The sequence below is a fragment of the Mastacembelus armatus genome, chromosome 16 (assembly GCF_900324485.2).
Source record: "Mastacembelus armatus chromosome 16, fMasArm1.2, whole genome shotgun sequence".
In the NCBI taxonomy this organism is placed as follows: Eukaryota; Metazoa; Chordata; class Actinopteri; order Synbranchiformes; family Mastacembelidae; genus Mastacembelus; species Mastacembelus armatus.
Window position 1 is genome coordinate 6,162,448 of NC_046648.1, and position 72,089 is coordinate 6,234,536.

The window sequence follows — 72,089 nt, forward strand, 5'->3', positions numbered from 1 at the left end:
CCTTCTCTCCCCTTGGGTCACCCCCCCCCCCATCACTGTCTCTCTATGATCGTCTTTACTGGCCGGTGAGGCCACTGTTGAATTCTTAAGCAGATCACACTGATAATTGTATTTCATATTTCATAACTGTCAGTTGTGCGAAGGCTGCCAGTGTGTCCAGGAGGTATTTGTGTCTCTTTATGTCCTCCACACACCTTCCTTCTCTCACCCCCCCCCCCCCACTTTGTCCAACCCCCCAATCACCAGGGATGTGCCTACTGTCTCGGGCCTCGAATTACTCAATCAGGAGGACACATTTACGGATGACACCTTTATTACAATTAATCAGGGGAACTTGATTAAGAAAGTTATTCCTCCCCTTCAATGAGACTTACACAAGTAGTGCTGCTGCATATTGTAATTTATGTCCCACTGAGCTCTCGCGCCGCTGATAGACAGAAACAGCGACAGATTGCCAGCCATACTGAGACACGTGTGGACGTTTGCATGTGCCTGTCTGTGAGGGTGGGTAAGCGGGTGCATGCAACCCCCTCACATCTACATATCCAGAAATACATGCACGGCCTCAAACAAACATTTCCCCCTACCATTCTGTCATGCACAACTCAGGTTTCGCAAAGAGTTTAATAAATGACTTTAATTGGCTGTAGAGCTGTGCTCGCTGAAGGAGGCTTGAATATTCCATTTCCCTTTCTTCTTGTCTTTTTCTTTCACTCTCCCTCTCTTTAGTACACATACACACACATTTCTGAATGAAGCCATCTCTTTACCTTTACTCACAGTTCCTGGGTCTGCTGTGGCTAATTAGTTGAGTGGGGTTTTAGGTTTGGTAATTAGGCAGAGGTAGGAGTGATGGGGGCTTGGGGAGCTGGGGAGTTGAGGGGGTCTGACTGACTTGCAGAGAAAGAAACTGGACTATCTGGATCCTGGCAGCACCAAGCAGCCAGTCAGTGTCCCTAAGGCGCCTGGAGGTAGACTACCATCCCACACTATGAGGGTGATGTCTTTGTTATGTGCCACATGTTCCAGTGAGGGGAGACAGTGGAAAAAGAGGGTTTAGAGAAAAAAAAAAGAGGCAGAGAGAGAGAGACCTCTGAGAATTTAACTACCCAGAATGTCAACGTGCAACAATGAAAACCAGCAGTGTGCTGTTGCCTTGGATTGGAAATTTAAAATGGATTGGAGCTACAAAAAGTTGTTTTTTTAACTAGTAATGTTAATGATGTTAACATTTGCTGAGCAACAGCCACTGCGGCCACAGGTGACAATTACAGAAAAACTGTATTTGCTTAAATACAGTGAAACAACAGCACAAACAGAAGAGTCAGCAAAATGACTGCTGATCATACCAGATCATATAAGGCTGTAGCTGCAGAAGTGTGTTCAGCTGAAAAAGAGCAGGTTTCAATTTGGATGAGTTCAGCTTTTCATTTGGAAAAATGCTGAAAAGAAAAATGGTTAATATATTTTTACTTTAAGGTACACTGCCACTGATATCAACATACCTCAGAAAACCATCAGTTGTGTTCTCTTCTGAAAGATGAAAGCAGCACCTTCACCCTGTTCTTTAATAGCCGGTTCTATACAAGCAGTTTGAATGTATGTATTACACTCTGTGTACTCCATGTAAGTCATCTACATTTCAATCAGGTTAAAAAGGGTACACACAGTTTACTCTCCATTACGTCCATGTTCATAACAATTTTAATGTAATTGGTATATTAATGAACCTTTCTGCGGAGCAACACGACACTAACTCTTGACTAAAATGAGACACTTGGCCATAATTCCTCAAATTCTGAAATATTTTTCGCAGGATCACCATCAAACCAAAGACTGTTAATGCTGGATGTACATTGTAATGTTTTGTTTATGTACCACAGTTTCAGGCTGCTTCCATACGTTGCCAGTTAGCAACGTCCAAATGCAACACAATCCAATTAAATAAAGAGTGTTGTCTCTCCAGGTTCCTGTGTTCTCTAATTGGGGCTGTGACTGCTCACTAATCAGCGGAGGTACAGGTAGGCCCAGGAGGATGCTGAGACGAGGCCTCTCCTGCTAATTGAAGAGATGCTAAACCTGGCCTCCTCCTTGCCGTGCCTCGTAGATGCACACAGCACTCAAGCATGCTTCACCGAAACATGTGCAACATGTGCATCCATGTGCATCATCACCTTTGCACCTTCTGTGTGGCTGGCATGTAAAAGCTTGCTTTTTCATCATAACAACTGAGCAAACAGAGGTGGCTGCAATAATTTAATGATCTGTTTGTCCTGCTGGTCAGATAAATTCAGTGCATTTCACATTGATTAGATCTCTGCTTAAATTACAGTCTTGTAACAAAGTTGCAAAATTATCTTATACTACCATGAAATTTTAAATCTCATGGATGGCAAATGCCATCTGCCATTAGAGATTCTACATCATATGCATCTACTGTGGCAAGCTATTAATAAAATTGACATAATCATAATATCCGTACCCATAGAATTAGTAAACAGAAGCATATTTAAAAAGGGCAAGGAAAAATAACTAAAACACGTGCTGATGGGAACAAAATGAACAAAACTATTTTTATCTGTATTAACTAGTAAAATATAATTAAATGCACATGTAGCCATTAATCACATATTCTTCTTAGAAGATTAAAACAGTATAAACTGTTATTACAACATGGTACAGGTCTGAAAATCAATGTGCAGCAAATCAGTGTGCTATCTTTTAAAAAGGCCAGTCTATGATAAACACTTTTGAGTGTTTGCTCTGACTTCCTCTGCTACAGGTTCAAAACAGACTTGGTCTGGTGTGTTTCTGGTTTCCTGCACCGTCTGGTGAAGGTAGCAGCTTTGCATGCTGAGGTCACACCTGTAACGTATTTCACACTGGGCTATATTTTGAGTGGCCACCTGGATGAGGAAATAACATGTTCACAGTGCATGAAGACTGCAGCCCTCCCTGCCAGGTAGGAACAGGTGTTTGTTTTAGATGACATTAATACAACATGGACTGCTTCAACACAGCTCATGTCTATTCCTTGGTGTTTTTAAGTAATGAGGTAACTAAGGAAAGTTTAATAATGTGAGATCTTGGTAAGGCTTCTGATATTTTGTTTGACAATGATCATCTGTGGGTTTTATGTAGAAATTATCTGCCTGTGACTCAACTTCTAAAAGGTCTGTTACTTGGTGCACCCCCCCTGTTTTTTGGTTTCAAAACTAAATTAAATACAGAAAAATGGAAATGAAAAAATATGTCAAAGGGCATTTTACAATACATTCACTATGAGCCATTTTTTTTACTCACAGTCGAGAAAAGTAATGGCATTTTCTAGTCCAACTCCTGGTTAGCTGGACTAATTTTTTTTATTATGTGCAGCTTCAGGGCATGTGAATGAAAAGATTGATTGTGTGAATGCTGTTTCTGTCAGCCACAAACAGGCAATGAAATACCAAGCACACCTGGAGCAGCACTCACTTTTGACAAGCACATACCAATATAAGCCCCTATTAGAAAAACAATGAAGTCTATCATAAAACATTTATGGTAGATAAAGTGCCTGAGAGCGCTAAAAGCAAGCACATTATGGCAGTAGGTCTAAAGTTTTTTCAGAGGTGGACTTGTACCAGAGGCACACAAGGTTAGGAATAGCTGCAAAAAAATATTTTCTGGGTTAAAACAAAGACTTCTGTTTGAGTTTTAATTTGAATGTATTTGCAATATTATCATCAATAAACAGTTAATTTTCAGGTATAATTTATATTATATTCACTCGTTCAAAATGGAGATGACGTAACATAAATTATAATCAATTGTGTTTAAATGCACAAAGTATGCTGACAGAAAATAAGGTTGCTAATTAAATTTATTTATGAACACCTCGTCCAGTTTAACTTTTAATGCCATAACAATTATCTTACAAAAATAAAGAACCTAACCTTTATTTTAAATGATTTCAAACCTGACTCAGTTTACTGTTTTATCAGTCATTTGAGTTGAAGTGTGATTCATTTTTGCTTTGCCAATCAGTTAAATCACAGCTTACTATAACTAACAGAGGGTGGTGCTACTTCCACCACAACCTTGCCCAGGTTTTTCCCAGCATACATGTAGTCCACTGCCCGGAAGACTGATTCCAAGCCTACAAACCTCCCCTCCTGTGCCAGATCACCATAATCCACCTCACACACTAGTTTCCCCTCGGCAAACATCTGCATCATGCTACTCAAAGCCTCCCTGTAGTCACTCAGGAAGTGAGGCAGGAAAAAACCCCGAATGCTAGCAGACTTCTGGAGCAGCTTGACTGGTAGGGTTCCCCCTCTGAAGGGTGGGATCCCTGATGCTGTCTGGTACCCTGAGATGAAGCCAATCACAATCAACCGACCTTTATTTGCCAAACTGTTCACTGCAAGTTCTAAGATGCTGCCTCCGACTGATTCATAAACCACATCTATGCCTTGTGGGTACTCTTTTCTCATCATTTTGGCCAGGTCTTCTGAGGTGTAGTTGATCGGCCTATCGCAGCCAAGGGATTTAAGGAAGCCAGCTTTCTCATTGGAGGAACAGGTCCCGATCACATGGCAACCGGCCTGTTTGGCAAATTGCACAGCAAACTGTCCGGTCCCTCCTGCAGCCGCCGTGACCAGGACCGTCTCACCTTTGGCCAGGTCACCCAGACGTTTCATCGCGATGTAGGCTGTGGCACCGCTGACCAGCAGGGTGAGGAACTCTGGCTTCACTGTGGGGACAGGCACACACTCCTTGGCTGGCACCACCGTGTACTCGGCAAACGCACCACTCCCGAAGTAAGCCACAGTGTCCCCGACGGTGTAACGGGAGCTGGAGCTGAGTCCAAGGCCAACAACCTCACCGATACCCTCAAAACCTGCATCAAAGGGAGGCTTCACTGAGGGGTCATAGCGGCCTGCAGAGTAATTAATGTCCGAGGCATTGATGCCCACAAAACTGAAATACAAACAGAGAAAACAACAATTGTGAGAATATAAAACTATAGCATTATTAACTGGTGAGCTAAACGCAAAGATAGGATTATTGATGGCTTTCCTATTTCCTGAATTCCTGTCTGAAGGTCACGACTTCAGCTTCCTTCTCTAGACACGCCTGCACGGGACACAAACACTGGTTTGTTTTGGCAATGATTCCCCTTTTTCTTGAAGAGAACAGTCCTGCGCTGACAGGGAAAGGCTTGTATCACAAAACACATTGCATGATGTCATGATTCATTGTCTTCAGAGACACCCACAACAAACTGCACTTTTAAAAATCTCAGATAGTTGCTTCTTGCCTCAACACGAAGATGGCTGTTTTCATCTTACTGTGGTAATATACAGGAAACAAATATGTGAGAAAGGAATGCATAAATAAATCATTTACTGTCTTTTAGAGCAGCACACATGCTGTGCCTCATTACTCTGCATGTCACACGTGTACTTTGAGCTGGTGGATAATGCCTCTGTGGTTTATAAATGGTCAGGATGATATAACAAAACACCTTGATCTGACTCCTTTCCATCTATGGAATCAGCTTCCTCACAGAGAAATACCTTGTTATCATCAAAGGTACAACTATTTCAATGTGCACGACTTAAAACACTGAGCTATGAGTACACAATGAAATATAAGCTCTCAAACACTTTTGAAACTGATAACATAGTATAGATGATCTTTATTATATACAGAGTCATCTACACACTTGTAACATCCCTCAATAATCACACTCAAAATAATCACTTTGAATAATCACTAAATGAAATGTTACGGTTTCACAGCCTTTACCGTTTTAAAGTAAATGTGCAAATCAAATGTATATAAACGATTCACCTTTGGGTTTATTCAGACAGTGTAGAGATTTGGGTCAAGTATTCCTGGTGGTTCAGTCAGAAAAACAACATACATTGCAACTCGTGTCATTTATTTCCACACCTGTCTTTCATGTGGAGGTTGTGTATTTCTACACATTTATCTGACTATATTTAAGTAGCATTCAAAAGTGTACACGTGTATTAAATGTGATGAAGAGCACTCAGTGAGGATTTACTCCATGCTGAAAACGATGTGCTTCATCAGTAACGACTAACTGGGAAAAAAAAAGTTTCATTCCTTCCTCGTGAATAATCCGCCTCTTTCATTGCAGCCATGATCTTTTCACTTATCAATGTCTCACTTTGAGATATCTCATTTAACACTTTCAGATTTGACGTTTCACTGAGACTCCACTAATGCTGTGCAAAACGATGAGCGTTTCTCAGTTTGCACCACAATTACACAAACAGAAATATTTACTTTCTCTGTCATGTTAATATGTTAAAACATATTCCCAGACCCTGTGACTGTGACGCCTCACTAACACAGGCTACACAACAGCAACTCATCCCTCACTGACTTACAAGGTGGTAAGACACTAAATGCAGTATGTTTTACACTCACTATGGTGGAAAACTGCATTAAATAGGACCAGAAACCCTGAGGTGTGTTTGTTTTAACAAATAAAATCAGCATGGAAAGAGACGCTCTTGTAGATAAAAACTGGGGAAATGACCAACAACCAAAAATCCTTTACAAATTAAAAGAAGAGTAGTAGCATTAAATTAAACACTTCTGTCTTCTATAGCAGTCAGGCTCTGCACAGGTGTATTTACTGACATCAGTTGGGTTTACTCTGCCCTAACTGTGAATACACTGCTGGGCTCTGCAGCTGTAAAAGAGAGAAATGATGCTGCAAATCCCGCGCCATGTAACACTGCATCTCCTTCTCCATCATCTCCATGTCTCCATGTCTCGATGCCAGCTACGCCACACACACACACACACACACACACACACACACACACACGACTTTGTGTTTGCAGGGTGGTGACGTAGAGAGAGACAGGACAGAGAGAGAGAGAGATGCCGAGATGGATTGATAGACAAATGCAGAGAGGGCGGAACTTGGATTTACAGTACAGCGCTTATTCCTCACGTATTTTTGCCATCTTGTAATGATGATGATGATCGCAGGTGCTGGACTTGGGTAAATCGAGGTAAGCGGAGCCCTTTTTACAACTTCTCAACAAAACAGTGCTCGATTGACATCAACTAATGGTTCGCAAATAGACACTTGGCACGCACTGGATCCTCTAATGCTGTTGTGGACGCGCTACGAGAAAACAGTAGTAGCCTGTCGATTTATGTTCAGTTTTCAAAAACAACAACTTACCGATTTCTCACGAGTAAGTCCGTGTCTCCGGGTGTCGGCACCGCAGCGGTTTGTACAGAAACGGCCTCTCGGAAATTAGGGCTAAGCTTAGTGACGACCAGCTTTTTCATACTGCTCGGTATGGAGGACCCTTTAAAATCCATGAAGTGCGCTGAGTAGGACATGTCTATGATGAAGCGCCGCGCAAACGTATGAACTCCTGAAAGTGCGTCGGTGCCTCTGCGCCCTCCGCCAATGGCCGAAACCGCTCTCCTGCCGACTCTCACCCACAGCAGGCTGGACATGGCTCCGAAATGTGACAAAGTTCACGGGCAACTTGACGTGATTCGGCGGCAGTGATAAGCTGGACTGCTATTAGCCTGCGCTACGGGCTTTCTCTCTGTACATGCACAGCACGCAGGCCAGGCCGTGCCGGGCAGTACCGGGCCAAACGGGCGTCTAAAACCAAATAGAAAGCACGACTCTCGGTTAGTTAAGCAAAAACAAGGAGAAGAACGGAATCGAGTAATTAGGATTAAAACGCTGCACTGGTGCAGCCTGGGAAGTAGCACAGCAGCGCCCCAGACTTGTCGTCGGAGTCCCTCCCCTTCCCGGACACAACACTCACTTCCTAGTAAGGTGAAACAAATCAAACCTCATCTCCCAACATATCCACAGCCCTTTCCCTGTCTGACAACACCGACCCCGACGGATCCTCTCAGACACCCACAAACCCCAAACACACTCATGTAACCAATACCTGCGTTTTGCACAAACGCGCCTGCGTTTAATTCGTATTTACACTTTGTGTGCGCTGTTGCAGAAACATGTTTTTACCCGCATGTTACACCTGTAACCAAAACATGGATCAGCAATTTGTGAAGGCGTGTTGTTTGCATTCCATCCTGATGACACGTTTCATTTAGCAGTGTTGTCATTTATTGTCATGACTGTCGTTTTTTAGAAGCATCTACGTGACATTATTGACCACTGAACCCCCCCCTCCCCAGCGGGAGTCGAACCCCTCACCAGTGCAATCTGAGTGCCCTCTTTCAGAAGCTAAGGATAAGGCACAAGTTGTGAAAACCTTGTTGTGGTTTGCGAGTCGTGTTCAGATAAGTTTGGTTTTAGTTCATCCCCCGTTAAGTTCGGGAAAGATCCTTTCTGTTGTCGGAGGTTTGGGATTTTTAAAGCGCAGGGAGAAGGAGAGAGAGAGAGAGAGAGAGAGAGAAAGAGAGAGAGAGGAGAAAACAAGACAATTAAAAAGATTGACAGGTAGGCTCCTCTGTCAGGGGTGACGCTTGTGGAGAGGGGAGGAGTAAAAATGTAGCAGGAAAAGCCACTCGATGCGTCTGTCTATCAGTTGAGACTGTCTGAAACAGCTTCTGGATCCTCCGCGTTTCCATTTTTTCTTTTTTGGGAGACCTCGGATCAGTCCCTGGAGTTTTTCCTCCTCTTTTTCGCTTTTTCAAGAGACAGATATTTCAGTCCGTGATGATCTGATCTGTTGTTCGTGAAGCTTGGATGCGCCTGCGTCTTGTTTGTTTCCCCTCTCTCTCAAGTGATATCCTCTCCACCGCATCAACCACCCTTTCCCAAAAAAAGCGACTCCGTCCAAGATGCGGTGAGATGAGCGGTGGAAATCATTTCCACGACTCTTAAAGCGTAAGTAAGAGAAAAAAACCTGCTCGTCTCATTTATTTTTTCAATGAAAGAAAAAGAGAGAAAGAGGGGAGGGAGGGAAAAGTCTCCGCCGGACTGGTGAGGCTGAATCCGGGCTGAGGTGGCGTGGTGGTGACGGGACTGACATTAACCCATCTAATGCCTGTCTTGTCTGTTTTCTCCTCTCCCCCTTTTCTCTTCCAGGTCTCTGGAAAAAGAAGAGACGGAAACACACGGATACATTACTTATCCGAGCTGTGCGGTGCGCGCACACGGGACTTATTTGTTTGGTTACCGCCCGACTTTATTTATTTTTTAGTTTTGGTGTGCGTAAAAGGCACCGCGAACTATCGTCCCCCTCCAAACAGTACTGGAGATTAGGGGATTTTTTTCAAGGGGGGAGCGAACTGAAAACTTGGTTTTCAAGGTGTTTGCCTCTGCTTCGGTTTTCGCCCTGCAACCAGAAAGATGAAGGAAGATGATTTTTGATGGACATGAATGTGTCAGGAGCTGGCCGAATCCCTTCGTAAATTTTTAGCTTGTTCTCGCTGAAGCCGATCCAGCTTTAAAGCCCCAAAAAGAGCAGCCAGTTTAAAAAGAAGACTGACATTTTCAGCTACGAGATCAAAATCTCCTGCCCCGAAAACGGGATGATTTTTAAAAACTGATAGACTTTGTTTGTTATTCCTGCATGAGAAACACCGTGGAACGTGACGGTCACTATGCCGAGGAGAAAGCAGCAAGAGCCGCGGCGATCAGCAGGTATAACCCGCCCCTCCATTACCACCATTTCCTACCCCAGTAGCCAAGTAGTTTTTATTTACAAGTGTCCAGTGAAAATATCTTCTTTCACGCCGTATTATCTAGTTGTGCTGCACACTGCGATTTGTTTTACAACTCAGATTGTTCTGTTGTTAACACATAAGCTCACCTCCTGACCCACGGTTGTTTAAAAATGTGTTCAATTGCACAAATGACGCACATATTTGCTCAATGCCACTTTTGAGATTTTTTTTTATCCTCTTTTGCCAGGAAAGTTCTCTTAAGAATGGTGAGATAAACTAAATGGCATGCTATGGGGGATAAAAGGGAGCTTTTAAGGTTCAAGAGTGAGTAATGATGAATAATTGACTGGGAAAAAGGGGGGAGAAAACTGGTGAGAGCCGTTTTTTCCCTTTCTTTCTATTTTATTAGAGGATTGCCATCCTTGATTTGATGGGTGATTGATCGCCTGTCAGGTGGCAGTCTTTGATCTGTTCATCCCTGATAAACATCAATAAATCCCTCCATGAAGACAGGCATGCCTCTGGTAGGTCTAGCCACTGAAACACACAACCCTCCTGTTGTCTCAACCAGAAACAGAAAAGCAAAGAAAAAAAAAAAAAAAAAGTTGTGAATCATGGTGGAAAATCACCTCGTTTTATTTTGGATGAACATACTAAAAGCAGATGAAGGGATGGTGTTTGTGTTGGAATAGTTGCAGCAAAAATCCCCTAGCCCCAACACTCCATTTAAATCAGGCATATGGGTCCCTTTGTGTATCTTTTATTCTTACAGATAAATGTTGGGTTTTGTGCTTTCCCAGCCAAATTCACCCCACATTCACCGTCAGAATCAGTCCAGCAATGAAATCAATATCCGCTGCTGGAGGGGAGTATAATCTTTACTATGTGACCAACTGATATAACCAGGTGTTGGCCGAGGACCGACAAGGTTGACTTCTAGTGATTTGGATTTGGACTCCCCCTTTTTCCTCTCGTCTCCCTGCAGCCTTTAAACAAATGTAAATGAGTGACAGGGGTTTCTACCTCTGTGCTAATGAGGCCGAGCCTTTGAAGTTAGGCATTAACAACTGGAGTGAACAAAAGACAGTTACAGAATTTTAAAGAGATTTTGAAATATGAGGTGCAAAGCGGGTCGAACAGGAGGGCCAGCCGACGAAGACTTTGAACTCAGCAGGTTTTATCATTTTAAGCAGGGAGCTGGTGATGATGGTGGTGGTGATGAGGATGAGGATGTGAAGGAGTGTAGGATGGAGAACATTCAACCGGTGCTCGCTGTCGACTTCTGCCTTTCTGCCCCCCCAGGGTTTCTAAGCAAGGCAGTGTTCACATGATTTCTGGCCCACACTGCGAAGCAAAGATTCAAATTTAAATATTCATTGTACTTTTCCGAGTGTGTGTGTGTGTGTGTGTTTGTGTGTGTGTTGTTTTGGCAAAATACCCCTGTGGAAGAGGTTGGCCACAGTGGGAGCAAAGTGACTCCCATTATGTTTCTGCATAGAGATGGAGGCATGAAAACATGACATCACTGTGACCCCATTCCTCCCTTCTCTCACCACACACACACACACACACACAGTTTCTATCTCTCACATGCACACATTGATCTGTTACACCGTCCACTGAAAGCTCAAGCACGCCATGGGTTGTAATGGTCAATCCCAGCTTGGCAGACGGGATGTTTTCCATTCTTCCATGAACATGGTTAGAGATAATTCTCTCCACGCTCCCAGCAGCAACATATACCTAACACACACACACACTCCTACGATCTCACACACACAGGGGTAGCTTGATGCTCCGCTGGGAGCTGGTACTGACCTGTGGCTTCGTCCCTGTGCTGCTGCTCAGAAAGGAAATTGCTCATGGTGGGCCCAAGCATGGAAATCAGCAGTCAGACAATTAAAACAACAACAGCAGACTTGTCTGGACACGTTGCTCACTTTGTATCTTTTTTTTTTTTTTTTTTTTTTGGTAGAATATTATTTGTTGTGTTTTATTTTAGTTTCTCAAGGCTAAATCCTGCGTAATATTATCCCATAATAGAAATAGCAAGTTTTAAACCTGGATTTCTTTGAGTTTGCAATAAGTTGAATAAATTTAAGGGAACAAACTAACTTTTTTAATTGTTTAGTTTCAACAAATTAAAAATAAAATCTTAAACTTTAAATTACTGATTTATTACTTTTTGCAGTAAAATATTGCAGTTCCACAGATATATATTTTTAAACAGTATCCTTTTTTTACTAAATATTGTATCATCTTCTCAGTATCACTAGTAATGTTGAAACTTGTGTGTGTGTGTGCGTGTGTGTGTGTGTGTGTGTGTGAGAGAGAGAGAGAGAGAGAGAGAGAGAGAGAGAGAGAGAGAGAGTGTGTGATCTGCATAAATTGCCCAAATATGAGATAAAATTTTCTACAGACATAACACTCATAACACACACATAACAGAAAATTCAAGCTTGGGAATCCAAATTAGATAACCAGGATGGAAAGAAACTTTTTAAAAAAACTGCATCAGCAAGTGTGTGTATATATTCATTTGTTTCTCTATGCGTGGATACATGCTTCGGTGTGAGTGTTATTACACCTCTAGCATTACCTTGTTGTCAAATGACGAGGTAATGCTTTAAGGATTTTAAAGGTGACCAGGACGCTAGAGAAACATGAGAACAATTAAAAGACAGGAGGGAGTGATGATGTCTGTCATCCAGGGCAGGCTTAGGTAGTCTTACAGGAGGAAGACTAGGAGGAAGAGCAGATAACACAGTCGCTCTTATTTTTGTGGAGCACAATAGTTAATTATAAGACAGTGTGTGTGTGTGTTGTGTGTGTGTGTGTGTGTGTGTGTGCCTGTCTACAGAGGGGGGGGGGGGGTGTAAGGTTGCTTCCCGTTGGCTTCATTAGAGAGAGCCCTAATTATCTGCGGAGCTGATGGATTTGTGACAGGCCCTAACGATTAATGCTGACAAATTCAGTAAGGTGTCAAGTCCGCAGCTGCCTTGATGTAATCAAGTTGATATTATACAGTCCCCATAGCCCCTAGTGCAGCACCAACTCAATTTGCCTGTGCAGGTGACAAATGGACTTTGCTACCTGACTAATCACGTCAGGAGACAATGCCAGTTAATGACCTCAGTAAGCCCCCGCCACCCCCCATCTCCACTGCTCTTATAACCTCGTAATAAGCAAGCCAGACCAGCTACAGCCCACCGCAACCTTTCCTTCTGTTCTTTTTATTTCCCATCATCAAAATCCTTTGTTTTCTTTTCGAGCCATTTCAATTATCTGGTGTCGAAGCAGCAGTACATTTCTAAAGTTTCTTCTCGTTTTCAGCTGGAATGTGAGGGTGGAAATTTTTTAACTGTTGCAAAGAAAAAAAAGATTTATTTATTTATTTTTCTTATTAATGACGAGACTCAGTCCAGCTCTAACCACTTAATGTATCAGCACTCCGAAGTAAAATCGCAGGAATCATTTTTAAAATCTAGACAGGCCGTTAAAGTTTTTGCACTTTTACATGTGTTACAGTCCTGTTAGTAAATCACCACCTCATCATAACACAGTCTCCATGTACTTTGGCTAAACGTCCTCCCAACTCTCTGCTGTATCCGCCTTGCTGAAGGCCTCCGGTTTATTCCGAGCTGGAGAATCACAGTGCCCAGGGATTAATGATTTTGCATGCCCAGGGTAGCTAAGATTACACAGCGACCTTTGTGCTTTTACTTGACGATGCTGTTATGTGATATTCTCCCCTCAAAATAATCAGTATGCTGAGATTTATATGCCCCCCCCCCCTCTATCTACAGTGGTGTCCTGAGGAGTACAGCAGCCTCAAGGTGTTTTTTCCCACTTTTACTGTTGCTGGATTTGAATAACACCCTCTTTTCTTAGAGTGAGAATAGTCTTGTTTTAATGAAAAGTTGATTTCCAGCAAAGGAGGTACTGTCTTTGGTCTGAATGTTGGAGCAGCCTATAACATCAGATGGCTTAAAGGCTCCGCAGCTTCTGGGAAATGTAAAGTTTATGTTAGAATTTCATGAAAAGTGTGTGTATATTTGTGTGTGGGTGTGAGAGAGGAAATGGGAGGGCGATAGAGATGAAGAGCATGCGTGCGTGTCTGTGTGTGTTTTTGCAGCTTAGCACTAACTGGTCTTAGTTTTCCTGGAATGAATAACTTGAACGAGTGTAATGGTAACCACGTCATGTTAGTCATCCTCCTTAAGCAGGGCCTGCCTTCGGATGCCTTCTCTGTTGCACCACAGGAGCAAGAAAACAGCCGTTAACAGCAGCTTCACATATTTCTCACTTCTGTTATATCTGTTCACTATTCAGAGTCAAAAAAGGGATATCAGGCAGAGCAGAAAAGCGTATTGATCCACTGCAGCCTATTTTATGTTCCCCTTTTTGGTTGTGCTGTATGTTTCCTGGGCGTTCTCTTTAGCGCATGTGTTTGGCGGTAGGACTCGGCTAGAGGTTACGCTAATTGGAGCTCCGGTGTCATTAGCAGGTGGGATTGATCGACCTCGTCGATAGCCACTTCTGCTCCTGTGCCACCCTCCGAAACTAATAGTTAAATTTACATCTGGAATTGGAGCCAGTCAAAGGTCAAACTCGCTCTTCTAATGCCTCGATTCACTACAGGTGCCCCTGGTGTTTGTGTGTGTGTTTGTTTCTGTGTGTGTGGGGGGTATTGGTTTCTTTGTTACATGCATTGGTTAAATTTATTATCCCTGTAAAATGTTCTTTTACACAACAATTGTTAGTTACATTCTCACTATCAAAACAGATCATCATCAAAGTTTTTAGCATTAATTATCAGCGATTAACTATAATCAACTGGAAGCTGATAAGGTTTGAGCAGCACGTGTGAAGCTTTTCCTATTTAAGGACATATTTCACACCGTAATGTTAACGCATGTCTTTGTCTTTTGCTCTTTGTTTCTTACCGATTCTTTCCGGGGCATTCTGAAAAAAGGTTGCCCTCAGGGTACACTACTACCATCGCTAGCAGCGTGTTGCTGTTGCTGCAAGTTAAACACACACACACACACTCAACCATAAACACAGACAGTGAGACTGACAGACAGACACACACCTACACCTAATACTTAAGTGCAGCCAGCATGTCTCTGTGGGAGGTCATAATGGAGGTGGCTTAGTATGATGGGAAATCATATCATTAAAGCAGCCAGATGTGCTTTGTTGCCTGCCTTGCAGCACATAAAACAGCAGCAAGTCATGGGATCCAAAAAGAAAAAAATCCAAGTCTGAGAAAATCAAGTCTGAAACAGATAGAAAGCAGCCCTCTGGGACTGGGCTGACAAGCAGTCTTACTCCTGACTGCCATAGAAAAACAATTTCCCCCCAAATAAAGAATTTTTGTTCTCATTTTTCAATGTTGCAGCAGCATAACAAACTCGGTTTTTTTTTAACTTTCGTGAAATTCACATTGGACTCAAACGGTTGATAAACACTGTACTGTTGCTTTTGTCAGTCCATTGTTAAGTGTGCTTAATTACTATGTAATATTTGTGTTGTGCTGAGTAATTACATTTTGTTAAGGCTCCACAGCGGAGATGTAAAGCTTAAAAGATCATTATTGAGAATTTGTTGATAGTTTGTGTTTTCTGTTTTTCCTCTGGCACATAATTTTAGACATGAGGAAGATAAGAGGGGAAGCGTTCAAGAGAAGTAGTCATGCAACATTTAAGGCGCAAAAATTGACATCTCAAATTTTCTTAAGTAAAGTATTACATTTGCCGAGGGTAAATTTGCTCTCTTGATCAGTGCCGTGCCTCCTCGAGAGGCTATGGAAAAGGCTGCTGGAGCCAAATTTAACATGTTACTACTATCAATAAAAGATGAGCAATTACAGAATATTTTGTCTAATAAGTATTTGAATTCCTCGGCGCAGGAAAAAAAAACATGTAGCTTACCCACTCATTACATCAGTTAGCAGGGGGAGTGAGAGGCAGCTCTTTGATGCCAACAAACAAACAAGACAAACGAGATGGGCCCACTACAGAAGAGCAAAAGCCCTATCCAGGGACACCCAACCCCTGCGCACTCCTCCTTTACTCCAGCTCATCTTCTTCTATGTCTCTCTACCTCTCTCTCTCTCTCCGACTTTTTCATGTACCTCTTATCTCTCCTCTCATTCCTCGGCACTCCCTCTCCCTTTATTTCTTGCTCTTTTCCCCCTTTCTAGCATGTTTCTCATCTCACATCCCCCTCTCTTCTAAATAAATACACGTTTTTTGCCACTCAAAAGCAACAAGAAAAGAGAGAGAAGTGCTGGTGGAGAAAGGAGTGGAGGAGGAGTGTGAGATGGGGTAAATGACAAACGGGGATGAAATATTTTCTTTCTTTTTAAAACCGCACTCCTTTTTTTCCCGTTGGTTGTACCTCATCATACAAAGTAAGGTGAAGATCGTCTGGGAAATGAAAAGCTGAAAGGGAAACAAATGAAAAGGAGTGAAAGAGTTTAACTGTGCATTCTTGATTTTTTTTTTTTTTTCCTAGAGCTGCTATTCACCAGATACTGAATCATGTCAACGTGGTCTGCATACATATGTCAGTATAATGAAATAGACCTTTTTTGGCATTATTTGTACTGTCAGTTCATTAACTGAATATAATGGAGAGTAATCTGTAAAAAGGATGTTTGATGATGGTGGTGGGCACCAATGTTTAGTCCAGCAGCATCAAAGAAAGTGGTGCTAGTGGGTGGCATGGTGGTGGGATAGAGTTAGATGGTGGGTGGGAGGGTGGGGTGGCATTTCGGATGGGTATTAGAGTTGACAGATGAACGGGACGATGGACAAATTCTCCCGCAACAGCTGTGACTGGCGCCATTATCCTGACAGGTGTCAATTAAGAATTACTGCCCGGCCGGCCGAATACCCCTCCCAACTCGCACACAAGTCCCTTCATCTCTACAGCAACCCCATACCAGCCCCCTCTCCCCACCACACCCCTTGTCCAGCTGTCGGCGTGCGAAAGGAAATAACGCTTTCTCCTTGTCAGTGTTGTCACAGGCCCCGCAGTCCGGTTCTCTCCCCACTTTGGAGCGGCAGCCAACACTAATTGATCAATAGCTCAGAGTAGTAGTGATCATGGTGCTATGTCTGTAGGTGGGCAGTTGGGTGTGAGGGTGTCCAGCTTTGTCCATTTATATCTGTACCAGCTGTGATCCGCTGTTGGTGGCCTGCTCTTCTCTCAAGCAACAAAACCTTGACAGAAAGATGCAATGACATAGGCACCTGAAAACATTGCTTTAAATTCAGCACAAGACGCTTCCATCGGACTGTATAAAATAACTCTGCGCCGTAAGGATTTAACCATATTTGCAGGTTAAAAACAGCCTTTAATTACGATCCCAGTGTTTGGTGTGTTTTGCAAAGCGGGCGCTGTAGATTAACCTAGATGCTGCTTCTCTTGATCTTCTTTTACTCACCCTGTTGATTTACACAGAGCTGCATTTATTCCACATTGCAAAGTGGGGAGTTGAGGTCAATGAGTGAGAAAATGAACAGTTGCCATCGCACATCCCAAAGGCTGTCTTCCAGTAAACCCCCTGACTGACAACACATTCTGGGGTCGGCAGTCAGGCTTCCTGCTTTGCAGTGGAAAAAAAAGGGAAATTCAAGCGGTGTGTTTTTTCTATTTACCATGTCTTCAGATTTTAGGGGTTTTAATCAGTGCTGTAGCATGCAGTTCATTTTCTCTTTAATTGTTAAAGTGTAATAGTAAAGATTATACGTCTAGACCAGGATTCATTTGGCCAAAGTGCTGACAGAGAGAGAGACATAAGGTTTAGTGATACATTTTCTGTAATATACCATTATTTCTAATTAAGTACCTGTAATTTGCCCTCACATGCACATGCATTCTACGAATTTTAAAGTTATTATATGTTCGTGTTCCACACTGTTGACACTGTCTAGTTATTACTCGGCTTCTGTAATAAATGCAGTTTTCAGTGCTGGTGTAGAATAAACATGAGACGCTTCAATCGGTGGAAGGAGGAAGCAAAAACAGCAATGTGAAGAAGCAACATGAGAGTCAGCGCGGAAGACTCCCCAGGAATACACAGATGGATTTGCATGTTCACTTGGGAGTTACAGTTTTGGATTTCCTCCCTAAAAATCATTTGCCACAGAAAATAACTGGGGAAGATAATATCAGTGTTATTTCGCTGCTCCTGCTTTATTTGCATATCTCTTGTTTTGAATAAGGCAACCCTCGGAGTGACATCGGTTTGGTTTTCGAAACTTCACTCTGCATCATCCCCTTTTTTTTCTCCACTTCACAAACCTAACCTCTCTCCTTCTATTTCTTCCTCTTTTCGTTCATTCTTTCTTGAGGCCTACCTCCTCTCTCTGTCTCACACTGGCTTTGTGCTGCTACAAGCGATTATCAAACCTGAAAATATTTTCCATCCCCATGCAAATCACCCACTACGCTCTCTTATCATTCCTGCTTTGCCCCTCCACCCCAAACGGTTGTGTGTAATCAAAGTAAACGGCAGCTAAAGCTAAAAGGGAAATGCTCTTTGTGGAGATGGATGGAGGGATTAAATATTAACTGGATGCGGCTGACTTAAGGCAAGTGTTTTACATAGCTGCTCCTGCCACGGATGCCGCGCATTGATCCCCTCACCCTGGCGCCTTCACTTGTTTGGCTGGCTGCCGTTAATTTTTCACCATCATCTCACTGGTCAGGCCTTTACAACTGAGAGGGAGAGGGAGGCCATTGAATGGTTCCCGAGTCCAACACTACCCCCACCCACCCTTTCATGCTTTTAACAGGGGCAGGTGAGATGGATGATAGCAATTTGAAATTTTGTTTGTGCGTATGATCATGGAGATTGTTTTTTGGTATTACCATGGTGTAACAATTCCAGTGATTAATTGCGAATGCTCTGCTAGTATAGGAAGAATCAAGGGAAATGGGAGGTTGTGGGTTCTCCACCTTCCTCCACTACTGAATGTGGTGTTTACTGGTTGACCTTTGACTCCAGCCCCGCTGCCTTGTTTCATACGCTTCGAGGATCCTGCCTCTACACACTGCCCCTCACTGTCATATCACTTCCTTCTATTCCTTCTTCCACGCCTCCAGCTGTGATTAAAAGCGAAAATCAAACAGCTCAAACCACACTTTGGGCAAAAAGGAGACTAAACAAAAACAAATGGGCTACAGTGGCTACACTATGCATGTAGATGGACATTAGTAGTAGGAAAGTTATCTCAGTGGCAGTGGTGCTGTGTGTTTTCAGTGCGCTTGTTGTCTGCATGTGTATGGCAATACCCTCTTGGTCACAGACGCAGCTTGTTAACTGGGGGGCTCATACCAGTTCACCCTCCTCCCCTAGCCACACACACAGACACACACACACACACAGCTGTTGCACTGGTCTGGAGCTGTGGATGGTATTGTGAGGGCCTTCTGGCATTTATAAATGCAGTGTCAGTCCTGCAATGGAGGCTCTCCCCTGCAGTTGCCGCTCATCACTCAACCCTAATGATCCCTTGTTTTCTCGCCCCCCAGCCTCACGCACCATACCCCCCCGCCCCACCCACCACCACTACCAAACAAACACACACAGCCAGAGTGCACATCCGACGGGGTCGTAGGCAGGTCATGACCCCCAGGTGGCCGCAGTCTGGCCAGTCACTGCTGAGCTTGCCTATGTGATTGTTCTTTCTCTGTCTCAGTCTTGTCTCCCTTCCTCAGCTGACTTTATTTTCAATTTAGGTTCAAACAGATATGAGCCTTTTACAGCAAATATCAATGTTTCAGTGCCGGAAGCTACAGATAACTGGTATTCATAATGCTCCATGATGTTAATTTGACAATTTCCATGCCATCATTTCCAAAAATGTTGTTTTCAACCATAGTTACATGATGCTCTGAACCAGTAAGCCACTGATAATGGCATTAATGTCACTAAAAATATTGTTGACTTATTAAATCAATTCAACAATAAACAAAAATAAAATAAAAACAATGCTGCATTACTATGAAATGCAGTGGTTAAAGGGTGTAGTGTTACATTTCACAGTAAATGTGTAATGATGAACTAAATCTGTCGTGTGAGACCTACAGCTTGGCTCATCTTTTAATAAAAGCCATATTTTAGTCAACAAATGTATTGGTATGTCCAACCCTACTCTTTCTAATCCTTTTTAGTCTCTCAGATCCTCACCAACTACTCCTTTCTTTTCATGGTGTTTTCTTTTTTCTCTTCCCTCTCTTTCTTTACTCTCCTTTAGTCAAACTAGCCCTGGTCCCCATAGCAACACATAGTGAACTCTTACTCATTAGTGTGCATGCAGCCCCGCTGAATGGCCTCAATCCTGTTCTTCATTCCTGTGATTTCTTACCAGCACATCCATCACCTCATCACGATTTTACCTGAACGGACGGAGTTACAGCCAGTGATGATATTCAGTGATGATATTTGGACGTTTTGCTTGATTCCAAATCAGTGTGTATTTCTGGTAGTTGTGGGTGAATAGTGTGAGAGGTCACATGAAGATTGAAAGGCGACAATGCAAAACGTCCTTCCGTCACGCCTGACTCACACTCAGCTGTTTTTTTTTTTTTTTCCTTTTTATCCGTTAAATCTCCAGAGCGCTGATAACAGGTCAGCCATTGAGAGAGAAACAAGAGGGAGGAGGGGTGTAAAGAGAGGGAGGGGGTAGAGTAAGGAAGAGAAAGACTAGGATATGATTAGAGAGTAAGAAAGTGTGTATGCAGAAAGAAGAAAAGGGAAAAAGAGAGACTGTTCTTCTGTATGCTGGCTCACCCATTGCGTGGGCGGCGCATGGAGTGGAGGGGTCAATGGGATCTTGTGATAGGCTAATCTGCCAGGAAGGGAGGGTTAGGGCAGGACTCTTGGGAGTAGCTCATTGGCTAGACTCATTTGCCCTGTGAAATAAAATCTCATTGAATCTTTGTTTTCATTTTTTTTTTTTTTTTTTTTGCCATTTGAAGATTAATAGTGCGGGTATTTGCTTTAAAATCTTTGTGAATATTTATCTGCTTGCATCTAAAGTGTATGTGCCCATGTAAGTGTGTGTGCGGGTGTGCGTGTTTGTGTGTGTGTGGTATAGTTTTCTTAGTTTATCCCAGTTCCTGTGGGAGTGTGTGTGTGTGTATGCGTGATGTTTCCAGAGCTGTGCGTGCTCATCCTCCACTCAGACACATGGATGACAGATGACCCAGTGGGAGACACCACTCATCCTGCCCCACCGGAATCTTGCCCCTCTTTCTACCTGCCCCCCCCCCCCCCCCCCCACTAAAAAGTGCATACTTTGTTTACTTCCTCCACTCTTATCCATAAATCTTGGGTCCACCACTGATGTGACGTTGCCCTTATTTTCCTCGGGTTACAGCTTTGTACATGATGATAATGGCTGCGTCACTGTGACTGTGTGTGTGGGAGAACAAACCAGCGACAACCTGGCTGCATGCATGCCTGTCTATTGCAGTTTGGGGGACTGGGGGGGGGGGAGTTTGCTGGACCAGAAGAAACCTAAATCCTCATATAAAAAGGCCATGCACTCAGCCAGCGAAGGAGGGAGGGAGAAGGAAGGGAAGAGAGAGGGAGACAGAAACGGGGGGAGTGAAGGAGAGAGAAGGGAAAAAAGTTGATTTCCTTTTTCAGCAGAGCCATACATCACAGGGCCTCCCAGCTGCAGTGTCACAAGCTGACAGAATGACATGTGTCATTTATCAAAGAGGCCAGGCGGGGGCCTTGGGAAACGTGCACCACAAAGCCTGAGAGAGTTCATTCCAACGCTCAACCCTCCCACCCTCCCTCCTTCATCTCTACTCCTTCATCCCGCCCCCGCCGTTCACTCTCCTCCTCGTTTTCTCTCCCCCCCCCCCCCCCCCCCCCCCACCACCTCCACCCTCAATACTCACATACTCACATTGCTTGGTGCCAAAAAAAGGGCCCTGTAATGTTTTCTGTCTTCTCTGTACTCACATATAGCCACCCTGTGCATTTGTGTATGTAGGTTTGCCCCAGTGAGTTCTCCTACCGTTATGTTAAAGCCAAAGTCAGCACAACTTTGAAGAAAATTTAAAAAGAATAAAGCAGTGTTGTTTTTTTTTAAAACATGGCAAACCAACGTTCCCTCTAAGTCAACAATACATTATATATATATATATATATATATATATATATATATATATATATATAGTCATTCATAACATTGTCCCCCAGATGGTTGTGGTACTGAAAGGTGTTTAAATGCAACAGCTTTATGTTGCAATTTGAATTCAAATTGACTTTTTGTGCATGTCATGTTCCTCCACAGCTGATCAGGTTTTAAATTGTCTTTATCTTTCATCTATGTACCTGATTGTTGTTATTGAATCCTCATCAGAGGATAGCTGTTAGCACTTCTCTGTAATATTCCTTTCTTACATTGCTGTCATTTTTATTCATTTTGTCTCCTCGTGGTCTGGAAACATTTATATGCACACACACACATGGTCCATACCTGCTGTTGAAGAGTTTGACAGAGAGATTACAGCTTTCCCGGCCGGTCGGGCCCCAGTCGGAGGTCTGCAGGGTCACGTCACTGAACGCTGCGGGCCCATTTAAGAACACATTATGTAGCAGAACAGCTTGTACATAGGAACGCCTGTACTATAACCAGTATGTCAGTTACAATAGCAAGCTCCGTCAGTCCAGTCTTGGCATGCCTATCTACAACTTTTTTGTGTTAATGACTTACTTCACTGCATGCACTCCATTTCCAGCTTCCTCTCATCCATCATCGACTCACCTTTCATCCCAAACCCTCATCCACCCCCATCATCTGCCGCTGCTTGGGTTAACTCCATCCCAGCAACTTCTAGAATCAATAAACTTACTCACCTGGGTGCCCTTCACTTTCTCTACAATGATCAGAATGGAGAGGCCAGAGCTTTACCAGTGTTATCTGCCTTCTTACTTGTGTTTGGTTGCAGTTTAGTTAGTGAGACGTTTTATTTTGTATGAACCTGAGCAAAGACCAAGTAAAATAAACAAATTCATTGGGAAGCTATACGTAAAATAATCACATATCTTTGTTTTCCTTTAGTAATTCTGTAATAAAATTTAAATTTTGATGGCTACTAAAATTGCATGAACAGACAGTTCCATGGTTTGGATTGATTTAATGTAAAAGGACATTCATCTCAGTACATTCTAGACAGGATGAATATCTTCCACTGCGTCGTCTTTCAAAACTGTACCCACTCACTTACTTTTGCTTTCTAATACCAGAATAAACAGAGTATATTTCTCCTAATAACAGTCGGTGAAGAATCCAGCCAAGTCAGATCAGACAGTCTGAAGAGCAGCTGAAAAACTGTGGGTGAAATACTCTGTTTAATAATTAAAAATCCAACTCAGGGCAGCACGAGGTGGTGAGCAGACAGAATAGCAGAAAGTGAGTAAGTGGGGGTGGTAGAAGAAGTTGTGGGGGAGCCCTCCTGACAGTATAATGTTTCCTGACTTTGTCTGTGGGGGTTAAAAGATGAGGTACATCATTAAGAAGAATATTCAGTGGCGGTGTCAATGAGGAGCAAGTGTTCTCACAGGTCATGGATAGTTCACTCTGTCACACCCCCGACTAAATACATCCTCCACCCCCCTCTTCTGTACATAAAGAAGATGATTGTTTTCTTTCTGTGATAAGACTCTTCAGCAATCAAAGCTTCTAAATCATCATATTTAAACAGCTCCACTACAGTTACAAAGTATATTTTGGTACCTACGGATGACTCAACTTGTCCTGACTACATTGATGTATTTTCAATAACTTTGTTGTGTTTATATGGAGATCAAGAACGTGAGGCAGAGCTTTAAGATTTAGGAAAACTTGGCACTCTCCTTATAATGTTATTACATTAAATCAATCTTTTCCTTTCTTCATTGTCTTTTATGCATTTGGTATGTGTGTGTGCGCGTGCATGTGCGTGTCAGGGAGGTGGGGGACTGGGAAGACAGCTCCTTTTCATTTGTCTTCATAAGGCTCATTTATTTTCGCAGTCAGACGTGAACTGACAGACATCACTCAATGGCCCACCCCACTACCCTTCTTCTTTCCATCAACACCCTCATGCCCCAGACCCCACCCTACCCAGCCGCACCCTCTCCTCAACTAGGAGGTCAGGCAAGCAGCCCCCCGCTCCCTCTACCACCACCACCACCACCGCCACCACCACCATCAGCATTACAGAAGATGGATGTGTCTTTAAAGCTGAGATTGATTGTGGATATCAGAGTTATGGCGCCATTCATCACGGCTGATATTATTCAGACGAGCGGGATTGAACAAGGAGGTGGGACTCCAGAGCCCATGGGTGGGTTTGGGTGGGGTGGAGTGGGGGGGGGTGCAGCACCATGGAGGAAGTTTAATAGATTGTATGTGAGAGTGCGCGTGTCCCTGTGTGCTCATGTACTTGCTTGTACCTTCATAAGTCGGCCTCACTTGGGAATTCTGGCATGTGTTTGTGTCTGGCTGTTTCTCGTCTTTATTCCTGTCAGAGTGTGTGCGTGTGTGTGCGGAGCTGTCTGCATTGATCTCCAGTGATGTGATCCTCCTTCAGAGTCTGTTCCCATCAGACTCTGATTTACGGCTTCATTAGGATCCTTGCACTGCCTCCCCTTATTTTTGTCTCCCTCCTTTCGCCAGGTCACTCTTGGAGTCACACACACACACGTACACAGAGACAACACATACTCTATAGAGGGAAAGCTGCAGCTAAAGGACTTTTCATCCCAACGCTTTGTGTAGTTTGTTTCTGTTGTGTTTGTCATCTTTATGAATAATCTGTTATTATTCATCAAGGCTTAGCACCTCATTGTGTCCTGAGAGTTGAAGTGCTGTGGTGGTTTTGGAGGTGCTTCCCTACCCCCAGGCAGCCCCACTCGGCTGAAAAGAACCCTCATTGTGTGTGTCGTCTTTTATGGTGCTGTCTGAAAGAGAGGGATGCACTCCAGTCGGCATTCAAATGCACGTGGTAAAGCAGCCAACAGAGCAGGACAAACACCACAGGTTGTAAACGCTTTGAAAAGGAGTGTGTGATGTGAGTGTGTAAGGCGTGCATGAGGATGTGTAAATGCGAGTGTGTGCGGGCTCTTGACTGAAAGGTTTTCACTCCCTTTACCACCACTTTTTCTCTCCCGATACAGTTTGCCACTTACTTTGCTCCTTTTTTTTCCTGTCCACCTGTCTGCTGTAGTTGCCTGAAATGCCTTTCTTCTTCCTCCACTAAGAAAAGAACCTCAAAGTTTTTGCTTCACGTGTTTTTTTTTTTTTTTTAAATCCCCACCACCACAACCACCATTATCAGGAGTCAAGTCATGCAGAAATGTAAAAAATAAGAAGGTAATCACACTTTGTGCTGGTGCTTTTGTCGTCAGTCCGTGATGGAAATGGGTCTAAATATGAGATTAGAACCTGCCGGTGACTGATGCTATTAGGCAGATATGCCATAGACTTTACTATCTCCCATGAAGGATTAGCGCAAATTATACTGGGAGACAGGCTTGATTTCTCCTCTGCCTGGCTGGATGTGGGCATTTGAGGCACTCTAAGTTGACAGCGTCTGTCTCTGCTTAGTTCTCCGAGACAGGTTGTGTGACAGCTGATGCCAGGCGAGGGCTTAAAAAGTGTGTATGTGTGGGTGTCTGTTTGTGTGTTGGACGACGTTTGGTATGCGTGTGTGTGTGTCATTGTGTGCGTGTGTGTTTGTGTGTGTGTGTTTGTGTGTGAAAGAAGGAGAGTTATAAACTGACAGGCGAGTGTGTTTGAATGTGACTGCGCGTCAATGACTTTTTTCAGAGAACAGGTTCTCTTTGAGTAGGGTGACAATTGGGAAAGGCTAATTTTAAGCTTGGTAGCTTCCTCTTTAATTCTACATGTTCTTATCTAGTGTTATTTTAAATAATTAAAGTGTCTGTAAGACTGTCCAGGTGAAGCTGTTTTTGTAGCTATGAATAAGTAAGAAAGCTGGTCAGATGTATGACCTGGTGCTGGGTTTCAGTGTTTAAATCCATTTGTAGGAATGCTGATTAAAAACCAAATCCAGATAACAGGGCTTGCAAGTTTATCTTTGGTTTCAAACTCTCATTTTGCTTTACAGAGGTCTGTCTTGACAGCAAGCTGATGGCATCCATCATGTAGTGTGTAATCTTAAAATGTTTGGACTATAGTGTTGATATAACTGGGGGAAGGTGGTCAAATGGTTTGTTCACCTCTCAGGAATGTTTGAGGGAACATGCAAATTCTCCCTGTTTTAGCCCTGCTGTCTCCCCTCAGCCCACTGATTTAGGAGGGTGGCATGTACGTTAATGTAGGGTAGTAAACTGGAGGGTTAGGAGAAGCTCAAGCGCCCCCCCCCCCCCCCCCCACACACACACACACTCAAACCCCCCCCCCCCCCCCGTCTCTGTCCTCTGGATCCTGTGACAACAATACAAGCGCTGCTATTACTGCATTTTCAGGCTAGAGTATTAGCTTCAGCAGGGCTGTTGGTTTCTACCTTAGACCGTGGCCACATGTCACACACGCAGTAGGCATAGAGAAAGGAAGTTTCCAAATACTGGAGATTTGTTTAAAATCCGGGTGATTCCATCCAACTGCAGAGCAAAAACCTTTGCTGCACCAAAGCCTGTGTTTTAATTCTTCTCATCCTTACCTCATCCTCTGATTTCTGCTCTGTCTTCCCACTCATCATCCTCCCTCTGCTCCTTCTTCCTCCTTGCTTTGTGAAGTATGATGCACTGAAGTGATTCGCCATGTCAGCAGGATTGTTGCAGGTCAAAGTGTAGAGTGACTCACATAGGTGTCGTGTTGGACCGATATACTGTATACTCTATGTTTCCTGATATTGGCTTCCTGATGGATTTTAGCCAGACAGGTCTGACCACCTCTGATATGATGCTGGTAGAATTTCAGCCTGACAGCAGGTGAATAAGAGTGTGTTAGTTTTTATTTCAGGTGGCTGACCAGAAAATGCACCCTAGTGAGGTGTAGGAGGATTTACTCACCAGCTTAAGTGCGTAAACCTGCGTTTTCTATCTCATAGTGCTGCTAAATCTAAAAGAATGTCATTAGTTTGGCTTTCCAGACTTTTCAATATGAGACTTTGCCCTCACACAATGTTTTAAATACTTTTCAAAGAATATATTTAGATGAGAAATGCTTTATAAAGACTTTTTTTTCTTTGAATGAAAAAGTTATATCAGCACTGGTATCAGCATCTTAAAAACCCATATCGGTCTCCTCTATAGAGGATGCTCCAAATCAGTCTCATCCTCTACTCAACACAGTTTGACTGATCAGTCCGGGGCCTAGTTTACTGCTGCCAGCATGGGACTCTCTTCGGTTCTCTATTTATTTCTACAACCCATGCGTTTTTCCCCATATAAAGACAGTCTATGTCCAACTGTGTCAACGTGTGATGGATTGCACAGTCCTCTTCTCTCAGGAAGGATAAGGAGGGGGGAGTAGCGTGGGGAATGGTGGAAAGAAGGAAGGAAAGAAGAAGGGAAAGAATGAGTGAGAGAGAGAGGAAGTGGAGTGGTGCGGTGCAGCAGTGAAGGACATGGCAGCTTAGTGCTGGCCAAAAAGACTGTGCTGAACACCTGCTCCTGTCTCCAACGCCCCTTCAACCTCCTCATTACCTGTCAATCTATCACAAGGCAGCCAGATCAAATGTCTGCAGCAGCCAGGACTCGCACAGTGAGGGAGTTAGGGAGGAGGGAGGAAGGAGGGGGAGCGAGGAAAGAAAGAAAGAAAGGCAAAAGAGGGACAGATTGCATGTCTGGGAGAGCAGAAAATTAAGGGGAAGTAAATGGAGCAGCTGCATTGTGCATATCGAAGATCTGTTGATAATTTGGAGTAAACTTTGTTCAGAGTGCAATTATTTAAAACTTCTGGAGGTAGTTTGTCATGTTGCTAAATTTGGAACACATGGAATACAGACCGCATGCCAGTCGGAAATAACTTTATGTAAATGTGTTTTATCATAGTCAATGGAGAATTAAAAGATTATGGGAAATACACTAGACAATCATTTTAAGTAAAATAAAAAAGAATGTCCTATCCGGTGCAGATAATTATTTTACAGCTAAAATTCATGTTTATTGTACTGACAACAAATGAATAATATTTTGTCAGTCATTATAAACAGCAGTTTTGTGCTCATTTTTCCAGTAGTACCATATCTCGCCTGCTGTTTAGACCCACCCTGCAGCACCATCTGGCTTTTGATTGGCGTCTCTCTGTAAAAGAGGTGAATCTGTGACAGACAACCACCTCTGTAGGGAGGCAGGGCCTGAGGCTTCAGATTACAGTGGCCATGCTGCCAGTGTGTATCTGAGTGTGCTATATACACAGAAAGTCTAAATGCACGTTTGTGTAAGTACAGATATACATTTTTATGTACCTATGAAAATACAGGTTCATTTTGTGTCAAAATGTATGGATTATGCATATATAAGTATGTGTTGATACATGACCATGTGTATTTGTACATTCAACTCTGATCGTGTGTTTAAAAAAGCAGATGAATTTGAGCCCATAAAGGTGCATTAGTGCACATATGACCAGTTCCAGCCCCTGATTTCCCTTTCAGTCCCTGTTCTCTCTCGCTTTTTCTCTCTTTCTTTTTCTGTCTTTTTAAGGCTCTCTCACCCCTCTCTCTCCTTTAGTGTGTGAGCTGTGGTGATTTACGGTAATTATCCATCGTTGGGTCATCTATCAGGCCGGCCGTTGCTAGGAGATGGAAGCAGCTGCTGCTGGCTGTTGTCTTGTCAGGGACAGTGTATTTGTGTGCGTGTTTGTGCATACTTGTGTATGTTTGTGTGTGTTTCCTGGGATTTAGACAAGGGTGCATGGTTTATGTGTACGTGTATGCGTGTGTATATACTGGCAATGTGTGCATGTGTGGTCAGGTGAAGTGGTCCATCTCGATGTGGGGATTTAAAAGCACAGGTGGTGTAGAAGAAACAAGGAAGCAAAGAAGTCAATGGATGGAGAAAAGGATTAAGGGAAGTAGGGAGAGCTGGGTGAGGGTGGGTCAGAGGCTGAAAGGGGCCAGGTGTAAGTGTGTGTTTGGGGGGGGGGGGGGGGGGGGGGGGGCGGAGGAAGGGTGAGGGGCTTAAAGGCACAGGTGTGGGCGTGATAGACAGGGGAGCTGTATGATAAATTTATCCAGGCAGATGGAAGTTGGTTGGAAGAAGTAAGGCCTTGGGGAGTAGTTTTAGTGGCTGTGAAAATTGCAAGATTGTGTGTGTGTGTGTGTGTGTGTGTGTGTGTGTGTGTGCGCGCGCGTGTGCGTGTGTGTGTGTGTGTGTCTGTCTGTCTGTCTGTCTGTCTGTGTGGAGGGGGAGTGAGGGAGTCTATTGGCAGGTGATCATCCCACAGATGGGTGCTGGTTTTGATCCCTGCTGAGGGGCCTATTTTTCTTCATTTTTGCCGTTGTAATTCACCATAAACCATTGTGTTGACGCCTGTTCAGGTTTCATGATCTACGCACACCATTCATGTTCTAGCAGCGTCATAACAACACCCCCTAAACCCCTCCACACACACACACACTCACACACACACACACACACACACACACAAAGGTCATCTGCAAGTCTTAAAGACTGTGCTCAATCAGCATATGAGAGGGACTTTTCAAAAACTGCAGAGATTAGATAAACTGGAACATGGGACTTTGGTACATTACTGAAAATCTTTGTGTGTGTGAAATAGTTCTTAGAGCCAAAGCTGAGAGGGCACTAGTAGTGATTACAGTATGAAAGCAGTGATGGTAATTATGGTAAAATGAGAAGTATTGTAACCTAAGATAAAACTGAACAAATATGATAACGCAAGAAGCTAAAATTTCAAGAAAGAAAAAAACAGAGTGCTAGACTTATAAAAATTGTTTTTCCAGCCCTCCTGTGACCCTCAGTAGGATAACTAGCATAGATAATGGATGAATGGATGGATGAATAAAATTATAATAATACCCATTTTAACCCATTTGCAGATCTGTAAAAGCCAACTGGATGTAAGCCACACATCCATATGAGCCACAGTAACTGTAAATACAACCTCCACTCTCGTCTCTTCATACCAGTCTAATTAGCACCGGTTAGCATTTGTCATTGCGTTTAGGGGTGAAGATTAGGAACACCTCTCAATTAATCTGCAATCAGCCTGTTTGTTAATTAGCTAACCTGTTCTAAGTGGCCTTCAGGGCTCTTGTGTAATTAGCTAAGCTGCTGGGAAGTAGGTCTCTGTGTTGACATTGACCTAAAGCATACACACGCACGCAATACACACATACACACACAAGTGCTTTTATATACTATAGAAAACACTGCTGTGGGCTTCTCCAATCATGGTCAAGAGGGACAAGAACTCCTGGCTCCCATTATATCGCACACAAACACACCTTCTCAACAGTCTGTGTGTTCAGAAAAAACAAATGCATATACACGCATGCTAACACTCACACTTCCTAACATACTATTAATAGTCGCTTACATGTCATGCTCATCCAAATATACATATTTGCACATTGTCTTGCTCACAGCGATAAACTTGCACGGATTATTCCTCCCTTCACTCTACAGTAAACCTGCATCCCTCAAAAGCATTCTTAGAAAAGGCAGGAGGGAAAAAATACATACTGTACTCCCCATGCACGTACACTCTTTTGAACATTTCATCCTTTTCAAGTGCAACAACATCCCCACCAAAATGAACAGCTTCTCCATTGCTGTGTCGAAGCACTTTTTTTCTTGCTCACTTCAAAGCCATTTGTTTACTCTGCTGCCTCCTGACATTGTCTGTGGTAATTAAAGGAGCGCACTGAAATTTATGGTTTAATTATACAGGCCTTGTTATGCAGAGAAGACCAGGATTGGTTGATATGCTCAATAAAAATAAATAAATTCCATACTGGTTTATTGAACTTGCGTTTGCATGGAGGGTGCAATCGTTTCACACACTCAGGTGTGTGTATCTGTTATTGTGTTTATGTGTTCGTGTGTATGCATATGTGTGCATTTTTATTTATGTATTGCCTCGCAGGACAGCAGCAGGACAGCAGCAGCTCAGTGCGCGGTGTGAGTGGGTGAGAATGAAATTTAAAAAACAAAGCCAGATGAATTGCAATCGATTGATGCTGGTTCACTGTATTGATTCCCCAGCATGTTAAAGCCTGCTGTACTCCATGAAGAATACTCAGTCAGTCAGTGCGGGCTCACTCCTCCCTTCCACCTGTTCACTTGCTAACACATGGTTAGATATAGTGTAAATGTCTGATTGTGTTGTTACTGCATGCATGTATAAAAAGAAGAGATGACAGTGCTAGCAGCCCATACTGTGTGTGTGTGTGTTTTGGTTTTGTGCATGCACAGTAATGGAGAGTGATCTTGGCTGTGGCCCACAATCTGCTTCTCTAAAGTGATCTTTGAGTTGGGTATAAATAGTGCTCACTCTATAAATAAAACAGCAGCACCTTTCACACTCACTCTCTCTCACTTACACACACACACACACACACACACACAAACACACAAATAGAGCATAGAGTCAAACCTGCCCACACAGGATCTTACACCTGCCCATACACAATCAGATGCATAAATCCACCCACACACTATGGGCCTCCTATCAATCAAAATATCATTCTCTCGAGGTCAGATAGAAGGATGTCTGTGGGACACACTGACATATTTACACCAGAGCAAGACCTGTACCAGCTTAGAAATGACGACCTGTCTGACCTCTGACCCCACCCTCTAGAACAATAATCTAGTCAGATGAATGCCTCACATCAATCTATATAGGTAACTTAACATGTTTGCACAAAGATCATCAGGAAGGCTCAAGGTAGTTGACTCACTGCATATCTGCCAATAATATAGATATTCAACACTGATGCAGTTTATGCAGCACTTAATCGCATGCGCACCACTTTTCTACATCACTCCGTTATGTAGTTATGTGTTTGAAGATCATGTCCCATCCGCCACTGTCTGCTGTGCTCAACTCAGGCTAGAAGTGTTTTGCAATGGGATGGAGAGGGGGGTGAGAGATAAATTGGTACAGCGAGCTGGAATGCTGCAGCAGTTATTTAAGGCCCTGTAGGTGCTGCCTAGGCCATATGCTCCCATTATTCCGCTTGGGAGGGGCTCATGTGGGCGTGTGAGCAAGGCTGGAGAGAAGAAGAGGAGGAGGGTGGGAGAAAATGAGACAGAGGGGGTGATGGAAGGAAGTGGAAGGAGGAAGGTAGCTGAGGAATTATTTTAAGGAGAGCCCAACTATCAAGCTGAGGAGGAATTTTAAGAACGGGATACCGGGAGAAGCCTGGGTTGAGATGGGAACGAATTAGATTCTAAAGTAAATGATCACCTTCACCTTCAATATCCGGCTCTTTCACCGTCGTCTTTGCATAATTCATCTCGTCAAATTTTGAGGTGTGACAGAGTATAATTCATGAACTCCTGAACTTTTCAGGTTGATAGCTTCTCTAGGTTAGGGCTTCTCAATCATTTTCATATTGTGCAGATGGACCTAAAAGGGTTCTGTAAGACAAACCTCCTCATGGATGATTGGTTTATTGCTTTTTAATACATTTTTTTTTACAAAATAAAAAAAGGATTTCCACATCGTAAATGTCTTACACATAACAGTGAGAATGAAATACAATGAAAATACTGAGTAAATGAGGAGAATAAACTTGAACATGATAGCTTAATATGCATTTGTTAAGTAAACAATGTCCACACGCAGCTTTGTTGTTAGCTTCATATGTGTTCCTCTCTCTTGTTTCTCCCCCTCTTTTCTTCTCTCTATCTGTACAGTCTCTTGTCAAACTGAGGCCTGTGTTCCTGATCATGGCATTGCTTTCATGTTAGCCGCTTCACGGGGAAGCACATCCCAGCATTCCCTCTGACATGCCGGCAGCAGCATTACCATAATTGGCTTTTCTACATGACGGGACAGAGGAAATAATAATGTCATTTTATTTACAGCCCTCTTGTCCCGGTCCGAGAGCTATCCCCCCTCCTTCCTCCGTCCTCCCTCCTTGCCACCGCACTCTTTCTCCTCTCTACACATGCACAGACATCCCTCCTCTCTTCCTCCCCCTCCTCTCCTATCTCATCTCCCTTTCTGCCCCTCTCCCTGTACGCGGCGCGAGTCTCGTTCTGCCACAGCGTGTAGGTCAAGCGATGGCTTTTTGATCAGCTCCTGTCCAAAGCCATCAGGGTTGAGAGGCACGTAATGGAGAGCAGGGTGACAAACAGAATCTGGGGAAGGAATAAGACTGCCAGTTTCCTATTAGGGGCCGGCCTAAATGGCCTCTGCCCCCCCCCCAACCTACCCCCCCACCATCCTCTGCCACGCACCCGCTCCTGCACTGCCTAAATCACATGAGTGAAGGGGCCCGTGATTGGACATTAGTGCCGCAAATGACTGCCGTGATTGCCCCCTCTTCCCAAACTCACATCAAATAAATAAAGAAATGTGTGTAAATAAATAGAAGGAGGGGTGTTGGAGAAATGCGGATGGTGGTGGAGGTGGTGGTGAGGGGAAGCTGACTGGTTCCATCCCGTGCTTTTTCCCTTCTCTCTCTTTCTCTCCCTCTCTCTCTCTGTCTCTCTCATTTCATCGCCCTTCTGCCTTTCTTATCTGGTTTGTTTGGCTTTGACAGCGGCCAAATGGTGAAGCTCTACAAGCCTGACAGAGAGTTTTATTGATTTAACAACCAGCAGACTCTCAGAAAAGAAAAGGCAGAAAGCAAAAAATGGCCAGGGCGGAGAAAGATAGCAAAGTTTTGAAGAGGAGTGATATGTTTCTACTTTGCTCCTTGCCAAAATGCTGACGTGTTCGCTGGTTGTATTTCATTTGGTATCATTTACAAAAATCAAGTCATACATAAAGTGAAGCCGTGTGTGAGGGAGAATGTTTTAGAGATGATCTGTACTTAGATTGAGCATGTTGTCCCATTGTGAGGCCCAGTGTGGAGTTGAGGCAGGGTACAGGGCGTTCACCGCAGTCTATTCATTAGAAAAACATCTTATCAAACTGTCTGTTCTGCACACACTTAGCATAGCATTCTTTAATCTTCACATATTAGGTCAGAATCAAGAGTGCTTCATGAGTACTTTATTTTGGGTTGTCCACCAGAAACTCTCTCATTTAAATAAAAAGAATAATAAATGAGGTAGATGAGAATAAAACACACACTTGAGCTCTTTTAAACCTCTTATATCTACTCAAATAAGGGTCCAAAATATATTTCATAGCCTGAGACATGAAAACGTTTGATAACACCTGTATTACAGCACTATATGTGTGTATGTCAGTCCATTTGTGCATTTTAGAAGGACTCTTTAAAACATCCGAAGAGCCTACTACAAACCCTTTTTAGTACTTGACCTCTTTTATACTTCTTTTAAATAAGCGTAGGTATTGGGAAATCAGTGATACACTGAGCTTCTAATTCCTGCATCCTTGGTGTGTGTTGTTGCTGATCTGGCATGGCTGGTGGTGGGCTTGATCACTGCTGCTTCTGACAGTGAGTCTGCAGTACTATCCTGGCCACGCTGCCGCCTGTCTCCTTGATGGCGGCACGTCCCCGAGCAAAAGTGACAGGCGCTTTGGCGCCCGTGCAGATGGCCCTGCTCACAGCCATCACCCACTCTGCAAACCAAACCGCCAGGGACGGCACGCCAGCCTTACGCCTTCCCAAGCCCGCCCCTTGCTGCTGGTGTTGCTTTGCATATGTGCATCCAGCACAAGGGAAGGAGCATAATCTGGTCACCAGTCATAATCACACATCTCCAAGTTGCAGTGATTGAACAGTGAGAGAACAGAGTTGATATGTAGCCCTGTTTTTCCCCGTAATGCTTCAGATTTTACACATCCTGTCAGAATAGATGCAGCCTCTCAAAGCAGACAGAGGGACCATTTATTTCAGGCTAATGTTAGCCACGTTTCATCAGTGATATTGTACATTTATTTTGCAAAATCATCCACTTGCTGCCTGTGATTTTAACAGATGTCTGTCTCTGCCAGTCTTTTGTCTGTGTGCTTTTGATATCTCCCTCTTTGTTGTTTCCATGACAACATGGCAGGACAGCCATTGATTGACAGGAATCGTCAAAGGGTTCCCTGGCGACCTACTCATCGTTCGAAGCCCCTCCCTGCTGCAGTCTATGTTTTGTCACTCACCCAGGGATATTTCTGATCTGCTGCTTCTCATTCCTGCTATGTGTGTGTGTGCATGTCTGTGAATGTGTATGTATTAAGCACTGCCAACTATTGGGGTTTAGCTATTTTTTGGCTACAGCCAGCACAAGTGACTCACTTAGGTAATTCCTACTGTATGTTTGCTCTGTTCATGGGGGCTTGTGAAAAATGGATAGCTGTTCTGCTGGATGCTTTGTATATTAAATGGCTGATATGTATTGATAGCCTCCTGTTCTGGAAGTGGTTTAGCGAGGGGGAAGGCACTGTAACAGAAGACACTCTGCAGATGTGTTGTAGAGAGTACAGCACATAATGCTAATCTGCTGTGTTAGGGATTTTCAGGAGTTTTAGAAACTGTCTCGGTCTCAGTCTGTCAGTGGGATTGAAGCGCAGCCAGGTTCTCCTGTAGTGCTCTCATTTCACTGAAATCCTGTCAGGCGTTAGGGGAGTATGTTGCTCATTTAGAAAGGGTGTATCAGTAGCACACAGCAAACTCAGACTTATAGGCAATCTTATGGTTGGTGGGTTCAGCTTTGCTACGTGAGAGCAAACATGTATGTGCTGCAGAGTGCATGAAATACACACAGGCACGCGAAGGTGAGCATGAGGGCAAATATGCATTCACAAACGGGCACTTACCGAGGCACTCACATGCACATCATCACAGAGTCACAGTTGATGGTGCAGCTGCTCACCTCCCCCACCTCCTCCACCCATCTCCTCTCAGGCAGCAGTAAATGGTGCCAGTGTATATATATCAGGTATTATGTCCACTTAGATTATGATATGACAGGTTAGCATGCCGTTTGAAGCTGACAGCACATCTGTTTTATCAGGAGAGACTGATACTGGCATCTAGGACACACATCTCACCATGCAGGAAGGAGATAAAAGAAGAAGCTAGAGGGCTGTCTTTCCTGTCTCCCTGCTTCCCTCACCCTCTCTCTCTTCTTTCTCCCTTTTCTCTTCCCTCTTCCCACCCGTTAACCCACCTCCTCCTGCTCACTTTTTCTTTGCCCCATGTCTTCTTCTTTTCATTCATTTGTTCTCCCTCTAACCACCTCTTGTCTTTTCTACTAGCTGATGCTTAGTGTGTCTTCCCTAACATACACATGCATTTCCACACACACATTATAGCCTTCTATCTCATATTTAGTTCCTTTTTGCCATGCATCAGTCTCGGATCAAGTGTTCGTTTTCCTCTTTTAATCGCCCTTTTTGTTTTGGCATTGCAGAGGCCCTTTTGGGTCAAATAACATAATAGATTTTGTAAATGTGTAAACTGACCATGTTAATTCCTTCAACAATCATTATGGCACTCTCAACCCACCCACCACTGTTTTGCCAGTTCCTGCCTATTAGCTTAAATGAAAATGACCTTCAACTTATCAGAGGTTTAGGAAAGGCTGTCATATCTCCAAATTAGTGTTTTGTTTCTTTTCCTTTTCAATCCATTGCATACCCGGAACATGCGAAAACTTTATGGACTTGATGAGTGAGAGGCAGTAAAGATTGGGGAAGAGAGAGAAAAAGAGAAAGGGGGAGTTGAACATGCAAGCATGCAGCTGGCTAACAAGGCCAAACAACCAGTCATTTCCTGGGGAACACGAGGCATGTGTGGAGGAATAGGGAGTTGGGAAGGAAAAGGACAACTGTCAGAAGCTCAGTGATTTATTTTTCCCTTGGAGGCTTTTTCCACCACTGGCTTTCAGAACCACATGTGTAAAAAAAAAAAAAACACACACTCAAACACACACACAAACTTGTGTGTGCATGCATAATGATACATAGACACTCATTTTAAAAGAGAATAAAAGCCTATATTTCTATCATTTAGTATTCATTCCATGTTATTTTGACAGAGGTCCTGTTAGTGTGCTGTAAATCTTTAATTCCACTGAGCTGACCTCCTTTTTCTGTCTTCTTTTCTCCCCTTTTTTGTCTTCTCTTTCTCTCTGTCTCTCTCTATTCCAGCGTACATGCCCGAGGATGAGCTTAAGGCAGACACTCACGATGAGGAAGAGCACCTGCAGGATGACGGCCTCTCATTAGATGGGCAGGACAATGAGTTCTTGTGCAATGAGGAAGAAGAAGATGTGGATGGAGGCCAGCCACCTAGCTACAGAGACTCGCCACTCAGCAACGGCACTAACCCTGACGCTGGATATGGGTCTCCGCTTAGTGATGCCAGCGACAGACTTACAGACTTCAAGAGCACCTCTACCAGGGATGGTCAGGAGAGAGAAGGCAATGCATTAGCCTTCCGCCCCAACAACGGCCTCTCTTTCCAGGATAGCCTGGCACAGATGAAAGCCGTCTATGCAAACCTCATCTCAGATGCCTCTTGGTCCAGCATCACAATGGACATCATGAAATCCAAGCCTGCTGCGACAGGCAGTATAAGCAGTGCCCTCAGCGCTGCGCAGCCCTCCTCAACTGCTTCTGTCTCCACAACTACAACCACAAGCAAGAGCAGTGGGATCAATATAGCTAGCAGTCACCATAATGGCAGGAGCTCCAGCACCACTGTCAACCACACAGGCAGCACAGGTGGCAATACTAATGGCACAGCAGCTAGCTCTGTTAGCAGTCACAGTGCAACCAGCAGCAGCGGGAGCAGTAGTTGTGGGGCTAGTAATGGTAGTGGCGTAACCTATGACTGGCACCAGGCAGCACTTGCCAAAACCCTTCAGCAGACCCCCTACCACCTTTTACCAGAGCCCAGTCTCTTCAGCACAGTGCAGCTCTACCGGCAAAACAACAAGTTATATGGCTCTGTTTTCACTGGTGCAAGCAAGTTTCGATGCAAAGACTGCAGCGCTGCCTATGACACACTGGTGGGTTTGACGGTGCACATGAATGAGACAGGCCACTATCGAGATGACAACAAAGACAAAGAGGAGGATCAGGGAAAGCGCTGGTCCAAACCACGCAAGCGCTCCTTGATGGAAATGGAGGGGAAAGAAGATGCACAGAAGGTGCTAAAGTGCATGTACTGTGGCCACTCATTCGAGTCTCTGCAAGATCTCAGTGTTCATATGATAAAGACCAAGCATTACCAGAAAGTGCCTCTTAAAGAACCAGTGCCAGCTTTGGCCACTAAACTGGTGCCCACGTCAGCTAAAAGACGCGCTATCCAAGATACTATTGTCTCCCCATGCTCCCCAGACTCTGTCCATGCTGGTAGCGGTGGTGGCAGTGTAGCCCTTGGGGATGTTGGCAAAGATACAAAAGCTGCCGCTAACCCCTATGTTACGCCAAACAACCGCTATGGATACCAGAATGGTGCCAGCTATACATGGCAATTTGAAGCTCGTAAAGCCCAGATCCTAAAATGTATGGAGTGCGGAAGTTCTCATGATACTCTGCAACAGCTAACTGCCCATATGATGGTTACTGGCCACTTTTTGAAGGTCACAAATTCTGCATCTAAGAAGGGCAAACAGCTGGTCTTTGATCCTGTGGTGGAAGAGAAGATTCAGTCTATCCCACTGCCACCAACCACCACCAGACTCCCTGTTCCCAGTAGTGTTAAGTCCCAACCAGTGTCCCCTGCCCTTTCCTCTGCCTCAGAGGAAAAGAGGGAAGGAGGTGAAGATGAAAAAGTCGATGGTCTTGAGCCAATGGAGAAAAAAATTAAGGAGGAGAAAGATGACCCAGGTGAGAAATCTGAGCCTGATGCTACATCATACAAATATCTTAGAGAAGAAGATTTAGAGGAGACACCCAAAGAAGGTTTAGATATTCTTAAGTCCCTTGAGAACACAGTGTCCAGTGCCATCAGCAAGGCCCAGACAGGCACCCCTTCATGGGGTGGCTATCCTAGCATTCATGCAGCCTACCAGCTGCAAGGTGCCATGAAAAGCTCCACTGCTGTTCTGCCCCCAACTGTCCAGAGTGTCCAGATGCAGCCAGTGTTTAACAGTGGGATACGCAGCCTGGTGAGTGACCCTAATTCAGTCATCCACTCACCTAGGAGCCCTTCCTCTCCTACCCCACTTAGGAGCAATGTCACTGCCATGGAGGAGCTTGTGGAGAAAGTGACAGGGAAAGCTGCCATTGTGAAGAAAGAAAAGGAAGAGAAGATGGTGAGCCTGGAACGATGCAGGCCCCCATCATTAGTAAAATCCCCCTCTCCTGCACTGAGAGAGCAAAGAGAGCATTTAGCATCTCCAAATGACCTTTCTGTAGGTAAACTGTCTGGTATGAGAAGTAGCAGTCCAGGGAGTGTAGACTCAGAGCTCATCTGCAAGAAAGAGCCTAAAGAGAGCCTAGTAGACGGTCAAAACAACCATTCAAAGAATGGGTCAGAGGCATGCCAATCCCCAGTAACTAATGGGAACAGTCTTGGCATCATCACTGATCACTCACCAGAAAGTCCTTTCATCAACCCTCTCAGCGCACTCCAATCAATCATGAACACACACCTGGGTAAGGCCTCCAAACCAGTCAGCCCAGCTGCTGACCCACTATCTATGCTTTACAAAATCAGCAACAGCATGATGGATAAGCCAGCTTTCAACCCGAGTCCTCAGGGCAAATCAGCTGAGCCCATCAACCACTATCAGTTGTATGAAAATAATGACCAGCCCATAGACCTGAGTAAAAATAAATCCACCACTAACAGCAACAATAACAATAATAACAGCAGCAGTATGCTTTTGACCAACAATAGTGTAAATGGTAATAAACCCCTCATTTCACTCCCTGACACAGTCTCCTCTCCTCTGAGAGAGAATGCTCTGATGGACATTTCTGATATGGTAAAGAACCTCACTGGAAGGCTGACACCCAAATCTTCAACACCCTCCTCCATCTCAGAGAAGTCGGATGCTGATGGCAGCGCATTTGAGGACACCCTAGAAGACCTCTCCCCTGTGCAGAAAAGGAAAGGGAGGCAATCCAACTGGAATCCCCAGCACCTCCTCATCCTCCAGGCCCAGTTTGCCTCCAGCCTGAGGGAGACCCCAGAGGGCCGCTATGCCATGACTGACCTGGGCCCTCAGGAAAGGGTCCACATCTGTAAATTTACAGGCCTCTCCATGACTACCATATCCCACTGGCTGGCTAATGTCAAGTACCAGCTGAGACGGACTGGGGGCACCAAGTTTCTCAAAAACATGGACTCGTGCCAGCCTGTGTTCCTCTGTGGTGACTGTGCCTCCCAGTTCAGGTCTCCCTCCTCCTACATCAGCCACCTGGAGTCTCACCTGGGTTTCAGCTTGAAGGACCTGTCCAAGCTGTCAGCTGAGCACCTACGGGAGCAGCAGGCTGCCTCAAAGGTGATCACAGACAAAATGACATTCGGCAGCCCCCTGTCAGCCTTGACCACACCGGAGGATGACACAGGCTCTGTGTACCAGTGCAGACTTTGCAATCGGACATTTGTCAGCAAACACGCAGTCAAACTGCACCTCAGCAAGACCCACGGCAAGTCTCCAGAGGACCACCTGGTGTTTGTCACCGCTTTGGAGAAACTGGAGAAGCTAGACAAGATGGAAAAGGTTTAAGTGGGTTCTTGAGCTGATGGTAGAGACTGACAGCTGTGGAACTGACTAGAATTTCATTGCACTAAAATGACATTATTCACAGTTACTGCACTGGGCCGAACTGAGCCGCCAGAAAAAAAAAAAAATCAGTCTTATTATTTTTTGTTGTGATAACTGCCTGACTGGACCATGTCTTTTCATGTTGATTTGTTTTTGTTTTGCCAAGCTTTTTTACAGTTATTTTGTAATATATTTATATGCTATTTGTCTGATCTGTGCATGTATTTTAGTGAATCAAGGTTAAACACAAGATTTTAATCTTTTCATGGCAAAAATACAACTACTGCTTCAATGGTAAAAGTGAGTGGAAAGAATTGGTGGAAGAGAAAACTGTATAATACTTGATATGAAGAAGGTAAAAATTAAATGTATACACCAAAAGAATGAAAGAATACCCTGAAAGACTGAAGTAGCACCTTAGACAGCCGAATTTTGAATTTGTAAAGAGAACATGTTTTGAAATATCTTGCATTTGTCAAAATTTGATTGATTTTCAAAGATCAAGGATTATCATTCCCTCCATCTCCTTTTTTGGGTTCCTGTCACTGCAGTGTTTTTGATGATGAATGGCCTGCTCATAAATCTGTCAGTGTACTTGAAAAAAGATCACGTGAACATTTGGAAAAACTGAAATGCTGCTTCTGGTTACGAGTCAATCAGTGAAAACGAATGGCCGTCAGTATGCAAGTTTGCTCAAAAAAACCTTTCCTTGTTGTGAAGTATCACCTTATAGCAATTTTCCAGTTCTATGGTTTGTTACAACTTTCTCTTTCTAAATTGTGTCGCTTTATTCAACTGTAAAGAGAACAGTCCGTTACATGTAAATGACTAGCAGTGAAATGTCAGTACTCCATATGACATATCTTACCATTTGAAACGGCTCAACATTCTTTGTATCTTAAGGTGTGTGCATTCTCTAACTTTTATAGTAATTTTATATACAAAAATGATAAAAAAGAAAAACAGATGGTGTATATAGATATATGCTGTAGAGCTACAAAATGTCTTTTTTTAAAGAAAATACAAATTTAGCTTCTTTGGCTTGGTTTACAGAAATGATTTTAATTATACTTGCATCCAATTTGATGCATGAAATGGTGTGGAAAATAAATAAGCGATGCACAATGACTATACATTTCAATGTTTTATCGACAATATTGTAAAAAAAAAAAAAACTTTTTAGCACCAATTAGTTTGTTTCATTTCTTTCTCAATTGTAAAATAAACCCCAAAGCAGTTGTTAAGTCATACATTTGTGGTTGTGTGTTCATTTGCCATGGTGGTACACCAAACTCAACGTGTATAAACTTTAAAATTGTAGAATTTGCTTTGCAGCAAATTAAAGCAATTGTGTCCATATCAAATTCTAATGCAGTCTAATAGGATTTATTTATTTTATTTATTGATTGATTATAGTTTTACAATGCAGATGTAAGATTTTCAATTTTCTTGTACCACTACAAGTACATATTTTGTGCTCTGTAACAGGCCTGCTTTTATGTTTGCATTACAAGAAAAAGAAAAGTCACTGGTGTCATACATATAACTGATGACTGAGTCACATCATACCACTGATGACTATTATAATGATGAAGATGACGGGAATGATAAGCCTGTAAGGGTGCCTATTGTACTGTGAAAAACCCATGCTAGGCTTGTGACTGGCCTTCGGAGGGCCCGTTCTGAAAGAATCAGTGTTATATTAATGACGGCAGTGTACTTTTGCTTGTCTTCTTGGAACAAAATCAGATGGGTGTCTGTTCTGCTTGATATAGCCTCCTGACTGGCCACGCTGATCCAGCTAATAATTAACACTACTATTACATGAGCACCAAGCTTTCCTTTTCACTGATTAACTGCAATACTGCTAACAAAATAAATATACAGCACATCTTTGCACTGTGCATTAAAGAATTCCGATGATATTTGTGATGGAAATGCTATAATTAAAGGATGGCTTTTTTAAAAAAATATTTGTAACTTGCTGTATTTCCCCTGAAAGTGGGTAATCATCTGTAGTGACCCTTACAGCTAAATGTGAAAGTTTCTATGCACCTGCAGGATGAGCTGATCACTTAGTAATATACTTCCACCAACGCCAGTTTGTTTGTTAAGGTTCTGAACCAGTGTTCACCTACTGTGTCTTCTTGCCAGTGAGGGAATACCAAGGAAGAAACAATGTTTTCCTAACTGCAATAATAAAATGACAAGATACTAGCAGTAGGGTTTTCATCAGCTCCAGCTGTGGCTAATTGCTCTCTGCAAATTAACCTAAATACGAACATCAAGGAGCTCTATCTTGAAAACTACCATGTGTGTAGCAAACATTTCGAAAGTGATGACTATATGTACATCCTGTCAGATCCAAATACTTTTTCCTCAGAGCTACAGCTTTACAGATAATGATTGTTAATGTTATTTGAGTTGGCCCCACCGGACAGCTGTAACTTGTATTTGCTTTTCTTCTGACTCAGAGATAAGCAAGTAGAATTATTTGACTGAAATCAAGCTTTTTCTAAACACACGTTCATTGCCCCGGAAACTGCTGTTTAAGGCAAGTTCTCGTTCGCATCAGTTACAGAGTCACCATACCCACTGTTAGGGGGAATACAGCAGGTTAGAATAAATACAAAGTTATCATTTAAGAAGCACTTAGCAATGTGGAGCTATTTAACTTAAAAATATTAATTTTATTTATCTGAGCCAGTCTGAAATATTTGAACAGTTTTAGCAGGTATGTTCAGATAAAGTAACATGCCAGCATCCTTATTGTGTAAAGGTTAGTTAGGTGAGTCAGTCAAAATGTAGTTGCAGAAAACCAGTGTCATTTCCCTTTCCACTCCTTGACTTTGTTTCCATCACCTCTGAAAGAGTGTTTGCAATGTTGCCTCTGTACCTTATGACAAATCAAACAGCTTTTAATCATCTGAGTCCGTCCGGTTTGGTGCCACTGTGGCTCCGGCTTGTTATTCTCCACTTTTGCTTTTTCTGCATTTTCTCTACTTTGTGTCCTGTTGTATTTTAGGCTGTTTGAAATTTGACTTCATTTAAAGTACATAATTAAAGCTGAAAGTAAAACGGCACATACGCTGACCTCTAGATGACCCCCAGCTAAAGGTAAGCTACAAGTTGTGGGGTTTTCTTCCTCAGGCAGGCCTGCAGGTAAATCATCTGTTTCAGGAATTTGGTCTCTCATCTCGCCCTCATGTCTCAGGTTTCCAATAGAGTACTTACAGTAGCAGCCTTTGTATGGATGAAGCCATGCTGCAGTGTTATGACTTCCCCTCCTCACGCTCACAACAAGTCTCGTGTCGGCTGAGTCAGTCACACACACTCAGTCGCTCTCCCAGCTACATTTGCATGAGTGTCTTTGTGCAATTACACACCTCCTCGATCTGGCTGCACCTCGCTGTGTTGATACATGGATTCAGTGACAAAGGAAACACAGGCAGAGGGCAGATTAGCCCAACTGAAGATGCAGCTTCCTCAGAAAGGTTCTGCTAGAGTTGGGTTATAAAACAAACAAGGCAGATAAACAAGCAACATTTGGAGGAGATAGTGTTCCCTGCACAGCAGAAATAAAAAACACCTTGTAGGTTTAATACCCCACAGCTAAACCTGTAATTTTGCTGTGCCGTCAGATAGCTGCTGAGCCGATAGAGACTCTTTCCTGCTTTGTTAGAGATCAGTGCACTGTTTCCTGTGCGTATTCTATGTAAATTACATGCGATAATCGCCACGCACGGCACAATGCTGGTTCCCGTGGTGCAAACGGAAACCGAGGGTAGATAAACGCAGGCTGGGCAGATTTGCATAGCCTTTGTGTTTTTGGCGCTGCTGAACGTGAGCCCTGAGGATTGGTAGGGATTTCCTCAAGGTTTTGTATAAGTAAATGCCTGCTTCCTCTTAGGGCTGAGACCATTATGTACAGCAGACAGGGGTGGGTGTAGACAGAGGGCACAAACGGAATAACAAAATTACCTGGGCTGGTGGGATCACTGAGAGGGAGTATTAACCTGTATAACATGAGCCAGCCTCTGCCTGGATAGAAGAGGGAAATATTGGTGTGTGCATGGGAATGTCTACTCTCACAAGCTGATTCTGTACATTACAGTGTGTGTGTCATCTGTTAGAGACCATAATGACACTGTGGTTGCAGACACATAGAGGTGATGTTTAATAAGGGCATGTGTATCCCAGTGTTTCTTATGTTTTATCTTTTCTCAAGAGTTACACCCCTGAAGCTTCAAGGTGTGTTATTATTTCAAATGTATGTTTGCTCAGTGGAAACAGGCACACACCTGTGGTTTCCCACAAGTCTTTTGTTAGACTGTATATGTTCGTGGTCGTGGTTCCTGGTTTGTATATGATAACGGCATGAAGATCATTGTCAACCACGAAACAAAGACAAATCTCCTGCTTAGGATCCCGGTGTGAGTCTGCTGTATATAAACCCTCCAACTTTGCACACATTTCTGATGTATGGTTTAATACCCTGCCAAAATACCTCAAACCAAGCAAACAATGTCTGACAGAGTATCAACAAACAAAGCAACAACGACTGAGAGCCTTTGTACTGGATCAGAAACTGGAGTCTGAGAAATCTGTGGATCCTGATAAAATGTCTCATTGTGAAAACTGCATTCAGGAAGAAGTTATCGGTGTTCAGGATGTGCATATATCTGCCTAAGTCTGGTATTATGTTGAAGTCAGTGTGTGGACTTGATTGAATTATGTTGCTCAGTTTTTTACTGTAGAATGTTCAGGATCTGGGATACTTCTTCTTTCCATACACGATAAGCAAAAAGGGTTCTGTATGTTCTGTCTTCTTGTAGGGAGGGAACATTTCATTTTGACCATTTGACCACAATGGCGTGTAACAGCCATGTTCTCATACTGCTATCACAAGAACTGTTTAAAATAATCTCTGGGTCTATAATATTATATTTGCAACTCTGGTGAATTTGTTTCCTTTCTTTATGAACTTTATGAAGCCTTAAAATAAATGACATTTTTGACCCATAATCAACAACTCAACAGAACACTTTTTTCCCATAACACAAGCCCTCCTGTTGTTAGGCAGCATTTCAGGTAGCCTGGTGAAGTCCATTACAGTCAGGAAACATTTTATTTACCAGAAGCTTTTTGATGGAATCTGTTTGGCTCTGGATTGAGTGTAGGAAAACATGGATTGTCTGATTCTAATTCACTGAAAATGCTAAACATATGTAGAAGATTAATTCTTTAAAATTCTTATTAAAGTCATACCATGTGATTTGAGGCACTACAATGTAATAGTCATGCCAGTGTAAGGGAGTGCAGCACTCCAGCTGGTGTCAGTGTATTTTTTTTTTTTTTTTTTTGATGGACATGCAGCAGTCTTTCATCAAGGTGGGTTTATTTTGTGGTGGGAGGGTTGATGTGACAGAGTTGTCTTTGGAGAATGATGGTGTTTGACAACAGCAGGCTAAAGGATGTAGGAGATCATCTCAGTCTGCCAAGCCTTTACTTATGATGCGGTAGTGGATGAGAACTGCAGGTGTGTGTCGCCAGGCCCTTCATCCATCACAAGCCCGGACAAAACACAAAGCATACAGGGAATGAAATGTTTCCTCTGTCTTGGTGGATGAAGGATGTGCTTTAACAAAACAAGATGCGATACCTATCCATTCTTTTCTTAACATTGTAATTTTTCTTTTTCTACCATTTGCTTTTGGATGGAGGGTGACTGGGCATGTTTGTTTTGTTGTTTGTCTTTATTTCTTGGTGTCTTTGACTGTCATTAAGAAATACAGTCCAAACCACACATCTTTCCATGAAATATTTATTTGAATTTTTAATCTCTGAGATACAATCGTGCCCTGTTACATATTTTCCTGTGTACAATGCTCTCTGTGTAGGAGTGACTCTATCTCTTGTCTGCATGATCACCTGGAGACATGTCTATACCCACTACAATGATAATCCATATATGAAAGATAAATGACATATTTTCATTATCCAGTGTGTATATGTATGGAATAGTTACTGACCTCTCAGGGTTTTCTTTTTTCTTTTTTCTTCTTTTTTTTTTTGAATATGAGAACTACCATGTCCCTGTCATTTCCTATTTCAAATCAAAAAGGTCAACATAGAAAATGTCTCAAAACCAATTTGTGTTTCAAAAAGACCCTTGAGAGATAGCTTGTGTTGTGTTTGATATGCACAAAGACACTTATCCCTTATCTATCTTTTCAGAGAAAAAGAGAGGGAGATAGAGGGTGAAGTGCTCCAGGAATCAGTGCTGCCTCCATGAGATATGATGCTGCTTGATTTTGATCATTGACATTTGCTTTTTCATGCATCCCGAAAAACAAGGCCTCCCTTCCATTAAGGAATTATTCAAATGACCTTCAACAGTGCATGTTTTCCTACAGTTTTGTTGTGGGAATATGAGAACACATACTGACATCTCAATTACTTATGCAAGGCTCAGAGTAGGCCCAGTGGATGCAATCACTGCGTGTGCAATCCTCAGTCACTCCGAATCACAGAGGCTCCTGGACAGACACACATAATTCAGACAAGTCAGACAGGATTTGCATACAAAGACTAAAAACAAAAAAAAGGACATAAATAAAAAATGCACCATCTTGAGAAGGAAGAGAAGGTAGAGATTTGAGGAAGGGGGAAGGGAGATCGGCAAATTGCTTTAAAAAGGTCTTACATGTCATATTGTGTATGTAACAGTTTTCGACTAATATGCAGGGCTGATACTGGCCTTTGGCACTGGGTTCAGGGTTGTATAGCCCTGAGAAAACAATGCTGCACTTAACCTCTGTTATTTGTATTAATTGTATTAGTTGTCTCAATAGCTGTTGAATTATTAAGACATTTTAGAGGAAAACAATATTTCTTAAAATATTTTTCAGCATATTAATAGACACTTAATAATTTAGCTGACCTTCAAAATGACACATTGGTCCAAGCTTTACATCTAAAGGCCCACTCCTCACTCACACTGGACCAGATACTGTTGTCCATCTTTATCCCCTTAAAACCCCTTTTTTCCCCCTTCCGCCCTTCTGGAGGTGACACACTGTCTCATTGTCACATGATGGGTGGGGGGCTGTAGAGGAGTGGGTGAAGGGGTAGAAGGGCTTGGATGGTTCAGGGCAGGCAGAGAGACGAGGTGGGGTGGGGTGGGGTGCATGGGAGGCTAGCCCAGCATCACGTCATTAGCGTTGCATGGCGGAGATGCAGGGGCACCCTGACACATGTCACGGACAGCCAGCCAAGAGCCCACGTATGAAGCTGACATGCTGCGCATAATTTATCCTGTGACACGATCTGCATGCCGAGTTGTTGATCTGTTGTGTTTGGTTTGGACATGGGTGCTCTGGCAGGGAAGACAGAGGGGGAGTGGGGGTTATTATGCAGGTGGGTGGGGGGGGGGGGGGGTGAAGAGGTGGCAGGGTGTGTGTGTGTGTGTGCTTTCATGGGGCGGTGGAAGGCAGCATCCTGGTGTAGCACACACTGAAGGGGCGATACATTTGTCATGTCCACTGAGAAGCAACATATACATAAACAAGTGCATTCAAATTCACTAATGCAGACTCCCACACCAGCACACACACACACACACACACACACACACGCACAAGTATTCATGCACAAAGATGTGTTTCCATCACTTCAGGGGACATTGTACTGAGATGCATTCATTTCACAGAGACTTACCCCAACCTTAAACCAAGTCTTCACTTTAAAATTTAATGGTTTGCATCATGGGGACTTGTCCCAAAAATGAAATCAAGTCCTCATAGTGTGACTGTGTAAACAGATTTATGTCCTAATAACAAGAGTTTTACCAGCTCACACACATACACACACACACACACACACACACACGCACACACACAAGTATTCATGCTTTAGTGATATGCATGTTGAGTCACAGTGAAATCACAGCCATAATCTTGTCCCTTAAGACATCTGTTCATGAGTGAAAATGACTAATAATGTTGAAATGCCCCTCTGTCAATCCATTGGATGTGATTGTTTTCCAAGCTTCAGCTGCAGTGTGGTGTTAAAGCACCGCTGACACCACATCTCATCAGCCTCACATAATTTTTGCTTCAGTGACTCAATAAAGCATCTGAGGATGAATATGTAGATGTGTTTGTGTGTGTGCTTGTACTTTTTTTGGAAATCAGTAAATATTTCAAAGACACAAAGACAGTATTGATTTGGTATGGTTATTAAAACCACGCTATAACAGTATGGTTAGATTATAGCTCAGTTTAACTGCAGTGTGCAAGTGTGCATGTGTTTCTGTTTTACAAATCACTACACATGTATATTACTGTAATAATACTGTAATAAAACTGTGATTATTGTTATTCTTTAATGTTATTTGTAAATTGTTTGTGCATGTATGTGGTGTGTATGTGTGTGTGTATGTGTGTGTGTGTGTGTGTGTGTGTGTGTGTGTGTGTGTGTGTGTGTGTGTGCTCATCAACCATCCGCTACACCTTGCCAGGCTCGTTTACATGAATTATGTATATGACCAGTCTCGTTAGAGGAGCCCCTCCCTCATCACACTTCTAATCCCTGCCGTTGCTGCGGTAACCAGATTAGACGTGACTGTGAGGTACAGTATGGGCCCTCAGGGTCTTTTTCTGGACAGGCCTCATCCAGGCGCAGACATGGATGCAAATCTGGAGGTCCTATAGGCCTGCAGGTCACCTGTCCACTGGTATTACTGTACTGATGGTGCTGGTTGATGGGAAATATTAATTTTGGTTCAGCTCGATCTATTGTCATGGACCCTAAGGCCTATCTAGGTATCTGGCAGAGTAAGACTGTTAAAAAAAAATTGCGCTGTAAGGATAATAATGTGTTGTCATGTTAGGAATGTATTGTGGCCCAGCAGGAGGTGTCCAATCCTGCATCTAGTTCATTCCAAATTCACCCATCACCTTTCACAAACTTGACTTTTTCTTTTTGTATATTAAGTGAAAATGTAATCTGTCATTTCAGTTGAAGCAAGGATAGAACGTAAACTAGGACTGAGGGTAACAAATGAAGTGAAGGTTAGACTTAAAGGTTAGGGTGAAGAAATTTAAGCAACACCCAGAAACCTTGAAATAATTTGTGGTTAAACTTTGGTCAGTCTTTGTAATTAACAGTTTTATACATTTAAGGCCTGTCTCTCATGGACACACCTATATCATACATCTGTAACCTTAAACCTTTTTTTTTTTCTTGCCTAACTCTTTCAAAAGTAGCGACATTCATGCACTCAATTGGCACATTGTTTTATCAGACTGAATGGAATTTGGAAAATTAGCTGTAGGCTAAGATACAAACAAGGTCTGAAAAAGCTACAGTTGTTTTTTTGTTTTTTTTTTTAGTTTACCAACAGAAAAAAAATGTACTTGTGTCCAATCCAAAAATATGGCAAGATAACACAATATCCACTTGGTGCAAGACCATTATTACAAAAGATGAGATGGACACACCCAATACAGGGCCACTTTACTATAGTTTCTCCCCTAGCCGCAACTAGTGAATATGTTTTACAGTAATATTTTACAGTAAGATTAGTAGGCACAGAAATAATTCCAGCAGTTTAGAAAACCTGCAATGAAAGCTTGTTTTTAAATGGATGTTAATGGCAAATTTTAGTATCCTGTAAAAGTCTAAATGTTATTTCCAAGACTTATATAAAATGATCAGCTCCCAGAGGATTTGGACACCTGAGCCAAGTATTCCACATTCATTTTTTATAGAACTACAGTGTGTTTGTTTGGAGGCAGTTTTTTCTGCATTATACCCACCCAGCTAAGTCACTGCTCCCTTGTGACCCTCCATTAACATTAAGTTTTTGCAGTCAAAGAAAACAGAGGACTGTTAAGAGAGGCCTTTTGTTGCCGTCATAAGTAAATGTAACACTGCACAGGAGTCAGTACAACTTTGGTAGTTTTCAGCCCTGTAGCAGTAGAGGGTAATAAAGAAAACCAATGGTTTCAATAGAGATTTAAATTTTCTCCTTATTTTGCCGAGGACCCGCAATTGGCCCCCAGACCTAACTTTGGGACCCCAATGCCATATACCCACAGTTGTTTTAATTTGTAAAAAAAAGTAAAATTAAGGGAAAATGAAGCAGACCAGCATTGTAGGCAGCTTGCATGTTATCGTTCTGTTTTTATTTTGAGCCTGTTAATTTCACAGCACCAGTTGGAATTGTCCATCTGTTTATTAAAGGTTAACTGCCTACACACTTACGAAGCGTACGTTTCTCTATAATGCATCTCAAAAGTTGGTCTTCTGCTGTAGAGTAAATGACAAGTTTTGTCACAGTATGCACGGTACAAATAACTGAGAAGGAAAATGAAAACTCAACCTGAACTAGAAAAGAAACAAGCTGAAAAATGAGAAGTAAGACAAATATAGAAACATAAAAATCATTTATTATGCATTACATTTATTATTAATAAAAGCAATGCTTTATTGGTCATCATCTGCAGAAGCTTTACTTTATGTTTTGAGCATCAATACACAATGGTCTACTGTATATGTGTGTAATGTATGTTGATTTTTAACAGCCACTTTGGGTGATTTGAAAAGAAATTGGCTGGGTCAGAAGTGTGCCAAGGCCACTCTTTCAAGGCATATTGATAGAAGTTAGTTTAGAAAAATTAAGCTTTTTCCTATTGTTAGTCCAAATATGAATGCAGTAATAACAACAAGAAAGAGGCTTTTTCCAAACCCACCCTGCAGCTTTCTTTAGACAGAGAACCATGTGATCGTTCTGCCTACAACCCACTATGAATAATTGCTCAAGGCTAGTTTTTACAAAAGTCCTTCCTCATACCAAATTTCTGACTGGAGAAAGCAATGACAATGGTACTGGTTGATAATATCAGTTGCATGATATTTTTGCCACGAGGAACACAGCTGAGTCTTTGCAAAAAAGCACTTTTGGTACAGTTAATTTGGTGTCAACAGTCTCATACACCACAGTGAACCTGACAAACGTACAGCTCTGAAAGCTACTAACACCTTAAATGGGACTGAAACTTAAACATGTTACTGTGAGTTGTATTTTAAGTGAGGCACAAGCAGAGTTTAAAAATGTTGCTGGTTTCCATGGAGACTTTTTTGTGAGTTCTGCTTCCTGTTCCTGAACCATGGATGGAAGTGACACCATATGACTGCGATACCAACACATTTTTTCCACAGCTAGCCCCACCCAGCCTCCAACATCCGGCACCTAGTACCCCCCACCCTGCTACCTCACCACCCTGCTTCTCCTTTGTTAAGCCAAGCTCGGAGTGCCATAGACACAGATGAAGGCGTGGAGAAAACACATGCCAAAAAGGCCCCCCTGCCACTCTCACTCTTGCACAGCGACAATGATAGGCTGTCATCACACAGCGATCAGCACTGTCACCCACAACAGTGCAGTGCACAAACACACACGTATACAAGTGCACGCATGCACACTGACACACACAACACGAACACACATATACACAGGCAAACACACACACACACGCACATACACAGGACCCACGGCTGTGAAAATCCGCACCAGCCTCGACAACACTGACAACCAAGTCACTGCTGTCACTTCAGTTATTTTTACACTGGGGCCTGACAACACATCAAAAATCCCTCTCGCTATGGGAACAACATGAGACCACTGCATCAAGCCCATTAGACGCCACGTGTCACATCAAATATCTAATTATCTGCTATTCAATATTCCCAATTAAGTTAGAGATGTTCAGTATGCACATTCACACAATAATTTTCCACAGTGTTGTGTATGCAAACTGAGATGATAAGGCTGGCCTAGCTGTAACAAAAAAAGAAGGAAAAAAAAAAACACAGCTACACCGCTGGTCTGGTGACAGTGAGAAGGCTGAGGTGGATCCTGGAGAGAGTGATCGCTTGCTGTGGTTCAATCCTGTTTTCTGCAGACAAAATCTGACCAGAAACAAAGGGAAAGCAAGAATGAGAAAGTGTCAGCTCTTCTAGTATTTTTATGTCCAGACTAGTGAAGGAAGAGTTAACTTTCTTGGCCCTGGCTGCTGTCAGCAAGCAGACGGAAGCTATGTGATGAGTCTGATTGGCGGCCGATGGCGCTGAGATCAGTGGCAGGGCTGTGCGATGGATGCCATCTTGGCCGGCTTGTGATGTGCAGTTTGTCGCCCGGTCTTCACTAGGAAGGAAAGCCTTGAAAATACTGCTGGCTGTCACTCAAAGAAAAATGTGGTGTAGTTCCAGAAAAAAAAAAAAAAAAAAAAAACTCCGCCAAATACCTTTTTGTTTGCTATCTCTCCTTTTCACAGCTACCAGGATGTGATGCACAGGGTTATAGTAGTAAATACCTATTATACAACTGACTACAACACAACCTAAAAGATCCAAGCAAATTGCACGCAATTAATTTGTGTTGTCCTTACCAATAAATTATTCAAGAGAATCCATACTTACATAATAACACATGAGTTCTTATATGGAGCCCAAACTACAAAATGGGTCATTTGTCCAAATAAAATCAAATAAAATCTAATGAATAGTCCAAAAGCTGCTCATATTTGTATTTTATGATCCACCACCATTTAAGCTTAAAATTTGTTTTGGGTAAGTTCAAGTAACTAAATTTACTTGGGTATGTCATGACTCATTTGGTTATTGTAATTGTTATATTTACTAGTTGATTATTGTTCTCATTATGTGTGTCCCCAGATCCTGTTCTTCCTACCTGAATGCTCTCTGGGCTCTGTCCTCACTCCTATTACCTGCCCTACCCTGCTCTGCCTAGCTCTGCCCACACTATCCTGCATTAAATCCCATGTCATCAGCCCATATATAAACCACATCTCTAGTATTATTTCAGTCTCCAGATTCTCCAGTCTACTCACCTGTGCTCTGTGTTGGGGTTTGCCTGCCTGTTGCTCACCTGTTTGGTCTAGAACACACATCTGTCTACTGGTAGCCTGTTACTTAACTCCTGTTGGTATTTGAACTGTTGTTGCCACATTTTGACCTGGTGATGAATGTCTGCTGTCTCAAACCCCATTCCAGTACGCTATTTTAATCTAATACTGGTTAGTACAGTTACCCCTGTCTTCGGTTTGCTTTTGGGTCCTACACTAAACCCTTTTACAGATTAGGGTTAAAATAAAATACCTCAATAGGGTAACTGTGGTAAGAAAATATGAGTCTAAGTTCGGTTTCTGGTGCTGTCACAATATAAGACTATAAGTCTACTTGTGCATTCCCTATAAGAGGTTCGGCAGTGTATTATTATTCTTTATTAACCTATATTTAACCAGGACAAAAAACTCACTGAGATTAAAAATCTCTTTGCAAGAGTGTCCTGGGCCAAGAGACAGCAGTGAGTTATAAATCAGAACACACAGATACAATCAAATACAGAAATGCTTCCACAAATTCACTCCAGACAATCATTCACAATAAAAGGCAAATTTCCTTGGCTAAAATTTTGTTCAAATCATTTAAAACGTGCAAATGTTATATGATTCTTCAAAGTTTTTGAGCAGTTCTTTAAAACTATTCAGAGAGCCCAGCTCTCCAAGACTGAAAACATCCTGGAGCTTATTCCAGGTCAAAAGAGCAGCATGATAAAACGCCTTCTTCCGAACTCTGGGAACAGAAAGTAAGTGGAAATCCTGTGATCGAAGACTGTAGTCACTTGTAGTTGTTTAGTTGTAAGCCTGAAAATAATAAGCCAGAAGATCCAGAACCGCTTTATCGACAAATCACCAACTCTGGTAGACAACAAACAGGTTGTGTATCACAGCATCATCTGCATAAAAATGACATGATGCCTCAAGAACATTATTAAAGAGATTATTTATGTACAGTAAACCCCTTGAAATTCGTGGGGGTTATGTTCCTAGAGCACCTGCAAATTGTGAAAAACTGTGGATTTTGGATCTGGTCAAAAAAGTGCCTATAAATGCCTATTTTTAAAATTTAAACCCTAAATATTCCCCCAAATATGTTCCCAAAACACTTTAATTTCATTTCAAACTCAGCTTAATACATTATTAGTAAATAAATTGGTGAACTAAATTATATTGTTCTTAATAATTTTGTGCTAAAACACATGAAATATTACCACACAAATAGCCATAAAATATATATTTCTGGTTTCCATGAAATTGCAGGGGTTTCTGCGAACAATTATTAGTTAGGTTCTTATGAAAAGAAGTGGACCCAGAATTGATCGATGTGGAACTCCATTTGTTAAAGCTGTGGACTGGACACCATATACCTGCACGGCCTGAGTTCTGTTTAATAGGTAGTAAAAAGAAGTTCCAAGCAATGTCAAGATGAGAAATGAAAAAGTATGAGATTGAAAAAGACCACTCTTCAGAAAAATGTGAACATAAGCCATTGTAACCAGATTTAACCATTGTGTTGTTCTTTTGATGAGGATTTTTAAATAGATCCCTACTGTACCCTATGAATCACAAACTAAATCTTTATTTGTTATGTAAACAAATAAAGTTACAAATAAATAATGTTGCATAAATAGGTGTTGATGTATAGGTAACGCATGTAAATCCATGTAAAACCCAGCAGTCAACTGGCTCCCACCACTGGGAAAACCTCTCATCTACCCAACCAGCAACTTCCTCACCCATATTTTTGCACATTAGCCCCTTGTTTGGTACGACAGAGTGGGATTAAACACAGTGTAAAATGTTACACTTCTGAGCAGCTCCCCATTTAAATTTAGTGACAAAACAGGAAATTAAGCTTTTGCCCCATGCAGCCTTGCTCTTCCTCCCTCCTTTTATCCCCCTCTTGTATGTTTGTAGCCTGAAGCAAGGATCGCCGCCAGTCAGAGGAGGACAGCGGGGTCAGCTTTGCCTGAAGGCACGGGGCCCCTCAGAACCGCAGCAGCCGCTCATTTTTTACCCTCAACCAACAACTACAAGAACAGAGGTTCCTGCTGCGTCCACTGACCAGTAAGTAACACAATAATATGAGCAAACCAAAGCAGATAAACAAGGACCGCATCAACAGCTGGCAAAATAAAAGATGTTACTTTTAGCCATTAACCCGAAATGGTATATGGAACAACATTTATCGCATTTTTAAACATATTTGGTAACACTTGAAGAGGTGTTCATTTAAGAAGTAAAAGAAGGACCACTACAAATAAGATTGATTATTAACACTACAAATAAGATATTATGAGAAAAACAGTCTGACAATGAATGGACTTACACTTAGTTTGCTTCAATCAGTGAGATATTATGTTACTATTAACAGTTTCTATTTGGGAAGAGGGAGTGATTCTGTTTGTCTTGTCGACATGTGACATTTCTGTCCCACTGATACTATTTCGAGTGACACAGAAGTTTTAGTAGTGGTTTTTAGGAGCAGTGAAGCTGATGTTTGTCCTAACAGTCAAAAAGACTTCCAATTTAAGAGTTGATTCTTCGGGTATTTCAACATCCTGTGCAGCTGTCAGTCTCGCTTCAGTCAATTACCTGTTCCTGGTTTTATAGATGCAGCTAGGTAACTAGTTATCATATGAAGCAAGATGGAAACCCTGGTCTGAATTCATGTTAGTCATCTCTGAATGGTTAACTGCTTCCAACCAGGACAGGAAAATATTTGTTAACAAATACTATCAGCCTGATTTGAATTGCTGAACTAATCAGTTGTACAGGCAGTAATTGAGAGTACTGAAACATGTTTGCTTTAACAGACCACAGTAAATGAATAAATGCAGAGCCAGACAGAGTGATACTGTTGGAGATGTACAACTTACAATTTATCAGTCATATTGTAAAGTGCCTATTGTACATGTTGCTGGAAAGAAACATAATGCAAATCATTTTAGAAGCTATGTTAGACAAATTAAATGTCTGTTGAAAATATTTCCACGTGTAGAAATATTTATCATCTAGCTATAGAAGTCTCTTGTTATCAGCTGGTGATCACACTGAAGTAAAAAACAATAATATATATTTGCTCCTTGCAAAACAGAACTTATGTTTGTTGGCAAATCAATTTGCAGTCCAGATATTTCCATTGTTGTTTTGTTGGTGGCTATAGAAACTAGGACATTTCTATATGACTTTGGTCCTTAATGAGGCCTGTTTTAAACCAAGACATGGTCCTTATCAGACACTTTCTCCCTGAGGATTGTCACCCTTTGCGGAGTATGTTTCCACGTAAGAGATTTCCCTGACACAAAGGCATCTCTCATCTATCTGCAAAGCTTCTTGAAGTGTTTATCCACCAGAACTGACAGAGAGCTGACTTTAATTAGCACTGTCTCCCTTTTTACCCTCCCCTCCGCCACCCCCACTCTCCACTCCCCCCAGACCTCGACAGATTGCATAACTTCGAACTGAACTGTATATTAGGTTTTATTCACTGATGTTTTTGAAGGAGAGAGAGGGAGAGTGAGCTGGCTGCTCTCCTCATTTATGGCACGTAATTAAAACTAAATGACAATTCCACTCTGCTATTTAATTAACCACTTTAGATAAAGCAAACACACATACAGTATGGTACAGAAACGCATATACACATCACACACACACACACACACACACACTCAATAATAATGTGCACATACACTAACTACATCCAGAAAGCGCACACACACACACACACAGACACACACAGAGAGAGAGAAAGACAGACAGAAAGCAGAGAAGCAGGTCACACTCCCCAAGTCTTATTAAACCCCATAATATTTCAATCTGGAGCTTTACTGACTTTGATAATATTTGAAAGGGAAAGCTGCCCCTCCCTTGGCTTTTTTTTTTTTTTTTTTTTTTTGGTGGGGATGTCAGTCAACTTGACACCCTGTAAATAATCTTTCAAGCTCCTGTTTCAGCTATTCCCCCCTCTGTCCAATCATTTGTGAGTTTTCTCAGTGTTAATGATGAAGGGTTTAATTCATCATAACAGTATTCGCACAACCTCTAATTAGCAGCAACACTCGTACAACAATCCCAGCGTTATCTTCTCATGCAAATGAGCTCTCAGTCTGTTGCGTTTGCTAATTTTATGAAACGGCAAGGCGATAACTACGCAGCCTGTGCTAATCTTCCCTGCATTTAACCCTGGTTTTCTTTTTAATCCACCATCCATAACAAACAAACAACAAACAATAATCCTATTATCGGCTTGATGATTCTTCTTCTTTTGAGCTTTTTTTTTAATTATTTTGCTTTAATTTAATCTCACTTATGGTCAGAGGGAAACATATACAAATATGTACTTTCTCTATACATCCAGATTTTTTTTCTAGATGAGCTTATTGAGCTCATCAGTGCAAGTCCCCTGATAGAGGCCTGTGATAACATCCATATAATATTGTATCTCTGAAAATATGGTTAATTGTTTGCCATGTTGTGTATACCACCATGGAGCCTGGAGTAAAATGGACAAAATTCAATTAGCAGCAGCGTGAGGTGTATAAAGCTATGTACAGCACACACATTTATTGCTGTTTCTTCTGATATTGCAATATTATATTCAGGGTGCTTATGTATATGATCAAAGCCAGGCAATGTGTGTATTGTGTGGATGTGTGGTCTGTGTGTGTGTGCATTGTGATGGGTGGATCTGTGGGGTCTGGCTTGTTATGGCTCTGGGTTCACTAACCTTGTCCATATTGACGGCTCCTGCTATTAGGGGCCATGACTGTGAGGGATCCCTGTGGTTAGATTAGTGAGAGATGAATGCCTTATGCCTGAGTGTGAATGTGTGAGTCCGGGCGCGCTTATGTGTGTAAATGTTTTTGCTGTTGCTGATTACCCACTCTACCTGTTGTCACTGTGGGAGAACATATTAGATATTGTCTCATTTGCTTCAGTGACATTACAATAACACTATCAACACCCATGGTAGTTTATACTCTAATTTAGACATTCAAATACACTTAGACTCACAGTATGATATCTTTAGTTAGACATGAAAACATTACCAAGTCATATCATGTATGCATGTCTGTGTATCGAGGCCTACCTTGTGTTATGAAGGCACTCTGCTGTGGCACACACTTTTCCACTTAATACATATAAATGTAGTATATCTGTGCTACATATAATGTAGCAATAATAATAATGATAAGCAACAACATTTAGGATCCAGATATTTCTGAAACATAAAAAGGTTGTGTTAGAGATGGGTATCCAAGTTTTACTCATAAACAGACCTTTGACTTGACTTTAAACTAACCCCTAATCAATCCTATGAAAGATATGGATTTAAGAAAAAGTCTTTCAAGGATTGGTAAAATGCTAAACATTTTTGAAGGATGATTTTATTTTATTGTTCATTTGACAGGTCAGATAAATAGAAGACAATCATGGTTTCTCAGCATTTCAAATTAATGCATTATTGTTGTATACTATAAATCTTTATCAGTAATTACACTGGACAAGAATCAATAGGAGAAAATACTCTTGCAAGAGTGACTTTAGACTTGATTCATGCTTTCTACTTTCATATACTGTACAAAAAAGGTGTCATACCTAGTAGCTGTCAATTACATGCTTGACTTCATTAGTAACAGTTTTTATCATTACCTGTTGAGGTGAGGCCTTGAGATAGTATGTCACAGGACTGGTGTTTTTACATAACTGGGTCAGACTAGACAATTACAGGGCTTTAGGGTGCTGATGTCAAGGGTGAGATGTTAAAGAGAGAAGTTGGGGGGAGGGGTATGGAGTGGGACATCTAATGGAGTGAGCTTGTGTTGATATGGCTCCTGTCGACATCCTCCTTCCTCTGTTTGAGCCCACCAGCCATTCCCTAAAAGATGTAATGACATCTCATAATTAGCATAATGTCCCAACTTGTCTGCTGCTTTCAACTGTCACACTGTATTTGTCTAAACCCGGACAATTATGGGAGTGATGTGGGAGGGTGGTGGTGGGGTGGGGGGTGGGGGTCTCACATGATTGGCCACATCCCACTGGCTGCTACTCATAACAAGAGTGCAACGCAGAGTTGATAACATGAGACTTGGCAATGGCATGTAAATAAGCTGAGAAGACGCTCTGTTGCTTCTCCATCTCTCAGAACATCTCAGATGTTCAATTCAGTTTGGAGTTAAACTGGCAGAAAAGATATATATTTCTTTTTTGTTGGTTTGGTTTAAAAATATATCATATGGTAAATTTATAGATGTTGCACACTTAGTTCAATTAACGTTTAATTAAAAAGAGTAGTTGTAGTAGTTGTATTAGTGGCCTTGGATAGCTGGTCGGATATATAATACCACAAAGTGTTTAGGATTTTCATTGAGTCATATTCTTTGTAAAGATGATAGAAATTGGAGTAGAAGCCCAGTTACACCAGAATGTAGCACAGAAAAAAATCATTCAGAATTCTTTACAAAGTACGTCTTTCTAGGAGTTTGATGAGTGATAGCTAGCTGGTAAAATACTGCAGCTGGTGAGCCTCATGCCAGCCAATCACAACAGCACTCCAATGTCCGTGTTGAAATGACAGTTTTCTGTCTGTCTAAGGACAATATTCTTATTCTTCAACATAATTCTTTAAATTAACCAGAATGAAAGCTGATGTCAAAAATTCTCATGTAATTTGGTATCAGATTTTGCCATTATAAATCCTGGTGGTGCCTTAAAATATTTATGAGTTATATTATCAACTAGTTCATATAAATCAGTTTTAGTTCCAAAATAGCATGGTCACAATCTGTCTTCAGTATCAAAGCATAATTTACTTTGTCTATACCCAAACACTGTATTCTGTAACTGACTGCAGTCTCAGTTTCACTTAACTACAGTTTAATAAGATCTAATAAGTTTGATTACTGTGATATATTTCATACTATCAGGTTTATACAGAAAGACAACTAGCTTGTCAAGAAGCTAAATAAACCTGCATCTAAAGTGTCAAATGTTGAAGCTACTCTATTCATCAGACTTGTTTTAATCCATCTCCATATGATTCCTGCCATCTCCACCATACATCCAGGTCTCAGCAGCCTTATATATAATGTATCTGAACAGAAAAGAAATGGAGGTGACAGAGTCAGTAGTTACTATGATCAAATATCATAGCTGGAGGCTAACTGGGCATCAGGGCCCACTGACACAATCCACAGGGAATGAAGGGATAGAGAGAGAGAGTGAGAGAGAGCGAGAGAGAGCGATGTCTGTAGAATAAGGTAAAGGATGACTGTGTGTCGCTATAAATCACTATTGCGTAGGCTAATCTCTCAGGGTCTCTGGCAGAATAAATACTTTGCTTATAGATCCAACACGCCTCAGTCTCCGCCACTCATTGGGCACGCTCAGTAGGCACAAGGCCTCCCTGGGCACGGTGCTGGCTTTCCCCCTTAAATCATCCCTCATTCTCATCTTTCTTCACTCCCTCCTTTCAACACTGAGATGCTGCCTGGGTGAGGGAGATATCATTCTCATTTCTCTTTATTTCTTCACACTTCCCCTCATTGCAAAAAAAAAAAAAATCATTCACTCACAATAAGTATTTTAGTCCCATATCTGATGATAAAGTCTTGCATTTTTTCAAATGAGAAGGCAATGTAGACAGGGATGAGATAATTCCTCGAGCAGTTTTACATGTCACAAAATTTCTGTTAAAACCACAATATCTCGAAACACAACACAAAACATGCAGATTTCTCCACTAGAGAAATCTATAAAACAAGAGATTCTCATCTCTATCTTACTTGGTGACAGATTCCTTTCACCTCTTTTACAAAAAGAGACTTCACTGAAAAGAGAGAGACACCTTGAGTGTACCAATCCTTCAGCTTTCCCCTTTTTCTCTCTCAACTTTTCCAGCATACAAGTGGTAACACTGAAATAAATTTAGCCTCACTCCATTGTTTCTGCCATGACAAGGAGCATTTTCTCATTTCCAGTACAGTTCACTCTATTGTTCAAAACCTTACATTTACAAGAGTCTTGCTCTCCATTTTGTACATTTTGTATTTGCATGTCCCCTGTTTCACCCCTTCATCTCTGTGATGGTGAGGCAAAGACATCCTCCCCCAGTCTCCTTTCCGCTCCCCTCACCTTCCTCTTCCTTTCCTCCCCTCTTCATCCCTCCCTGGCTCCCTCTCTCAGTAATCTGGCCCTGTCTGTAACAGTGGAGGTGCTGCCTGATTGAAACAAACGGCCGCTGATTGCTGATCAGCCAGCTGTAAAGCCTGGCAAGGATATGAGTTAATGAAAAAAATGGACCTGATTTGAGAGGCACCGAGCGTCGCTCACCCTGCTAGCCCTGCTGTCCCCTGCTGTTACCCTCTATCCTTCCCTTCCTCTCGTGCCTTTCTCCCATAGCCCCCCCTCCCACACACATACACACATCCCCCCACCTCACCCTGTCTGCCTATCATCGTCAGCTATCCTTACTGAGGTGGAGGCACAAACAGAGAGATGTAGAGAAGAAATTGTAGTTGCTTGTTTAATATAGAGGAATTAGCAGACACACAAATGTGTTGTGGTTACTTTTAAGGGTCAATGTCAATTTGTATGTGTGTGTGTGTGTGTGTGTCTGTGTGCATATTCTTTTATTTTGATGACAAAATGCTACAGAAGGGGAACATTTTGTAGCCTGTCAGCATGTCTGCATAGGAAAGACACTTTGGGTTTAATCATAGATTAAAAATTATGCAAAACTGTAAGTGAAAGAAAAACATAATTCATCAATTAGCTGCATCAGACTAAAGATAAAAGAAAGTTGTAAAAAAAGAACAGAATGAACTAATCGTTGTACAGTTTCTGATGTGATTTACATTCTTGCTTTAACATCCAACAAGTCTTTTTTGTAATAAAAGTACAAAGGGTGTTATAATAGCATACAAAGGGAGATTTGTGCAGATAATGGACCACTTAGGCCACAATGAACATCTTGTGTTTGTTTTTGCACATTCTAATAATTTCCTCTCCTGATTTTGATGCATACAAAGGCACAAAGTAGCACACTCTGACCCACTCATCTTGTTGGGTCACCACTAAAGTGGGCAATAATTGCCAGTGGCAACTCATTAGAATTGGTGATTTCGTAAAGTAAAATGGAAAAATAAGCAAAAACACACAAATAAATGCCTTCACATACACGTACTGTGCTCACAGATACATATGCACACACAATGAAGTGCAGACACACATCTACAATTCCAAGACGATAAATTAAAATCCTCATGACCCTGTGTACACAAAATTAGCCACCGGGCCAACAGACCTGCATTAGAGCAGTGCATAGTAACAGAGAAGAACTCTAATTGGGGTCATTATTTAAGCTGAGAGAGGGAAAAGGCTGAAGACTCTCATTTTCACTCCTCTTTCTCCTTTTTTATTTGACAGGTGCAGTAAATTAAGAAAGTGGTGATATTTAATACCTTTTAACCTCCCTGAGACAGTTTTCTGATCAATTACTAGAGCAGGCTGTAATTGTTAGCCTGGATAATGATTCCACATGTGAGAGAGCAGTGCTAAGATGAAGCCCTGAGTGCAATTACCTTAAAGCCCTCAAGTGTACTGGTGTCTGGAGAGGACATTATGGAAAGAGAGTTAGTAAGACAGGCAGAGAGCACCTGTGAGCAGAGAGGCTGCCATATAAAGTAGAAAATGTTGGAGCTTCTCTGACAGTGAGGCATAAACCCTGTTCATATACCTAAAACAGCATATCAAATAAAGTGCTTTGTTACACTGTAGTAAGTTATCAGAGAGAAAAGGGAAAAATTAGTTAATTGGTTATTTGCTGCTTCATATCAGCTGGAATTTAATAAGTTCAACATACAAACTTAAAAGGTGATGTCATTGTTGTATTTACAGCTTGTTTTCCCAGTGCATTGTTTCCAGTTCCATCTGAAACACTGACCTCAGATAACAAGCTGACTAGTGTTTTCACTGGCGTTCTCTTTACTGATAGTTTTCTAAGAAATGACTTTATGAAAATGATACCAGGATGAAAATCGCACTCTGAAGAAGACGAGGCATCACTTTGCTGTACATGTTGCTATATGCTGACAGGTTGATGTTTTAATGTATATATTTGTGTAGACTATGTTTGCATACATAAAACATCTAGTTTGTGGTAAACTGACATCCTTTTATTGAAAAACCAATGTGGGTGTCTCTTTCATGTTTGTGAACAGTGTAGCCAAGCAATTTAAGATCAAATTAGATCCTGTGAAATATTGTGCTTAGCCTGACAGGCCCCCAAACACTAAATAAATCACCTTTTTATGGGCAGGGGGGACTGGACTGTGTGCCTGTGCTGCACATGAGAACAATCCTATTTTAAACAGCACATTTTTACAAACCCCCCAACACTTACTCTATGTTTCACCTATGGTTTCTTTGACTGGTGACCTAAAAGGAAATAACATTGACATTAGCCAGAGTTTAGGTCTGAACACTGTCTTCATGGTGTGGAGGGCATTTCCTCACTGATCTGCATGTTTAGTGTCTCAGTGTTGGAATGCATTGCAGTTTTGAATATTCATGATAAACAGCACCAGAGGAGTGCCAAAATGCTGCACTCGAGTGGAGCTTGACTGAAATACCCATGCTGCTGTAAAATCTGTGGATACATTCTAAATGCACATTAAGTAAAATCAACATTTGATTATTGATAGAAAATACTTTTGCATATATATTTTCTATATAAATTAACAAGAGGAGGAAAAGTTTGAAGTTTGGTTTAGAAATAAATCCCAGCAAATGTATGATCACCCACTTTCTAGGTCAGAACCTGTGAAACATGTATTCCACAGAGGATGGTTTTTGAAATGTAGAACAGTACAGAAGCCAAAACATACATTTATCTAACTTCTTAAAGTACAATAATACAAAGGATCTACTGCTTTATAGCCTTCCCAAAGACTTAATTCATTACAATCCACCCTTGAACTGCTCCACTGTTTTGCATAAAGTGCAAGATTTATCAGGGGAGGTGGAAAGAATGCGAACAAATAGTGAAATTTCAAACAAACAGAATGCTTGATTTCCTCAAATATTGAACAGTTGGTGGTGTTATCTGGCTCGGTGACCCAGCGCTCACAGCAGGCAGAGTGGAGTGGCATGGCCTGACCTCCTGTCTGCAGCAAGGCTGGCTGGAGGCTGAGGAGAGCTGAGAGAGAGAGGGAGAAGGGGAGAAGAGACAGGCAGAAAAGGACGAGGGCAAATAAAATACCAGACGCCTGCACAAGAAACACACACAAAAGTAAACTAGCATGAACCCTCTGCCACCATCCCCTCCCCCCAACATCAAATATGTTAAGGCCATCTGTTTTTTTACGCAAGTAAACAACAACGCGCTGTCAATACCAACAGGGCCGGGTGAGTACACTTGTTTAATATTGAACGAAAATAAATTACTATAGTTGTAGAAGTTAAAGGTCTTATGTTTACTATTTCTGAATGGGTGAATGGTATAGCCTCTTTTTCATGACAGACGTATTGCCAGTAGCAGCATTTTTCAATTTAAATTCACATTTTCATAGGGCAGCATTCTCTCGGGTTCCCTCCAGTGCAGTTTTGGAGTTTATGAAGAGGACAAATGTGTTGTGGAAATCCATCTGGTATCATCAGAAAATCTGAGCCTCATCTCTGTTTGCACTGGCAGAGCAGCACTCACTTCCTGATTTGTGCTGTAAAGCAACGTCTATGTGCTGTAAAGGAAAAGAACTAACTGGCACTGTATGCATCTATCTGTGATGTCACAAGTGTTGGCACCATGCATAGATAAGTGAGTTGTTTTACATGCGATGGAACTACATTAACCTAAAACGATACATTGAGTAGCATAAAACAGGCAAATGCAAGCTATAACGTGCCCTGTGTAGACATTTTGATCATTGGTAATACTATGGAGGAAAGTTTTATTAATGGACCCACATTTGTTTTGTAAGTGGCTTGAGCATGAGTGTGCACAAAAGGTGTGTGATTCACATTGTGCTCTTTATTTTCTGCTGTTTTGTTAATTGACAGTTGGTGGTGGAAAGTATTGACATTGCCCCAACAAATGGAGTATTACACATGAATGCAAATGAATGAATACACATAGTAAAAAAATGTTTAAACAGCTTTGCAATGTAGTAAAATGTACTCATTGTGTTTTTTAGACTTCTTGGATGCACACAATGTGTTTGGTTAAAAACACTGAATAGAAACTTAACTTCTGTTAACCTACAACACAACTCAACAAAGTATCTTTAACTTAAACCTGATAATGGAGGGAATGGCGTATGTATGTACTCAACAACATACTTTATTTTACTGTACTTTATACATATTATACAGTGCATATATTCCACTCTGCCATTTTAACATTTAACTTTTTGAACTTTTCAACTAGTTGTCTTGTCTTGTCTGCTTATTTTTATTGATTATTGTTACTAAATGCATTTCATATTCTTTACTGTTATATAGTATATAATATATAGTAATATAGCTTTTATTATTTTTATTTTGGGGTTTTTTCAAATTGCTTTTGCCAAGTGAATGTGTTTTTAAATGTTTGATAAATAAATCATAATGCTTAAAATTACAGTAAAATGTAGTGCAGTATAATAGACAGTGAAATGCTTTCTTAGGCATAATTATCAGCCATCAAAAAAAATCCATTACATTCAACATCAAATGCCCCATAAAACATAAAACATTGTGCTCATTATATCATACCCTCAGTTTTGCCGTAGCTCTTGTAACATGCTTCTAATACCGTATAAGCACTGCATTAAGTGGTCAAAAACACTAACAATAACAATAGCAGCAGACAACAATTCACAGCTTCAGTGGCTAAAAAATAACGTGATGTGCTAGAACAAGTTTGTGAAGTGAAGCCTCACATTCAGTAGGATTGAAGTCCCTTGACTCTTCTGCCTTTATAACAGAAACAGACGAGGATGATTTACCTTCACAGTCACTGAGATGATCCACGCAGCAGATGTTTTACACTTTCTGACCATTTATTTGTGGAGCAGGAAAGGGAGGGGGGACTTGGGAGGGGTATAATTAGGATTTATGGAGTGAATCTGCAGAGTTGCAAAGGCGACTGATGATCCCTCCTATAAGAAGTGTCTTTGTCTGCTAGGTGAGGGATAACGGACGGCGCCATGTTGACAAGGGCAAGGACAAGAAGCTAGATGTTTTAGTGTTGCTCACCGGGTCCCTCATCCTCTTAGGACAGATGCACACACAGATATGCGACTATGCACTGCATGCCTTAATACACACATGCACACAAAACATCAACATGTCCATCTATTTAAGACAAGCAGGTACTGGAATTTACAAATCACACGTCTGCACTCTGACACATGCACACACAGCGGTGCAGACGCCTACATGTGTTTTAAATAAGCATTTAACACAGACCTGTTTAAAAGAGTTATTTTGCAGTTTGCGTGTGTATATCCAACAATAACTGTATGCATGTACACACACACACACACACACACACTAACTTCAATATATTGTCTGATGTCCTCTGCCCCAGCCTGTCTCTCTTGAGGCTATGGCAGCACCAGTTCACACACAATCCAGGTCAAACACTCAGCATTTGACTAAGGAGGAAGTCCTTCTTATGTAAATGTGCTACTTTTGTTAGAGTATTTTATTTCATCACCAAGTTTCATGGCATCACATGAATGTGGCTTTAAAGTACCTCTGCTAAATTTGTCTAATGGGGAGTCAACCAGATGACTCACATTTGTATTTCTGTTTCTCTCTCTGAGCCTCTGGCCTGTAGCCTGAAGCTTGCCAGTGGTCATTAAATTGGTTATTTACAGTAAACAGCACTATAATCCTGTCACAACCTCTCCTGTGTCCTTCCACAAAGCCTTAGCCAATGTTTGGTGGTGAGAGGCGCGAGTGTTAAATGGGTACTGAAGTGACGTTATCTGGATTTCTTTTGCTTCACCCTCAAACCCCCCCCCCAATGGAAGTGGAGCAGGGTTTGTTTGTCTAAATGTGAGCACTTTGGAAGAGCTCCACAGCTGTGGGCACCTAGATCACATTGGAGGTTTCACTGCACACACAGACAAATACAGACAGACACACACACACACTGCTCACTCACTCTGACAGGCAGCCATGTTGGGCTGGCAGCTCAACAACACAAAGCTTTTATCTGTCAGTGGTCAAGCCTGACTGAACCCCCGCTACATTATAGGCACTCTCTCTCTCACACACACACACACACATGCACTTTGAAAAAGTGCCATTTCTATTTTTTTTCTCTTTAAAACCTGGCTCAAATCAGCTCTTTTTCCGGAAATTAGCCATCTGTGCTGCCCGTGAGTGACAGAATGTTCATATCAATCCTTCCAGGAGATGATGAGCACCCCGTCTGCACAGACAACACCCACACACACCCACAACATACACACACACATATACACATGGCCACATTTCTAGGAGCAAGTCATTTGTGAATTTGTTTCTAACATGGATAATGGCATGAAGTGAACCTTCCCTTTGAAACAGATTCATTTGGTACTGATCCCATGGCCACTCATAGATATACAGTACATTCACACACAATGTGACCACATGCCACAGGAAACAGTGTGTATCTGAAAGGGAAACAGAGCAGACAAACACATAAACACACTTCCAAGATTCCTGCAGGACAAAGATGGCTGGTAGTTAATGAATCTTAGTTAAAACCATTAGATTGAAAGATGAGTGCTGTCCGAATATGCCTTCCTGTCTGTTTTTTTTTTCTATCTCTCTTTCTTGTTCCTCTCTGCCTGTTTTTTACGCTTGAATTTCGACAAATGGCTTTCATCAGCAAAGCGCATCTCATTAACGGCGATGATGCGCCGTATGTTGATCATCATCATCTGTGAGTGGACTGATGAGCGATGAATGTCAGCCGTAATGGAGGCGACAACGCTGCGTCCCGTAAACCCACCGCGACACACTCACGCTAATTACTCCATATAGCGCCGTTACCGGCAGCAAAACGGCTGCAGCGGCACCAGTAGGAGCAGAAGTGGAAATGACAATCATAATGAACCATATCAGGTGCATCACTTCACTAAATGCAAGCTGCATATGATATAAAAAAAACTCACCATGACTGACTGCTCTGGAGACAGCGTGGAGAAACTGTATCACTGTTGAGTGCCAGGATATTATTATTTGGTCAATAACTAAAATAGCCTACTATATTTTTAGAGGGATCACTGATCCTAAACAGTCCTTATTTGCAATAGTGGAATGTAGCCAAGGACTAAAGCGTTTGTCCTACCCGAGTGCTTCTATATTGATATTGTATACATCTACTTCAATACATCACAGAGGAAAATTAAAGTGACCACACCAATCACTTTGCTGCCAAATATGATTGAAATAAGGCACATTCATGAAAATAAACTACCTAACAACCACTATATAACAATGTTTAAATTAGCTCCACTTTTACTGATAATGGTAAAATACTGGCTCCACATTAATGCCCCTGCAAAAAGAATCCAATAATAAACTACGTAACAATCACAGAACCAATAAACATCACTAGGCTTATTTTTCATTAGTATTTTAATTAACCTTTGCTGATAAAAAGACTTGTACTTGCATTGGAGTATTTTTATTATTAATATTATTATTACTATTATTATTTAACTTAAGTGTGGGCAGCCTAGTGGGAATGTGGTTTGCACTGTTGCCTCACAGCAAGAAGGTTCCTGGTTCGGAACCCAGCAGGGACCTTTCTGTGTGGAGTTTGCATGTTCTCCCTGTGCTTGTGCGGGTTTTCTCCAGGTACTCTGGTTTCCTCCCACAGTCCAAAAACATGTATGTCAGGTTGATTGGTGACTCTAAATTGCCCATAGGAGTGAGTGTGAGTGTGTGAGGTTGTTTGTCGCTATGTGGCTCTGTGATGGACTCTGACCCTGCCTTTCACCCAAAGAGAGCTGGGATAGGCTCCAGCAGATCCCAGTGGCCCTACTGGAATAAGCATGTGGGTATTCCCATACCAATCTGGAATTGTTCCACACCTTGAAACAAGCCTTTGTGGTCACTGCGATCACACAAAATCGTAGAAATTCATTTAAAAACATCTTAGAGACTGTTTTGGTACTCCTATGTCACGAAATGATCTAGGAAGCTGATGACATGACTCAGTGCAGTTCTCATCCAGTGTTGGTCTTAGCTGGGTTGATTGACGTCCATTGGCGTCCACTGTACAGTAATACTAGAAGCAGCCTATGGGCATTTACATCTGATCTTGCCACTTCTGTTAACAGGCTTTTGCACGTCACAGGTGGTTCTTTTCACAGGTGACAGAAGGATAATGGCAATATTTTTTTTCTGTGTTTGAGGGTGTTTGTTTATGATATCACACCTCATGCTAACTTGCAAATTATTGAGAGCCAGGGTAACAATAGCAGACGACTCTTTTGTCCTCTCACCACTCCGGTTGAGGCTGCTGATGCTGTGATTCTCCTGAAATCCACTTTGGCTGTGACACAAATGAGACAGAGAGAGAAAACACCGTCTGGAAAACACCCTCAAGGCTCCAGCCCTTGAACCTGTGGTCAGTCTGGAAGCTGTGGGAGATTTTGGCCAAAACAACTATTATTGTTCAGCCAGTTCAAAGTATGTTCAAGTGCAAGCTTGAATTCTGTTGCTTCACTCTTACATGAGTGTGTTATGACAGAAGTACTGTAAGACGTCTTGCTTTTGCTTGCTTGTGTGTTTGGTGTTTTATTAGTTTTGGAAAACTTTCCAAAGGGCTTAAGTTGGAAAACATGAATTTCCTCAATTGATTGACAAGGATCTATACTGTAAACACAACATTTGACTAAAAACTGAAAACTTCTCTGGAGCTCCATAAATCGAAAAGTTTTTTAAAACATCTATTGCAAAAGATCCCCCTGATTCCAAGCATCAAAATCAGCTCTTCCCAGTGTCTGACACTTCTTTCTGTCACTCCCACAGGTGCACTCACAAAAGTCAGCCGGCCTCCCCGCTGTTGTTTTCTCCTATCTGAAGTCTCCAAGTTCTGTGAGAAAGAGTATTGTAAAGAAAGAAAGAGGGTGTACCTCCGCTCCAGTTTGGAGAGATTTATGAGTGGACCAAACCTAAGAGTGTATACTCAGAGAGAGTTTGGGAGGAGAGATTTACGATCTTACGTTTGGGTCATAATTCAAAGTTCATGCTCACATATATCACATTTTGAATCACATAGATTATGAGAGGAAGCAGATTTATCATACACACAGGTAGCACATGTGCAGGCTCCAAAAAGGCAGAGAAAAGCAAAAACAACACTTGCTCACAAACTCATAGACCTTATGGTTTCTTTCATTTTAAAGGCAATTTGATCATCACATAGACTAAATCTGATGATATAATGACAGTAAATTAGAGTTTCTTATTGGCTTAGTCTATAATATGGAATATTAGTCACTTTCCCTATCAAAAGATCTAAGAATTGAATATTTATCATCAAACATACCAGCTACTGGTTCTCAAAGCCATCCCTCACTCCATAGTGATGCACACTATTTAATGATAGATTCAGTTAGGTAGCCCTTTTTTAGGAAAAAGGGGAGAGTCACATCCATATCTCAACCAGTCCAATGAAAGCTCTTTTACAAGTCTATCCTGATGTAAACTTTGCTTTTCTATTTCCTATGATTTACTGTTCGGAGTGTGCTAAATGTTTCATGTGCCACGGTGGCCACTCTGCTGAAACCTATTCAGCTCTGAACACACAACCCATCTATTTCTGTTCCTGTTTGTTAAATATTAAACACACATTCCCACTGTCTCATCCACTGTGTGTAGGTGTATGCCTGTATGTATTTGGGAGATAGAGAGATCCACAGCACGTGTGACCTTTCTATTTGTGTTCATGAGTGTATGCTTGTGTCTGTGGGTGTGTGTGTATTGTTTACTGTAATGGTAAGGAACTTTGTCAGACCAATCCCATTTTGGGACTTTTTGGCTCCTTCTTAGGCTTTGTTTCTGTGGCTCAAAAATATCTGTCTTAACACTGTTATCAACTACTGCAGGCAACCTTCCATCCATCCATTCATCCATTACCATTTATCCTTCAAGCATCACAGGGAAGGGGGGTGGAGCTGATACCACTTGACATTGTTTGAGAGGCAGGGTCATCTAATCACCAGTCCTGCAGGCAACCACTTCTACTAATTTCAAGATATTTAGGTTTTTTATGTAAACTTTTAAAATATTATATTGTACTCTTTTCGTATGAGTCACCCTCAAAAACCCGTTAGCATAAATTTTGGATTTTGAAACTACGTGATTTAAACCATGTGAAAGGGATATTTAAAGAGATATTCCACCAGTTTAGCATTGCACTTCCATTAACTTTGTGGCCAGCAGGCATAATGGGCTCTGACTGACTGACTTCAGTAAAGTTGGATAACTTTGTCATGTAAGGGTTTAATTATGAAAAAAAACATGAAATTACATCAGTGGGAATATGGTGCAAAAATGTTCGTGAAGCAACAAAAGCATTTAACAACTATGACAGTAAGGCAGGATGTGCCAGCAAAATAACAAATCAACAAATCAAAATATCATGATTAAATGTCTTTTTAACACACACACACGCACACACACACAATATCTCAGCT

General features: G+C 42.0%; 2 protein-coding genes across 3 annotated transcripts; one reads left to right on the top strand and one right to left on the bottom strand.

Moving 5' to 3' along the window:
- Nucleotides 1-3,117: 3,117 nt before the first annotated feature.
- On the bottom strand, nucleotides 3,118-7,796 carry LOC113122160 (prostaglandin reductase 3). The gene is made up of 2 exons (XM_026293245.1): nucleotides 7,217-7,796; nucleotides 3,118-4,962 (listed from the first exon to the last, which is right to left on the bottom strand). Exons 1-2 carry the CDS (start codon nucleotides 7,498-7,500, stop codon nucleotides 4,032-4,034), a joined length of 1,215 nt encoding a protein of 404 aa, XP_026149030.1. The 5' UTR covers nucleotides 7,501-7,796; the 3' UTR covers nucleotides 3,118-4,031.
- Nucleotides 6,895-41,715, top strand: LOC113122158 (teashirt homolog 1). Of its 2 annotated transcripts, none has more exons than XM_026293244.2 (3): nucleotides 6,895-7,040; nucleotides 9,062-9,619; nucleotides 36,891-41,715. In XM_026293244.2, the coding sequence occupies exons 2-3, from the start codon at nucleotides 9,580-9,582 to the stop codon at nucleotides 40,424-40,426; spliced, it is 3,576 nt and encodes a 1,191-aa protein (XP_026149029.1). In that variant the 5' UTR covers nucleotides 6,895-7,040; nucleotides 9,062-9,579; the 3' UTR covers nucleotides 40,427-41,715. The 2 variants fall into 2 exon arrangements, with proteins under 2 accessions (XP_026149029.1, XP_026149028.1); XM_026293243.2 differs by lacking the exon at nucleotides 6,895-7,040 and adding an exon at nucleotides 8,539-8,860.
- The last annotated feature ends 30,374 nt before the right edge of the window (nucleotides 41,716-72,089 follow it).

Bases quoted from the DNA above. Each gene is read 5' to 3' on its own strand.
- LOC113122158 (XM_026293244.2), top strand. From the start codon at position 9,580: ATGCCGAGGAGAAAGCAGCAAGAGCCGCGGCGATCAGCAG. The intron at 9,620-36,890 runs GTATAACCCGCC...TCTCTATTCCAG, and splicing joins AGAGCCGCGGCGATCAGCAG to CGTACATGCCCGAGGATGAG.
- LOC113122160 (XM_026293245.1), bottom strand. From the start codon at position 7,500: ATGTCCAGCCTGCTGTGGGTGAGAGTCGGCAGGAGAGCGGTTTCGGCC. The intron at 4,963-7,216 runs GTAAGTTGTTGT...TTTGTATTTCAG, and splicing joins GACTTACTCGTGAGAAATCG to TTTTGTGGGCATCAATGCCT.